At 40.1% G+C, this 67,434-nt stretch overlaps 3 protein-coding genes and 2 pseudogenes across 4 annotated transcripts; 2 read left to right on the top strand and 3 right to left on the bottom strand.

Moving 5' to 3' along the window:
* The first annotated feature begins 10,369 nt into the window (after positions 1-10,369).
* Positions 10,370-21,488, top strand: LOC127449778 (eukaryotic translation initiation factor 3 subunit D). 2 transcript variants are annotated; one of them, XM_051713319.1, is made up of 16 exons: positions 10,370-10,444; positions 11,283-11,408; positions 13,401-13,446; positions 13,556-13,692; positions 13,805-13,890; positions 13,980-14,052; positions 15,307-15,428; positions 15,522-15,654; positions 15,779-15,926; positions 16,406-16,536; positions 16,676-16,761; positions 16,956-17,085; positions 17,172-17,314; positions 20,623-20,815; positions 21,219-21,312; positions 21,411-21,488. In XM_051713319.1, exons 2-16 carry the CDS (start codon positions 11,286-11,288, stop codon positions 21,422-21,424), a joined length of 1,659 nt encoding a protein of 552 aa, XP_051569279.1. In that variant the 5' UTR covers positions 10,370-10,444; positions 11,283-11,285; the 3' UTR covers positions 21,425-21,488. The 2 variants fall into 2 exon arrangements, 1 of the variants encoding a protein (XP_051569279.1); XR_007898803.1 differs by lacking the exons at positions 21,219-21,312; positions 21,411-21,488 and adding an exon at positions 20,252-20,357 and having other exon boundaries at positions 20,623-20,761.
* Positions 21,489-23,279: 1,791 nt separating this feature from the next.
* Positions 23,280-33,750, bottom strand: LOC127450968 (amine sulfotransferase-like; annotated as a pseudogene).
* A 2,874-nt stretch (positions 33,751-36,624) lies between these two features.
* On the top strand, positions 36,625-37,538 carry LOC127450967 (GTPase IMAP family member 8-like). Its single transcript, XM_051715458.1, has one exon. The coding sequence runs from the start codon at positions 36,625-36,627 to the stop codon at positions 37,483-37,485; it is 861 nt and encodes a 286-aa protein (XP_051571418.1). The 3' UTR covers positions 37,486-37,538.
* A 4,729-nt stretch (positions 37,539-42,267) lies between these two features.
* Positions 42,268-47,977, bottom strand: LOC127449776 (uncharacterized). The gene is made up of 5 exons (XM_051713318.1): positions 47,666-47,977; positions 44,839-45,426; positions 44,542-44,577; positions 44,317-44,412; positions 42,268-44,229 (listed from the first exon to the last, which is right to left on the bottom strand). Exons 1-5 carry the CDS (start codon positions 47,674-47,676, stop codon positions 43,296-43,298), a joined length of 1,665 nt encoding a protein of 554 aa, XP_051569278.1. The 5' UTR covers positions 47,677-47,977; the 3' UTR covers positions 42,268-43,295.
* An 8,368-nt stretch (positions 47,978-56,345) lies between these two features.
* LOC127450966 (uncharacterized) overlaps positions 56,346-67,434 on the bottom strand; it is a 26,543-nt pseudogene continuing 15,454 nt past the window's right edge.

Below are 67,434 nucleotides of genomic sequence, written 5' to 3'. Positions count from 1 at the left end.
TAGCGGTGCGTTTCCTTGAAAAATAATTGCACACCTTAGAACGTCCATGAACCAATCAGAATCAAGCATTCAACAGACCCGTGGTATAAGCCATTTTAGGCTACTACTGGTTAGAACAGGTATGTCCACGATGCGTCGGTATAGCTTAAAATGAATTAAAATACCTCATGTTTGCCTTTTGTGTGTTAATTTACTTAATTTAGAGCTTTTGACATTTATCTATAGAAATTTATATCAAAGAATGAAATGCCACAACACAGAACATTATTACACCATTTATTTATTTATCTCTCACCAGTTTAGAATTTCCAATATGCTCTAGGTCCTCGTGGTGGCGTAGTGACACCTCAATCCAGGTGGTGGAGGATGAATCTCAGCTGCCTCCACATCTGAGACCGTCAATACACGCATCTTATCATGTGGCTTGTTGAGCGTGTTACCGCAGAGATATAGTGCGTGTAGAGGCTTCACACTATTCTCTGTGGCATCCACACACAACTCACCATGCGCCCCACCGAGAGCGAGAACCACATTATAGCGACCACTAGGAGGTTACCCCATGTGACTCTACCCTCCCTAGCAACCGGGCCAATTTGGTTTCTTAGGAGACCTGGCTGGAGTCACTCAGCATGCCCTGGATTCGAACTCGCGACTCCAGGGGTGGTGGTCAGCGTCTTTACTCGCTGAGCTACCCAGGCCCCCACTTACACCATTTATTTACAATGAAGTAAAATGTTAACAATGGCTTCTACACAAAGTTACAAACATTTTCTTAAGCTAAAATTTGGTTACATAGGCTACATCTTGCCTGTAAGTATTTTATTTTCTGGGCCTTTGGTAGAAGAGCTCCAGGGCTCTTCTATAGGGATATTGGGTGGTGGGGGGCCCATTGATGCTCACACGTATGCAAGTGGCCAGATGCTCTCCCTGTAGCCTGTGAAAACTGAAACATAATTTAACTATCAAGATGTATGTGTACAGGACAAAGTTGTGCACCAGTTTAGTCTAAGCTTGTACCCGATGTTCCTAACACTGGACAAGTAGGTAGTAATATGATGCAGCTAAGTCAAGTAAATAACGTTTCTTCCTATAAATTTAGCTAACATTACATTGCAGCCAAAAAAACGTTACATTACTGTTAGCCTTTCCTGCTCAGCTTCCAGACCATAGTCAGAAGCACAGGGGAGATGTTTGCTAGGGCTATCCCCCTTCACTTTTCAACCCTCATAGAACTGAATTTCTGGTTGAGGTTTTGCAATGTCTGTGGAACATATGCTGGTGTGTGTGTGTGTGTGTGTGTGTGTGAATGAAATACAGAGTATTTCAAAATATTTATTTATTTTGTGATTTCAGGTCATGTGGTAAGACTGTGCTTGTGGAGATCTACAGCAGATGACCATGGCAATCCAGGTGTGGAAAGACTGGACTGTTTTTAATCTGAAATCGTCATAGTCAAAGATGTACAAGTCTACTGGCGCCATATAATCACTCTGAGAGTGGCAAATAATACAATTTTATCTATACTGTATATCCATTATTCAATAATATCTATTATTCTTTATCCATTTGATCCTTGTGGGGCCACTTTGGCTGCGCAAGGTTTGGAATTACAACAGTGAGACCTTCATCTTGTGAGAATTGGTTATAAGGAAGTAAATACAACGCAAATAGACTTGATTTTCATGAATTAGTGGATCAAATGTTTTTTTCTACTCACAGAGCGATCGCATGGTGTCAGAAGACTTGAATTATACTACATGAGCCATATGGCATCATTTTATGGACATTTGGACTTTTTGAAGCCAAAGGGCTGTACTCCATTTACTGCAATTGTAACACAGTACAACCTGACAGTAATTTTTGGAAACAGTAACTTCCAAAGCCCCTGTCACTTTCCTGATAGTAAAATTTTATCTTGTGACTGAATGCAAAGATTGCTGAAATCATTACCTTGTCTTCAGGCTTTTTATCTGTGACCTGCACTTGTTGATGGGCACAGCCTCATACCTTTGGTTTATTAACATCAGGACTGGGCCACTTCCCTTGAAGTGAAATTGAACTTTGTTGAAGTATGGGTTGTGGAGTTTAGTGGTCATGACATTAGTCCAAATATTGCTGATCGTCTTCATCAGCTGCTCCTGTGCTACACAAGTGTGGAACAAATATAGCCTCCCAATACACATTCATTGCATTGGGGAAAAAGGTCTCAAAATGACCCAGAATCCCTAAACCAAGACCAAAATTCCCAACTGTATCTCCTCCTAGAGTTTTCAAGGTACATCCACCAAACTCTGTATAGACTTTCCGACTGATCTAATTTGGGTTGCTGTGATTTTTGTAACTGATCGGACTAACAGTTTTCCCATAACAGATGATCAAAAATCTGAAAAGTCATACAAACCAGAGACTATTTAGCAGAGACGAGTCACTTCTATTAAAATGAATGGGAGAAATTGGAATGCCCAACCAAGAAGCTCTATCACCCAATGGTCAACGGATGTAGAAAGGAAGTCCTGCCTTATAGGTAAAAGAGCCAGTCACCTTTTAGATACAGACATCACCTGTCAATTAACTCGAAAACGCACAATAGCTATAAAAGGAAAAGGGAAATTTAGTCTTTTTAGCATAATCTGAGGTAAAGAAGCACAATTTATGTCAGATTTTACTGCTGATTTGAAATACTGTATGTCCTTTGATCATAATCTTGTCCAACCATTTAGGAGATTTCTGTCTCTCCCCATTCAAGTAGACAGGAGCTGTAATTTTATGCCGCTTTTATCCATAGAAAATAGCTGCCCAGGTGTGTTCCAAATATAGCGGCCAAGTGGACCGACTTGCCTGCTGAAAAGACCAGCTTATTTTGGTTGTGTTTGGTGGCTGGTCCCCCAGCAAGGGATGCTGGTGTGCTGGTGACCCCACCAGGCTTTTAAACTAGCATAACCAACTTCATAAGAAAGACCATGCTGGTCAACCAGCTTCACCAGCTAGGTTTTGCTGGTGAAAAGCATGGCTATGCTAGTCCACCAGCTAAACCATCACCAAAGCAGCACTTACCAGCATAAACCAGCCTAGACCAGTATGGGAACTGCATGCTGGTTAAGCTGGTTTGTAGCAGGGTTAAAAGGGACTTTGGCCAAACTTCACCTATCTAGTTTTTATTTACTACTGAGAAAAAGGAGATTTATAAGCAGTCTGTACTGGATGTAGCACAAAGGTTTAATTAAGTACAAATCCACATGCTCCATCATTACATAACAAATTTGCAACCTAAAATATGCCCATTTTTTATCTGTGTAAATGTTTTTATTACTGCTTATAAATAATGCAATTACAGAAGACAAATATGTTCATTTCCTCCATCATTAGGCAACAGCATACAGTGATCCAAACATCCACGTTATGCATCTGAATGTTTTTATTACTGCATTTAAACATTGTCATTACAGAAGCCAAAAAATAATTAATTTACACACATGTGCAGAACTAAAGAGGAGAAGTTGAGAGCAAGAAGTCCAAATTCTAAATCACATACACTGCACCTAAACAACTTGATTTCGGGCTAGTCTTGAAGGAAATGAGTCATGTTGCTAAGAGACCAAAAGCCTGGCAGCTGAAGACAAGGAGACAGAAAGAAAGTTTTATGTGCTGACATTGGATAGAAAGGTAAGTGGGTGGATGAAGAAACAAAGCATTTGAGATGCAAGCTGGAAGGTAGAAAAATAGTAAAAATATGAAAGGCCAATGAAGAAATTAAGTAATGGGCTCTTTCTGAAACTCTCCCTTGAATCTTGTCAGTACAGAACTCTCCACATTTCATTATCATCACCTTAGATGTAATATTTAAAAGATTGACTATTATCATGCAAGTGCATTTGAACCCAAAATTCAAGCAAATTGCTCGCTCTCTATTTCTGTCTCGTACATTCACGCACACATAGAGGTTTGTAATTGTTTGTGTGGCTGTTACCAGTTGACCTTACCTTACAGGCACGACTCAAGACACTTCCATTACTCTTAATCACTTGATACCTGTGTGCTGATTGGCTCTCCACACCTATTATTCCCTTCCACCCAACTGTGCACATTGATGACATCACCGGTCAGAGCTCTGATCTCACACATCACCAGCTGTCAACTTTAATTAATCTCTCTAAAATGTGAAGATTCAACATGCCAACAAGTTTTTGTATGTCTTACATCCGATATAAATATGGACAGAATTCAAATATCCAAATATTTCACACAGTCTAAAAACCTTCAAAGATATAGCGGATAAGGTAAGGCTGGTTAAATGTGGGTATTAAAAGGAATAGTTCACCCCAAAATGATCATCACTAACGAACCCTTATGCAGCCGCAAACTCGTGTATATATATATATATATATATATATATATATATATATATATATATATATATATATATATTATTTTTTTTTTTTTTTTTTTTTTTTTACTTCTGTGGAACACAAAGAAGTTTTGAAGGATTTATGATGTGTTTGTCCACACAATGCAAGTCAGTGGGGTTCAAAACTTTCAAGCTGCAAAAAGGTAGTTCGTAATAAAATTATAATTATATATAATATCAATATTACTCAGAAAATCGATGTTTTAAAGCTGAGTATGGTTTCTAAGATTGTTTACATTCCTGGAATCTTAATGAAACTAATTCTAAACAGCATTTGCTATTGCATTGTCTTATGTACACTCACTCTTTCCATCACAGTCACTCAAACATTCATTCTTATTTGAAGGCTTACAGCAGACTTGGTTCTACTACCTTATTGAAATTGTAAAATCAAATAAAAGTGAGGTCTGAGGTAGGAGTACAATAATAATATTGGTTTCTATTTTGCTCCAAACATAATATTTCATCCTTCCTTTAAAATACCTGGTTGAAAGAATGTATTATAGTTTCATGTTCAAAATGTATCTATTATGGTCACATATCTCCACCCATAATGTTTCTTCCAAAGCTATGCTGAGTTTGAATGCAGTACTACATGTGTCTTACAAATCACAGCCAGCCAAATAAAGAAGCATTATTTCTCTGAACTACTAAACCTAAAATGCTCAAATCATAGCAGATAAATTGGTTCTATTTTGGTTTTCACAGAGCTTCAAATGTGTGGCATAGGCTAGCAAATTAACAGAATGTAGAAATCTGAAAGGACATTCATGCCCAATCACTCACAGTATGAAGGCAATACCCACAAATGTGTTGTTATTTGTTGCGGGGTACAATGAAAAGCTTTCCTTGCATGACTGCAGACTCAGACTTGCAATTTTGGGAAAAGCAAATGAAGTTGATCTGCTTTAACATATTATTTTCAAAGATCATATGACTAAAATAAAGTAGTGCTCAGTAATTTGGTCCAGACAGTCTGGGCAATTTTTTACATTCACACTGCCCAGTAACAGCTACCTGTAACACCAAATAAACTCCGAATTCCTCCTAATGAGACATTTTTATTTAGGCAAAGATAAACAAATTAAAAAAAGACGTAAATGCTAGTAGAGAGAAGATCTAATCATCTTTGGTGTATATGATGTCAGAACAGACACTCAGCAGGAGCTTTTCAATATGTGTACAGGAAGCCATAGGGGTTCTGGCAACAGGGAGCTCCAGAACCACATCACCAGTAATTCTGGGTTAATTAGGAAAGCAACTGAGCTTGCAATGTCCTTAAATTAATTTAACCCAGTGGAGAAGCTCTATTAAAAGGAAAGAGAACAGTTGTGCTTCTCTTCCCGGAGTATTAACATACAATATGGCAGAACTGAAGGTAAACCTGGGAAAAACTGGAATCAAAATATGGAGCCCCATTATGGGTGTATTACCCTGCACATGGGTAGATGACACATTTTTATCAACATCAAGATTTTAGGTTAAGATTCATATGTATAAGGGGAAATGTATACCTTAGGTCTTGTACACCTTATGTCTTAGGAAGTTTTTCACAATTTTTAAAATGTCAATGTGGCCCATGAGACTGTTCTGTTTTTGTGTAGTACAGTTGGGAGTCAGCAATGCTGACTCTGGCTGTCTGTTGAGTGTTGTACTCCACTGAGCTCTCAGCACTGCTCTGGTTTCATACATGCATTTGCTCATCCTGGATCAGAGAACATTGCCCATGAATAAATGCATTGAGCTTCTCACTGTCAGGGCTCACAGCACAGTCTGAGATCTGAATTCTGAAATGCATAAATTCAGATAGGAATTTAGTCTTTTATCACTGCGTGTAAGGAATTATCTGTGATGCCATGTGGTAATGGTCAACAATAGATTACAACATTGCACAATGTTATTTCACTTTTACATAAAGTGTATACTATATGAGAAAACAGGATAGTATAAATTGCTGGAGGCATCAGGAAAAGTGAGACTGTACAGAAAAATATACACAATACATTGCAAAAACCTTAAAACTTGAAACACACTACAAAAGAATAGCAAAGACACAGTGTGTATATTTAAACAAACACATGATTATTCATGCATTAAATTGTTAGCTAGCCTATCGGTACTATCAGTGTGTCATGTAGAAAAACTTCAGCCTTTTCACTTTTGCCAGGACATCTTTTTGGACATTTTGTGAATGTGCCACCTACCCTAGGGCTACACTCAACAAGCACATGCAAGGGGGTGAGTGGGGTTTGAGACTCCTATAACAACTTACATTTGTACCCGTTATATCATCATTAATAACTCAATTACAGTGACATATTAAACAAATTCAAATTCAAACCCCTTCTGTTTAGATATAGGTGATGCTCTCAATAGGATATGTGCATTTCTTCACAATTCAGAGACTAAATAACTCCTATTTCAAGTAACTCATTTATTATTTTAACACTCTGGGAAAACACAAAAAAAATGGTTAATACATAAATATATCCAGTGGTCGATTTGTAAAAAAAATTCAAGGGGGATGGTGTTGTCAAAGAACTCTTTTTTTGGGGGGGGGGGGTCTTAAAAATCTAGTTAACACTTGTGTCAAGTTCCTGGAAATCTAATCTTTGTGTCCAATTTGGTTTCATACATTTCTAAAAAATTTGTATGGTGTAACCCTCAAGTAAAAAGTATAATAATACTTTCTTTGCACCTTGAATACATAAAGAGTATAAACTTAATCATTAATTTCCAAAAGGTTTTCAAACAAATTTTTCAAGGTACATTTTTTTATATAAAAATATTATGAATTTTTGACTAAAAAATATAAAGTTTTCTCAGGGTTACACCACATCATTTGAACAAAATGTGCCTTTAAATGAAAATATCAAAATAACATCAGATGTGAGTAAAGACGCTGACTACCACCCCTGGAGTGGAGAATCCAGGGTGTGCTGAGTGATACCAGCCAGGTCTCCTAAGCAACCAAATTGGCCCGGTTGCTAGGGAGGGTAGATTCACATGGGGTAACCTCCTCGTGGTCGCTATTATTGGTTCTCGCTCTCAGTGGGGTGCGTGGTAAGTTGTGCGTGGATCGTGTAGAGTAGCATGAGCCTCCACATGCTGCGAGTCTCCACGGTGTCATGCACAGTGATGCACATGATAAGATGTGTGAACTGACTGTTTCAGAAGCTGAGGCAACTGAGACTTGCCCTCGACCACCCAGATTGAGGTGAGTAACTGCGCCACCACGAGGACCTACTAAGTATTCCAAATTGGGTAAAAAAAGGGGATACATTTTATTTTTTATTTTTTTAAACAACATCAGATGCTTTTTAAAACGTTGTGCTCAGTCTTGAGGGTCTAAACGTGTCCGCTCTGTTTTATGGTTTTTATGGTCAACATAAACAACAAAATATATACCAACATGTAGGCATGTCAAAATGGCTTAAAAACTAAATTCGAATTTCTTACTTAAATAACAGTAATATTCGAATTATATTTGAATTCTAAAGACATTATGTTAGAGGAAAAAAAGTACTGTATTGTATCCTAAACCCACAAGAGGGCGCAAGCGAGCACAATGAGCAAATATAAACCAAATCAAGCATCGCATTTTTTATTGAAATGAAATGACATGACTTTGTTTAAAGCACATAATGTTTTAAACAATCGTTCATAAATCAAATATAATTTCCTAAATGTGCACACAAGGAAATTGAGGTAACAAAAGTGCATATAAGTGGAAGTGCATCAGTAATATGAGAAAACACGCTTCAACAGACAGCGAAATGTATTATGTAAACAAAAAATGGCAAACTGTCATTCTGAAACTATCCACTCACTCATACATCTTGTACATCTCACTTGTACATTTAATGCTAGTCCCTCGTCATGACATTCTCGAGAAAACTCTTCGGGATGAGAAGACTGCATGTGTGTTCTCAAGTTAGATGTTGTGAAGCGATATAGCAGCGGTTCCTTACACAACTTACAAATGTACTCCAGAAACCGAAGTACTTTTAAGATGTTTTGGTGCAAGTAAGATCCTCTCCAACTCAGAGTCCTCACTCTCTTTTTCTGCCATTTTTCAAGTTAAAAATGCAGCCGTGCCGCATCTAATGGGATGAACTGGATAGGCTAACAAAAACAAACTGTGTCAGCTACGTCATCATCATGTCTCGCGCCTCCTGACACACCTAAAATTCGAATGCACAGTTTTTGCATTCGAATGTGCAATTTTTTTTTTTTTTTATTCGACGAATATTCGAAATTCGAATTTTAATTTGACAGCCCTACCTACATGTTGGTTACAACACGAATTTGATTTGGAGGACAGGAAGTGTTTTAAAATATGAATCATATTTTAAAACACAATTGTTTCACTGCTTATTTTTTTAAGAAATAATAATAAAAGATTATTCAGCACTAGTCATGCCAAACAGTTTTTTTTTTTCATGAATTTCAGCTTTTAATGAGACTGTGTCTCTGGACACCACATTACTTTTTCCACTTTTAAGCCCCAGAAAAAAATATTAATATGACTTTAAACTCAGCAATTGGAAAATGTTCATCATAGAGGAGGTGTATTCAAGTAAATGGTTTGTGTGTATTTATGTATTTTTAATGTAATACATCTGGACAAAAATTAGCATCACTTTATTATTGACCCTTAGGACACATGGCCATAATATGCACCTGTTACCCTCTGTTATTGTATTTTATGATGAATCTTGTGTAAAAATCCACGTTATGATCATGAAAAGGTTATTATTTTGTTTTATTTATTTTTCTAGATTGCTCGCCCACTGTCACAGACAAGCATATTTTCTACTTCAATAACTGAACAAGTCTAAAGGAAGTTTGGGCTGCTTCTATGAAGGATGCTTAAACAGTGGTGTAGAAAAGTTGTTCTACAAACAAAAGCGTTTTATGGGCGAAACCCTGAAAATTGTTTGAGTTAAAAACATGTACACGTTGTAACTGCAAACTTGTTATACCTTACATTCTGTTCTATTTTTTATTTTTTTTTAAGAAAAACAATATATACATAATATAGTATAATATATTATATAAATATAATATTCTCTTGGCCATTTTTGAAAGTGCGTTAAACTTTTGAAAACTTGCATTACCTTCTGTGGCGTAAGTTTCATGTGAACACTAAGAAGGACAAAACAAACTGACATAGCTTTTTGCCAGTGTTTCAAAAACGTCTTTTCGCAGTGGAGAGAGAACTCGCGCGTTCAAGGTTGCCAGATTGCATGACTAAAGCGTCACTCTGACAGCATATATCCAAACAGTACAAGTGTCCAGATCTGATTCTGGAAACCTCACACATGTCAGAATCTAATTCTAACCGGCTAATCGCCCTTATTTAAAGTCTGTTATTTATCAAACGTATTAAAATTAAATATTAAATGTTTTACATGCATGATGAAGTAAAACATGACACAATTGATCTAAAGGGGATGGTGGTTTAACAAGGGGGATTCTTTTCATATTTCTTGCAACAAGGGGATGGCATCCCCTCACATCACCCCCAACTCGAGCACTGAACATATCAAACATACAAGCTTTCACAGAAGACAAACACTACAAACACGATTAAAAGACTAATTTTTTGCCATCAGCCATTAATGTTTGCATTTACTTATTCTTCCTAAAGCTCACTAACTGCTACTGATTAAATACAGTCTAAAAAATAATAATAATAATTGTCAGGTTGGATTTTATATCTGAGATGTTGCATTTGTGTTGTAGTTAATATCAGTGTTTAATGTGTCTTACCTGAAAAGTGGAAATGTAAAAACTAACGATGCAAATCTACTTAATTGTTCCTACTTCATTTTTCATATAGCCCAGTTCAAAATGAGAGGCATTATTTTCTCAATTAAATAAGTTGTGTGATCTTTTAACTCTCGCTCTGGGACTTTTATTTTAGCTGTGTCGTGGAGTGCCGTACATTTTGGCGGATTTCTTTACGGCACGGGCTCTCCACCGCACCGTCTGGGAGTAGTCGTGCACCCTCAACTGAATACGAAATCAGTATAGGTAGGTTTTGTGCGAAATGTCCTTGAGGATTTTATTACTACAGTCTGGACTAAACACACAAAGAACTGATGCTTGCAGCAGATTTTCAACTAGTCGAGCAACTTTCCAGTTGAATCAGTCAGCTGGGTTCACGCGCTCAATCCTTTACCTTGAGTTGCTTGTAATTTAAACTGCACACTTCACAATGTGAAGACGACTTGCATTGATTAATATAATCTACTTTAAACCTTAAAACCTGTACGGCAAAGAGAGAGTGGAAGCTTCCAGTGTGCGATTTGGTTAGCATCAAAACGGTTCATCATGGCCGTTTGTAAAAAAAATCATGATGTGCGCGCACTGGCCACAATACTCATAGATTGAGAAAGAAGCTTTTGGGTCATGTGTCCGGAACCGGCTTTCCAGAATGAGAATGAGACCAATGAGAAAGAAGCTTTTGGGTCATGTGTCCGGAACCGGCTTTCCAGAATGAGAATGAGACCAATGAGAAAGAAGCTTTTGGGTCATGTGTCCAGAACCGGCTTTCCAGTAGTTGGTCTCCGAGTACAAAAGAAAAACTAATTATAAAAACCGTATAGTGACTCTGTAACAAGTGTATTATATGCAAAATACCAATCTAACATAATATTACAATTATACTATTTTAAGTTAAATTATTTAGTTCTATTATTGCTACAATAGATCACTATTATCATTATACAGTATTCTTATAACATGCTGTCATGGAATTTCTCCCCACTATTTCCTCTGCACATAGTTTACCACCTGAAAGTGTTAGTGATGTTTAGTCTACGGTCATGGCATCTGCATTATTCTGTTTGCATTTGATCTTTTCTGTCAGGCAATGGCAAAATTCCATGCACCTGTGATCCAGGACAACCCGTCTGGATGGGGTCCTTGTGCTGTTCCTGAGAAGTTTAAAGACATGCCTTACCAGCCTTTCAGTAAGGGAGACCGATTGGGAAAGGTAAATTCTTTTTTTATATTCCGTAACCATTCCCTACCAACTTTGTTAGACTCTGAAATATTGTACTTTTTTTACAGGCACATATTGTGCAATACAGGGCTACTCAGTTTGGAAAGCTCAGGGACTTTTATTATATACGTATGTTTGTAAAATTATTAATATTTATACACTCACCATCACTATGGTCCTAATAAAATGCCCAACATGGTCTTCTGCTGTTGTACCCCATCAGCCACAAGATTCGACATGTGGTGCATTCTGAGATGATATTCTTCTCACCACAATTGTACAGAGCGGTTATCGGAGTTACTATAGACTTTCTGTCATTCTCTGTTGACCTCTCTCATCAACAAGGCATTTCCGTCCACAGAACTGCCGCCCACTGGATGTTTTTTGTTTTTGGCACCATTCAGAGTAAATTCTAGAAACTGTTGTGTGTGAAAATCCAAGGAGATCAGCAGTTACAGAAATACTCAAACCAGCCCATCTGGCACCAACAATCATGCCACAGTCCAAATCACTGAGATCAAATTTTTTCCCCATTCTGATGGTTGATGTGAACATTAACTGAAGCTCCTGAACCATATCTGCATGATTTTATGCGTTGAATTGCTGCCACACGATTGGCTGATTAGATAATCACATGTATAAGTAGGTGTACAGGTGTACCGAATAAAGTGCTCTGTGAGTGTAGTAAACATTTTATATACTAAGAATCATTAATTTTATAGTAATTATTTTATACAATATATTTAACCTATAAATTAGTGGTGTAACAATTACATTTTCTCATGGTTTGGTTTTTCATTTTCAAGGAGTCACTTTCTATTCATTGCAATACAAAAAGCAGATATGATCAGTTCTGTTGTCACTGTAATAAACACCATGAGTGTTTCGCAACATCACACTCACATCAGTTAAGTAAAAAAAAAAAAAAAAAAGTGAGAGGTACTGTATATCCAATATCAACTCCAAAACTTCTCCAGTGAGAGATAATGAAGATTTTTTTCACCCTTTTTAGCATATCACTCCGGATCACTAATAAGCATTTGCATGAAGGCGTCTCAACACACTTATTGCAGGATAAACTATATTTTTTTCCTGTTATGACAGTTATGTCAAGCTAGCATACATCTCTCGTGAGCTATTCAAATGGGTTTAACACATATTTGTGCAGATGAGTGACTCTCAAGTGAGATTGAGAGCATTCATGTTTGATTAACAGACCACATATGTGCGCACATACTGTTTCTATGAAGGCATCTGCAGACTGACTGCTGCTCTCAAAAATTAGCACTTCATTCTGAGTTTAAAGGTACATTCAGTAACTTTTTGTTTGTGTCATTTTGGATTTACAGTGATACCTAATGGTGTGGATGCAGCATAATTCAAAATCAATAGTTTTCAGTGACAGATGCCATTGTAGAAATTCACTATTCACAATCAGCCATGATTAATTTAATCCAAGAGTGAAAGTGTCCAATAACAAGACGGTTACTGAGATTAAGTGAGTAGTATTCAGCTGGTCATGTGATTCTAAAATGGCAGCCCCCATGAGGGAATTTTATTCTACCCTTCCCCAAGTAGAGTAAAACAGCTTTTTATAAGATTACTGATATGACTAGAGTCCTCAACTCGTGTGTGGTCATGATTTTCTACATATGTTTCAAAATTACAGTTCATTTCTTTAGGAGTAAAACATTTTGTGTGGGGAAAAAATTACTGAGTGCACCTTTAACATCAGCTATGCTCAGATATTATTTATTTCATTCATTACATCCTTTTGCAGTTTAATTTCCTCTCTAACTGCACTGGGATTCAGCAATAAAGACAACAATTCATACACATTTGATTTAGATAAATGCATTTTTGATGATGAAATCACAAACGATGGCTTGGCCGCATGCAGACCACTGGCCGTGTTGAGCAGTGCTGGTGAAATTAATGATCAGATATGAAAAAATATATAATTACAATCAATCCTCTGAACAGGTGGCTGACTGGACTGGAGCAACATACCAGGATAAGAGATACACAAGTGAGTGTTTATTCGCCCCAACCGCATTTGCTATGTTTGATCAGCACGTGCCTGCTTTCATCAAAAAAGGCACTTTTCAGTCAGGATTGTGTGTTTCTGTTCTGTGTAGATAAATACTCATCTCAGTTTGGAGGAGGCAGTCAGTATGCTTACTTCCATGAAGAGGATGAGACCAGCTTCCAGCTGGTAGATACTGCCAAGACTCAGAAGACTGCCTATCAGAAGAACCGTATGCGATTTGCTCAGGTAGAGCTGTACCCCTAACATTTATATTCTGTATCTCTCTCTTATGCTTTTGCTTTCTCACTGCTGGCATACTTTAAGCCTTCATATGCTTTCCTCTGCTTCTGTTCTGCAGAGGAATCTTCGGAGAGACAAAGACCGCAGGACCCTTACTCAGTTCAACATGCAGACCTTGCCTAAGAGCGCCAAGCAGAAGGAAAGGTGAGTTCTGCTTAACCAGTAGAAAACTGATGACTAAAACTCAGTTGTGCCCTCACAGCACACACTCGGTCCTTTCTGTTTCTTAACAGGGACCGCATGCGCTTGCAGAAAAAGTTCCAAAAGCAGTTTGGGGTACGGCAAAAGTGGGATCAGAAGTCACAGGTATAAAATATGTGTGTGTCATCGGTATATTGAAGTTGCATCTCTTTTCATCTTTTTCTTTACTCTCATGCCCCACAGCTCCTCACCTTTCCTTTTGTTAATCTAATTTCAATGGTGAAATCTAATTTCATTCATTTTTGTTTCACAGAGATTGCTGCTTTCAGGTTTACACATCCCTAAACTTTAAATTGATAGTTCACCCAAAAATGAAATTTCTCTCAGCATTTACTTAACCTTGTGCCATCCCAGATGTGAATGGTGACAAAAGCTTTGAAGCTTCAAAAAGCACATAAAAGCCGCAAAAAGGTAATCCGCAAGACTCCAGTGGTTTAATCAATGTCTTCTGAAGTGATTCAATCAGTTTGGGGTGAGAACAGACCAAAATATAACTCCTTTTCCACTATAAATCTTGACATAAGCAGTCTCACCGGCTGGCGCTCTGTGCATGCGTCAAGCACTAGGAAATGTAATCGAGCTTGAAATCATGATCATGCCTAGAGACAGCAATGGAAAGTTGTACCGTGAAAAGGAGTTATTTTTGTCTGTTCTCACCCAAAACCAATTAGATCCCTTCAGAAGACATGGATTAAACCACTGGAGTTGCATGGATTACTTTTGTGCTGTCTGTATCTGTTTTTGGAGCTTCAAAGTTCTGGTCACCATTCACTTGCATTGTATGGACCTACAGAGCTGAAATATTCTTCTAAAAATCTTGTTTTCTGCAGTAGAAAGTCATACACATCTGGGATGGCATGAGGGTGAGTAAATGATGAGAGATTTTTCATTTTTGGGTGAACTATCCCTTTAACAAAGAAAGTGAACTGTGATTGTTTTTTTTTTTACATATCCCCTTCCTGCCTAATTGCGTGGTATTTTTTTTACATAATGTCATAGACATTATGTAAAAAAGTCATAGATTAATGACTAAATCAAACCCTCTAGCACTGATTGAAAATATGAAAACAAAATAATTTTCTCTTTAATTTTATTTCGTTTTTGTTTGCATTGTAGTGTATGGTTATACTGTTGTTAAGTTTTTTTTGGTTTTGTGCACTCGTTTTCTTTTTTTTTAGAAACCAAAAACATTTTTTCATTATTAGTTTACATATTTGTAGTAGTTTTGTAAACAATAATAACATTGTCACACTCATCTTGTATTTCAAGATTTTTCCTCCCCATCCACACTTTCACTCCCTGTAGTTTGGTGGGATATTGCTGTTCATTCTTTGTGACTCTGCTCTCTCTTCACCTCAGGTGCAGCTTAAGCCCAGGGACTCCTCAGTGGAGGTGCGCAGTGACTGGGAGGTGAAAGAGGAGATGGATTTCCCCAGGCTCATGAAGATGAGATACATGGATGTGGCTGACCCACTCGACATGTGAGCATCATGGCATCAACCATATTATTGTGAAATAATTCGCTGAGTGCATTGGCTCTTGAGGGAGTCCTTCATTGCTTTTCTCTTTACCAGTGAGTGCTGTGGAGCTCTTGAGTACTACGACAAGGCTTTTGATCGCATCACCACTCGCAATGAGAAACCTCTCAAGAGCATCAAGAGGATCTTCCACACTGTTACCACCACTGACGACCCTGTGATCCGCAAGGTACAATGAAGCACACTTGCACTGCAAGTCTTGAGTTGGCATTGCTGCTTCTGTCTGACAACTTTATAGACAGACTCCGCTATAAATGGTAGTGCTAATTCAGCTAATCTGAACTCACCCACAGCTGGCTAAGACCCAGGGAAATGTGTTTGCCACTGATGCCATCCTGGCAACTCTGATGTGCTGTACACGCTCTGTCAACTCCTGGGATATTATCGTTCAGCGTGTGGGCAACAAGCTCTTTTTTGACAAGAGAGACAACTCCGATTTTGGTAAGCATAAGCTTAAGTTGTCGCACTTTTGAAAATAACTTGTTTCTATACAGTATATGCCAGTGTCTAATAAAAAATAAAAACAATCAATCCAGAATCAGAGAATTTTTATAAAAAATGAATCTTAAACATGTTGTAAAGGTTTTTAGTTGTTGACCTGTTTTTATCTTTAAACCTGGATTTCGCTATGAAAAGCCATAGAAGCGTTAAAAACAAATTTGTTTATGCTCAACTCAAAGATATTTCATCAGCCCAATTTTTTTCTTTTTTTTTTTTTCTTTTTTCTTTTTTTAAGGTGAGTTCAATCTTTGTAAAATGATGGTTAAATATTAAGTAATGAAGAGGTCATGGAAATTCAGTGGTCAAAAGGGATAGAGATCATCATGAGTATACCAATTATCAGTGTGTTTGCTCCATAGAATAACATCTGTGCGGTTTTTCTATTTTGTGTCAAAACTAAAATTGTTTCTCCTTTGAAGACCTGCTTACCGTGAGTGAGACTGCGAATGAGCCACCTCAGGATGAAGGCAGCTCCCTCAATTCTCCCCGAAACCTGGCAATGGAGGCCACCTACATCAACCACAATTTCAGCCAGCAATGTCTCAGAATGGTATGCTTTTGCTATTTGCATAACCTGACAATGTCACAGTGGATTGTAAATCTGATCATTAACAAAATGGATGAACTTTTATGTTCTCAGGCAAACACATTTGTATGAATGCTATTTTTGATTGTTGTTTTGGTGTCAGGGAGGAGAGAGACACAAGTTCCCCAATCCTAACCCATTTGTTGAGGAGGACATAGAGAAGAGTGAGGTGGCGTCTGTTGCCTACAGGTGTGTGCTGACCTCTGCTGTTCATATGGAGCATAGCCACCTTCAAATATGCTGTGTCTTAAAGTTTTACTAAGAATAATGATATGGGTTATTGTACAGTAAAGTACTTGTTTGTTTGCTGGTAAATATGCGTCAGTTGGCTGACTATAGAGTGACAGCTTCATTGAGAAATGATCCACCTGACTGATTTTCAGGTATCGGAGGTGGAAGCTGGGGGAAGACATTGACCTCATTGTCCGCTGTGAGCATGATGGAGTGATGACTGGAGCAAACGGAGAAGTGTCTTTCATCAACGTCAAGACCCTGAACGAGTGGGACTCCCGGGTAGGAAAGGGAAAGGAAGACGGATAATTGTATTTGGGCTTTTTGCTTTGAAGTGCCACATTGAATATAACTGTGTTTTTCTGCAGTATTGCAATGGAGTGGACTGGCGACAAAAACTGGACTCCCAGAGGGGAGCAGTTCTGGCCACAGAGCTGAAGAACAACAGCTACAAATTGGCCCGCTGGACCTGCTGTGCTATTCTTGCAGGATCCGAGTACCTCAAATTAGGGTGAGTAAACCACACATGGGGCCACTGCTACAATTCCAACGACACTGCATACATTATAAATAAGCATGTGACGTTATCAAATTTTCATGTCACGATAATTGCTGAAGCTTTTATCATGGTATACAGTATTATTGTGGTATTGAATTACATTACAAAAAAGGGTTGAATCATAAACTTTATTGCTGTTCTCTTAATAAGTTTACTTTTTCAAAACCAAACTGGCCTTTAAATTAGCGGATAATAAAGAACTTCGAACAAAACCCTGAACGTTTAAAAAACTACTATCAACACCGTAGATACATAGCCAAATATAACATTACGTTGATGTCTTCATATTTAAATGATCATTATGCCACTGGGCCACTGATCATTACAGACCTTGTCTTTTTGAGGCTAATGTTTATGTTGTAATTTTAACAACTTTCAACTTGTATTTTTCAACCAGCTCCTAGGCTAAAACAATAGTATGCATGTCTTTTTCTGGATAGCAAGCCAATTGCTAATATATTGCTAGGTGCTAGCTACAAATTTAATAAACTTAAGTTCACTCACACTATATGGCAATGTACGATTATGTTGCGTTCCAACTTGAACTTGATATTGAAATCATCATTGTAACACATTGCCATTATTAATTACAGGACTTACCGTTAACTGATTGCAACTGTATTTGAGTTGTTACTACAAGATGCGAACGTAACTGTGTGATGTGAAAGTGGAGTTTTAGCAAACTACTCTTCGGCCACTTGAAAGCAAGCTACACATTATCTGCAAATGGCAACAACAGTTCACTCTTAGTTGTCTCTTAGTAGTGGTTTCTTAGAGTGTTGTCTCTGTTTTCAAAAACAGTTTGGAAAAATGAGCAGAACTGTCACAACTTACCTTTATCTCACTGAATTGCATGCAATGATTGTCCTGCAGATGAGCAAACATGTTGGAGGTGTTTCCATGTTTCGCTGCCATTTTTTTGCCACATGTTTTGCTCAGAGGGAAACCATCTCCAACCAACAATCCCTCTGCATTTTTATGGAACCTAAAATACTTCCACTTTTCAGACTTAACCCTATTAGAAGGCAGATAAAGGGTCGGCTGCGTTCCTTCTTCAGCCATGCTTCTAGTCCACGGTGGTTTGTTTACATCAGAGTGCACATGTGTCATTTGTTGTGAATCTTGATTCGTTGATGGGATAAAAACTGCTGTTTGACAAGAAAAATCTAAACAATTTGGCTAAAAGTTTATCTGGAAATTTTATGGTGTTTTGAAGTGCCCACGTTAACAATCATATTTCATATTTTGTTATGTTGCAGCCTTAGACCCAGTACTTAGTTGAAGCACCTTTGGTAGCGATTACAGCCTCAAGTCTTTTTGGGTATGCAACAAGCTTTGCACACCTGGATTTGGGGATTTTCTGCCATTCTTCTTTGCAGATCCTCCCATGCTCTGTCAGGTTGGATGGGGACCATCAGTGGACAGCCATTTTCAGGTCTCTCCAGAGACGTTCGATTGGGTTCAAGTCCAGGCTCTGGCTGGGCCACTCAAGAACATTCACAGAGTTGTCCCTAAGCCACTCTTGCGTTGTCTTGGCTGTGTGCTTAGGGTCATTGTCCTGTTAGAAGTTGAACCTTCAGCCCAGTCTGAGGTCCTGAGTGCTCTGGACTAGGTTTTCATTAAGTATATCTCTGTTTTTTGCTGCATTCAGCTTTCCTTTAACCCTGACCAGTCCCCCAGTACCTGCCACTGAAAAACACCCCCACAGCATGATGCTACCACCACCTTGCTTTACCGTTGGGATGGTATTGCACAGGTGATGAGCGGTGCCTGGTTTCCTCCAGACATGATGCTTGGAATTGAGGCCAAACAGTTCAGTCTTCATTTCATCAGACCAGAGAACCTCTTACAGTCTGAGAGTCCTTTAGGTGCTTTTTTTCAAATTCCAAGCGGGCTTTCACATGTCTTGCACTGAGAAGAGACTTCTGTCTGGCCACTCTGCCATAAAGCCTAGATCGGTGGAGTGTTGTCCTTCTGCAAGTTTCTCCCATCTCCACACATGATGTCTGGAGCTCAACCAGAGTGACAATGAGGTTCTTGGTCACTCTTATCAAGGCCCTTCTCCCCCTGATTGTTCTGTTTGGCCATCTAGCCAGCTCTAGGAAGAGTCCTGGTTGTTCCAAACTTCCATTTAAGAATTATGGAGGCCACTGTGCTCTTGGGAACCTTCAATTCAGCCAAAATATTTTTGTAGCCTTCCCCAGATCTGTGCCTCGACACAATCCTGTCTCTAAGCTCTGCAGACAGTTCCTTTGACCTCTTGGTTTGGTTTATGCTCTGATATGCATTTACAGATGTGAGACCTTATGTAGACAGGTGTGTGCCTCTCCAAATCATGTCCAATCAACTGAATTTGCCACAGGTGGTCTCCAATCAAAGTGTAGAAACATCTCAAAGATGAGCTAAATTTCAAGTGCCAAAGCAAAGAGTCTATATATATATATGCAAAAACCAGATTTTTGATAACTTTGCTTTGTCATTATGGGGTATGGTGTGTAGATTGATGTGAAAAAACAAAATAATTTTAAACATTTTAGCATAAGGCTGCAACATAACAAAACGTGAAAAAAAACGAAGGGGTCTGAATACTTTCTGAATGCAATGTATGTATTCAGATTAAAATATATTGCATTATTCTGGCAGCCAATAAAGCATTACGAGTCAACACAAAAAGTTTAGACAAATATATTGTTTATTGCTGACAGCCATCCATTTTGCAATTGAGTTGGTCAGTCTCTCATGTTCTCACAGGATGCGTTCTTGTGTTACACTTTTGTAGCATCTTACTGGTTTTAGTGTCATAAACACTGTGTTTTTAGGACACTGTGCCAAGTTAAACATAGTTGAAACTTTGAAAAACATGTCTTGATCCCTGCATTCTGTGCTTAGTCCTGCTTAGTGCTACATGTGAGGTTTGTTGAGGCGTGCCAACTGCCCCCTGCTGACTCTGCCCATAAAGAATGAACATGTAATTCAAGCTTGAATTGCTCCAATGGTAGGAAAACACATACTTTTTAAATTTAAGTATGGGTTAGGGGTCATGATTAATTGCATACATTTTTTTGAAAGCGTTGTTTAATGCATTAAATCGAAGACCTAATTATAACCCTTTCGTATGCTGTATGGAATTCATTTTTTAGTCTTTCTGTATATCTCTAATCTGATTTCTGACCACATGACATGTGCCTTCATTTATGTGCTTTATTTTAAATATTAAACTACAAAAGGCTCATGGCTAATTAAGAAACCCTTCCCTTTAGGTACGTCTCTCGTTATCATGTAAAGGATTCATCTAGGCATGTCGTCCTGGGCACACAGCAGTTCAAGCCCAATGAGTTTGCCAGCCAAATTAACCTGAGCATGGAGAATGCCTGGGGCATCCTGCGCTGTGTGATTGACATCTGTCGCAAGCTGGAGGAGGGCAAATACCTCATCCTCAAAGACCCAAATAAGGTGAGGAGAGAGCTGTCTGTCATTCTGCAGAATTAAGATCTTTTTGACATGTACTGCTACACTGTTGGAATATCTAAACGCCTTTGTGTGAATTGAGAAGATTATCAAAAGGGGTTGTTTTTGTCTTTTTGACCTGAACCACAAAATCCATCTAATAAATCATAATACACAGCTTGTGTACTAAAGAAATCTACTGTTTTAACACACCTGCATAGTTGTGTTAAAACCATAAAGGTGACTACTGGTATGTTGTTAATTTGAAATTACCTGTAACACTATGCTGTAAAGAAACTCGGCATGAGACAACAGGAATCACCTTTTTTGTACCATAATGTAAGGGGAATTTTTGAATTCATGACTCTCCAAGTGCTACAGTTAAGTCAAATTTGTGTTTCTTTAACAGCAAGTAATCAGGGTGTACAGCCTGCCTGATGGGACCTTCAGCTCTGATGAAGACGAAGAGGAGGATGAGGAAGATGATGAAGACGACGAAGAGGGTTAAGAGAACAGATGAATAGTTTTTCACTTAATTGCCTGTATCCATAATTTTTCATTCAGTTACTTATGTTTCTTAATTGTTTGCTTTCTCCAACAGATGAAGACAATTAAGGGATCATTAACAGCTGGCGTCATTATGTGTTTTAACACTGTCAGAGCTGAATAAAGATAATTCATTATTCATACGCTGTTGTGATGTCTCTGTTTAATTATCATACACTTCTGGAGCTTGGAAGCAATACAAATTACCATTTCTTTTTAGGAATTTATGTATGCTGATGAACAAATGTAATTTTTTTGTATTTTCAAAATGAATTTATAGTAGCTTTTAACTGACAAATATAAAAGTCATGCCTTTTCTTTTTTTTTTAAATAATAAAATTATGAAATTCTTTGGCATTTCAAAATATACATTACCAGTTTGATTCATGTGAACACATATTTATTTAACACTTCTGTGAATTTTATTTAAATAACATAATATAAAATGTATATTAACATCTAATGTGAGAATTACTAGTAATTTGAATGAATTTCCTAATATTCGTAACCAGTGGCGTAGCCAAAGGTGGGCGGCCCAAATTAGACCCAGGCCCACCCAGAATATTACAGATAATTCTTTGACTTCAAATATATATTTATAAAAATAGTTTAAAAAAATGCATAAATTCTGATTTCTGAAAGTGTTAAAGAACTGTTTGAATGTGCTGCTTCTGTTGTTAAGGAAAATTTGGTCCAAAAACAATTTGGGTGAAAACATGGCCCATACATTTTTATTGAGGCCCACCCAAAAGTAATTTTCTGGTTACACTCATGCTCATAACTGCTCAATACAACTTGATAGTCAAAATGTATGAAACCATCATACAATTCAAGTACAACATTAATGCTTCTTTACTATGTTTTTAAGCTAAATCTATTCTATTTACCTGGCTGAACTGCCAGATGTTACTGCGTGTGTCTGCTGCAAGCTGGTTCATCATCAGATGGCTGCTGAGTAAAATGTGGACAATTTAGTCTTTCAAGCCCTATTTAGACTAATGTGTGCGTGAACTTCTGCTCTTGTTACACCCCCTTGAGACAGTAGTACTTTTGATTGCTATGTCTGTTTTATCTGTCGTGACTTTTTTTGTACAGGAATGTGTGTGACTGTACTTGTATATCGGTGTGCATGTTTGTAAAATAGATGCAGTCCCAGTGAGAGACAAAAAAGTGTGTGAGAGTATGGGAAAGATGCTAAATGTAAGTAAAGTGTTTATAAGAAAAAAATCAAATTCATAGATGTACAAAAAATATATACATAATATGTTTAAATCCACAGTTGATGCCCGGGTCAAAATTGACCCGCAAACACAAAAAATGTTTTTTTTTTTTTTTTTATGATTTAATTGCAAACTATTTTATTACAAAAATTGAAAAAAATAAATTAATAATAATAAAAAAAAATGTATTATGTGTATTTTGATAGTCTTGACAAAGTCACGAAGTTTGGATTGCGCACTAAAAACTATGTGGAATTTAAAATTGATCTACCTCTCCTGGGTCAAATATGACCCGTACACAATAGGAGGGTTAAATTTGTAGGCAGATTGGCTGTTATTGCTTTTCCAGCCCTAGAGAAACTAAACCTGCTCAAACAAGCCATTGATGTCAATAGCAAACAATCATAAAAATATTCAATCAGACTTTTAAAAAAATAATAATTATATAAAGATTCCATTTATTTAACTTCATCCTTCTATGTCAAACCCATATGTCATTATTTCTTGCTCTTACCAGAAGTTTTGAGGAAAGCAGCTTCCACAGCCTATTGCTCTTATTGACAAACTAAAAAAAAGTATGTAAATTGTTAAAAGCGTAATGCTGATGTACACTTAGTTCACTATAACATATGGAGAAAAAAAAAAAAACATGCTGGTTCTGTTGTTTATCTAACATCAGCTTTATTTGTTTTGATGTCCAAGTCCTAGGTGAACTGCAGTGGTAAGTTTTTCATCCTTTCTTAAAAGATCTGGTCAAACATCTCACTTTGAGCCACAGTGAAGGTGTTCTTCCAGTCTCCTACTGTACCTGCAATAGCAAAACAATGGTGTTTATAATAACGTCCTGGTTACTTTCGTAACCTCCGTTCCCTGATGGAGGGAACGAGACGTTGTGTCGATGTAGTGACACTAGGGGTCACTCTTGGGATCCCCAAAAACCTCTGCTTTTTTGAAAAAAGGCCAATGAGAATTGGCGAGTGGAATTTGCATGCCACTCCCCCGGACATACGGGTATAAAAGGAGCTGGTATGCAACCACTCATTCAGGTTTTTTGCTGAGGAGCCGAGACCAGGTCCCGGCCATTTCAGCGGGTAGTTCAGCATTGTGGCAAGAGGGACACAACGTCTCGTTCCCTCCATAAGGGAACAGAGGTTACGAAAGTAACCAGGATGTTCCCTATCTGTCACTCACTCGACGTTGTGTCGATGTAGTGACACTAGGGGTCCCTATAAAAAACACCACAACTAGCTGAACTGTGTTGTGTGAACTGGCGGTGTGTGACGGGCAGACTGCTGTGTGCCTCGTAGCCAGTGCACCAGGCCGTCATGTAACCTCCCCCAACGCTCTTATGAGTGTCGAACGGTCCATCAGGAACAAGTCGACTGCTCAACTATAGGGACAGGCTAGCCCAGCCGAGGCCTCTTTTCCCTCTCTTTTCTCCCCAAAAAGAGTTGAATTTGTTAACTGACTGGGATCCATAAATGTCTGTGTCGGGGGGTTTCCCTCCCAAGGGGAAGACACCGCGGAGACCACACCCCGCCCAAAAAGAGTCTTGTTGGAAGTATGTCATGTGGAGAGGTCCCATGGTAGGTCCTACCCAAAGGGGGAGGAGTTTCTACAGAGCATGGCGACCGGGGGCAGAGGGGCCTCTGCCCAAAGAAGACGCAGTTTGCCGTCAGGGAAACAATTTGCGGAAGATATCACATGGGGTCGCCTTCAGGGAACCAGCACATGTGGAGCACCTACCTCAGTACAGGGGCTCATTAGCGTACTGGGCCGGTCAGCGAGTTTCTCTGCAAACTCAGCTGCCAGAGGGCTAAGGAGGAAAGTCATCCAGGGATCACAATCTGTGAACACGACTGGGAGTCAAGAGCACATGTCTTCACCTCAAGGGAGGGGAAAGGCGCTATGCGCAAGCGGTACACCCGGCCAGTTGTCCCGGAACTTACCTGCTCGTGCCTGCCAACCCAGAGATTGTAGAACCTCACAAAGGTGTTGGGTGTTGCCCAGTCCGCTGCTCTGCAGATATCTGCCAAAGAGGTGCCACTGGCCATGGCCCAGGAGGCCGCCACACTCCTGGTGGAGTGGGCTCATAACCCCGCAGGGGGTGGCATGTCCTGAGCCTGATATGCCATTGTGATGGCGTCGATGACCCAGTGGGCGATCCTCTGTTTGGAGACAGCACTTCCTTTCCGCTGTCCACCAAAACAAACAAAGAGCTGCTCGGAGCTTCTAAGGTTCTGCGTGCGATCCAAATAGATGCGTAAAGCTCGCACCGGACACAGCAACGCCAAGGCTGGGTCTGCCTCCTACTGGGGCAGTGCTTGCAGGTTCACCACCTGATCCCTAAAAGGGATCGTGGGAACCTTGGACACATAGCCCGGTCGGGGTCTCAGGATCATGTGATAGTAACCAGGATCGAACTCCAGGCATGATTCGCTGACATAGAATGCCTGCAGGTCCCCTTCGCTTTTGATGGAAGTGAGCGCAGTCAGGAGGGCAGTCTTGAAAGAGAGTGCCTTAAGCTCAGCTGACTCCAAGGGCTCAAAGGGAGCTCCCTGTAGACCCTGAAGGACTACGGAGAGGTCCCATGAGGGGACGAGGCGCGGTCTGGAGGGATTCAACCTCCTAGAACTTCTCAGGAACCTGATGATTAAGTCATGCTTCCCCAAATACTTACCATCTACTGCATCATGATGCACCGAAATAGCGGCTACATACACCTTCAAGGTGGAGGGGGACAGCTGCCCCTCCAGCCTCTCCTGCAGGAAGGAAAGCACTGATCCGACTGCAGATCTCTGGGGGTCTTCGCGTCGGGAAGAACACCACTTAGTGAACAGACGCCACTTCAAGGTATACAAGCACCTCATAGAGGGAGCCCTAGCCTGAGTGATTGTGTCTACCACCACAGGTGGTAGGCCACTTAGGTCTTCCACGTCCCGTCCAGGGGCCAGATGTGGAGATTCCAGAAGTCTGGTCATGGGTGCAAGATGGTGCCCCGTCCCTGAGAAAGAAGGTCCTTCCTGTGAACACGACCGGGATGTGAGTGGCTCGTAGCGACTTGAGGTGCTGCTGACTCCAGAGGAGGAGACGGCGGGCGAGTTGTGACATATAATTGGAGCGTAGACCACCTTGGCGGTTGATGTACGCTACCGATGCTGTGTTGTCCATCCGGACCAACACGTGCTTGCCCTGGATCAACGGCCGAAACCTCCGCAGGGCAAGCAGTACTGCCAACAACTCTAGGCAGTTGATGTGCCAACACAGCCAGTCCAGGAGCCTGCGGCTGTATGCCCATTGCATACGGCACCCCAGCCCATCTTGGAGGCATCTGTTGTAACCACGACACACCTGGAGACCTGCTGTAGGGGAACCCCTGCCCATAGAAATGCAAGGTTGGTCCAAGGGCTGAAGAAGCGGTGACAGATCGGCGTGATGGCCATGCAATGTGTCCAGCGGTGCCATGCCCATCTTGGGACTCGAGTCTGAAGCCAGTGCTGAAGTGGTCTCATATGCATCAACCCGAGCGGTATGGCCGCCGCTGAGGATGCCATATGTCCCAGGAGCCTCTGAAAAGGTTTCAGTAGAACCGCTGTTCTCCATCTGAACGCCTTCAGACAGTTCAGCACCGACTGTGCCTGCTCATTCGTGAGGCGCGCTGTCATCTAGACTGAGTCCAACTCCAGACCGAGAAAAGAGATGCTCTGAACCGGGGAGAGCTTCCTCTTTTCCCAGTTGACCCAAAGCCCCAGTCGGCTGAGGTGCCGGAGCACGAGGTCCCTGTGTGCGCACAGCAACACTCAAGAGTGAGCTAGGATTAGCCAGTCATCGAGATAGTTGAGGATGCGGATGCCCACTTCCCTTAGCGAGGCAAGGGTAGCCTCTGCGACCTTCGTGAAGATGCGAGGGGACAGGGACAGGCTGAAGGGGAGGACCTTGTACTGGTAAGCCTGGCCTTCGAAGGCAAACCGCAGGAAGGGTCTGTGTCGAGGTAAGACCGAGACGTGAAAGTACGCGTCCTTCAGGTCATCTTGATGCCGGATGCTCGCTAGAATGCATTTTTGTGTCAGCATCTTGAACGGGAGTCTGTGCAAAGCCCGGTTCAGTACTCACAAGTCCAGGATTGGTCGCAACCCACCTCCTTTTTTGGTACTCTATGGCGCCCTTGCGCAGAAGGGTAGCGATCTCCGCGCGCAAGGTAGCGGCGTTCTCGCCCTTCACTGAGGTGAAGCGGACGCTGCTGAACTTGGGCGGGCACCTGGCGAACTGAATCGCGTAGCTGAGTCGGACGGTCTGGGTCAGCCACCACGACAGGCTGGAAATTGCGAGCCATGTGTCCAAACTCCGGGCAAGTGTACAGAGGATGTGTTGTATGGCCTCCGTCTGCTGCTTCACCACCGAGAACTGCTGGGCAAAGTCCTTGATGGTGTTGCCGAATAGGCCAACCTGGGAGATGGGGGCGTCATGGAACCGTGCCTTGTCAGCCTCGTGCATCTCAACCAAGTTGAGCCAAAGGTGGCGCTCCGGATCACCAGGGTGGACATCACCTGTCTGAGAGACCACGCTGTGACCTTCGTCGCCCAGAGAGCGAGGTTCCTGCATCAATCCTGGGTCAGAACTACCCTCGTGCATTTCTTTTAGCACCTTGGCTTGGTGTACTTGCAGGAGAGCCATGGCGTGCAGGGTGGAGGCGGCTTGTCCAGTGGCACCGTAGGCTCTAGCCATCAGGAATGATGTAAACCTACAGGCCCTGGACGGGGCGCCCCGAGCCCAGGAACCAATCATCGAGCAGCGAGGGTTCAGGGGAGAGCGGAGGGTTCCACTCTAGCCCGACGCTCGCAGGCGCCCGGGAAAGCATGTCCGTCATTTCCGCGTCGGCCTGGGACTGGGTGACCACTCCCGAAGGAGGAAGCCCAGTTAAAGCCTCTGCGTCCGACTGGATGAGCTGCTCTCCGATGCTGTGCTCGATAACTCTTCTTCTTCCTGGGCTCCGAACGAGATGTCGAACTCACCCTGAGAGGAGTGTGCAAGCGAGTGTGCTAGGAAATGGGAGGTCCGTGGAGGGATGCCCGGCGGAGGTGGTCCCATTGATGTCCCCAAATCGCCCCCAGTGCTAACCGGCATGGCCTCATACCTGTAGGTAGAAGGACCGAGGCGGGGAGCCGCTGGGGTGGCTTGCTTTCTTACGAATGCAAGCCGCGACCGCAACGTTTTTTTAGAATATACTCTTTTAGTTGTTTCTGCCGAAGCGCTCAGTGGCGTTCTCTGCACTCCACGGGTGCAGAGGGGGAGAAGCCCCTGAAATGCGCCGTAGAATCCAGCAGATGAGATGAATGAACTTCATGGATGAATTCAGCTTCAATGAATAGAACCGCTCGGCTCCGAAGAGAAAATCTGAATGAGTGGTTGCATACCAGCTCCTTTTATACCCGTATGTCCGGGGGAGTGAAATGCAAATTCCACTCGCCAATTGTCATTTGCCTTTTTTTTTAAAAGCAGAGGTGTTTGGGGCTCCCAAGAGTGACCCCTAGTGTCACTACATCGACACAAATTCGAGTGAGTGACAGATAGGGAACTTATGTTAATCCGATGATGAGCTGATCTTTGAACAATGACCTTTGTGCATGAATTGGGCTGAAGTAGTAGATCAGAAGGGATAAACTCATAGTTTGCTTTGAGGTATTGCTTCATGTTTTTAAAAGTGGCTTTCTCCACAATACGGGAGACTGCAGCATCATCCAGATTTTTTCCCAAGAACTGGAAGTATTTCTCCACTGCTGCTTATATCAAAAGCAAGTGCAAGAAAAACCTCATGAACATTTTAGAGATGTTGATTAAGTTCATCCACACATAACAGTAATCTCTGGATTGAGTGATGCATGTTAATGGGATATGGAAATTATCTCATTATTAACTCACCCGCATGATATCCCAGGTGTGTATGAATTTCTATCTTCACCAGAACACATTTGAAGAAAAACAGAAAAATATTTTAGCTCAGTAGGTCCTTAAAAGTGAATGGAGATTTCTCTTTTAAAGCTCCAAAAATCACAGACGGTCAGCATAAACATCATCGATACGACTTCAGCGGTTAAATAAATGTCTTCTAAAGTGACACAATCGCTTTTAGTGCAAAAAAAGATAAATATAATAATAATACTTTTTAACTATAATCCAACGCTTCTGAGAGGGTGGAGTTCAAGCGGTCTCTCGTGTGACATATTCGCATTGCCATGGATACAGATGTAATCTCATGTTCTCCACTCTGTTGAGACATCCAGGATGAGCACACAAACGCACCATTGTGAGTAAAGAAACAGATAAATACAGATCTAAGCCAAAACTAATGAAGCTACTGTACAGTGTTCCTCCTCACTTGTTAACAGTGCTGCTCTTCCGGCTGTGACACATGTGCATCAGTTCTCGCATGTTTCTAATGCCAATGCAATTATGTCACATGAGCGTACCGCTGCTCACCAGAAGCATGATTTAGAGTTTAAAAAAGTACTTAAATATTTATTTAATTTTGCACCAAAAGTGATTGTGATGCTTTAGAAGACATTATTTTAACAGCTGGTGTCGTATAAATGACGTTTATGCTGACTATCTGTGATTTCTGGAGCTTCAAAAGAGAAATTGCCATTCACTTGCATTTTAAGGACATACTGAGCTAAGATATTTTTCTATTTTTTTCAAATGTGTTCTGGTGAAGAAAGTCCTACACACCTGGAATATCATGAGGGTGAGTAAATAATGAGACAATTTTTATTTTTGGGTGAACTATCCCTTTGAGGTCCTAATTACTCACCATGACCATGTCCTCATATGTAAAAAAAAAAAAAAAAGAAAAAAAAAAAGGATGTTGTACTGATATCTGTTGTTGTACCACTCCCGGACGTGATCAAACCAAGATGCAGCCCCAACTACAGTGCATCCGGAAAGTATTCACAGCGCTTCACTTTTTCCACATTTTATGTTACAGCCTTATTCCAAAATGGATTAAATTCATTATTTTCCTCAAAATTCTGCAAACAATACCCCATAATGACAACGTGAAAGAAGTTTGTTTGAAATCTTTGCAAATGTATTAAAAATAAAAAACGAAAAAAAAATCACATGTACATAAGTATTCACAGCCTTTGCCATGACACTCAAAATTGAGCTCAGGTGCATCCTGTTTCCACTGATCATCCTTGAGATGTTTCTACAACTTGATTGGAGTCCACCTGTGGTAAATTCAGTTGATTGGACATGATTTGGAAAGGCACACACCTGTCTATATAATGTCCCACAGTTAACAGTGCATGTCAGAGCACAAACCAAGCCATGAAGTCCAAGGAATTGTCTATAGACCTCCGAGACAGGAGTGTATCGAGGCACAGATCTGGGGAAGGGTACAGAAAAATGTCTGCAGCATTGAAGGTCCCAATGAGCACAGTGGCCTCCATCATCCGTAAATGGAAGAAGTTTGGAACCACCAGGACTCTTCCTAGAGCTGGCCGCCCGGCCAAACTGTGCGATCGAGGGAGAATGGCCTTAGTCAGGGAGGTGACCAAGAACCCGATGGTCACTCTGACAGAGCTCCAGCGTTTCTCTGTGGAGAGAGGAGAACCTTCCAGAAGAACAACCATCTCTGCAGTACTCCACCAATCAGGCCTGTATGATAGAGTGGCCAGACGGAAGCCACTCCTCAGTAAAAGGCACATGGCAGCCCGCCTGGAGTTTGCCAAAAGGCACCTGAAGGACTCTCAGACCATGAGAAACAAAGATTGAACTCTTTGGCCTGAACGGTAAGCATCATGTCTGGAGGAAACCAGGCACCGCTCATCACCTGGCCAATACCATCCCTACAGTGAAGCATGGTGGTGGCAGCATCATGCTGTGGGGATGTTTTTCAGAGGCAGGAACTGGGAGACTAGTCAGGATCGAGGGAAAGATGAACGCAGCAATGTACAGAGACATCCTTGATGAAAACCTGCTCCAGAGCGCTCTGGACCTCAGACTGGGGCGAAGGTTCATCTTCCAACAGGACAACAACCCTAAGCACACAGCCAAGATAACAAAGGAGTGGCTCCGGGACAACTCTGTGAATGTCCTTGAGTGGCCCAGCCAGAGACCAGACTTGAACCCGACTGAACATCTCTGGAGAGATCTAAAAATGTCTGTGCACCGACGCTCCCCATCCAACCTGATGGAGCTTGAGAGGTCCTGCAAAGAAGAATGGGAGAAACTGCCCAAAAATAGGTGTGCCAAGCTTGAAGCATCATACTCAAAAAGACTTGAGGCTGTAATTGGTGCCAAAGGTGCTTCAACAAAGTATTGAGCAAAGGCTGTGAATACTTATGTACATGTGATTTTTTTTTTTTTTTTTCATACATTTGCAAAGATTTCAAACAAACTTCTTTCATGTTGTCATTATGGGGTATTGTTTGTAGAATTTTGAGGAAAATAATGAATTTAATCCATTTTGGAATAAGGCTGTAACATAACAAAATGTGGAAAAAGTGAAGCACTGTGAATACTCTCCGGATGCACTGTAAAACATATGGCATCTCTTAAATGAATTGACAGTGCCATTTTTATTACTATTACAAAGCCACAATAAATTATATTGTCCAGTACAGCTTGTTTAGAAGATGGGAGCCGGTTTAGGAATAGCACAAAGCCAACATCCCAAAAATGTTTAAAGCTCCGGTGTGGTGTAAGCCTTACCGTTTCCTGCTAGATACTGCTGAAGAAATTCTTCAAAATTCCTGGGTGTCTCAAGCTTGGCCCAGACATGGGAAAAGTGGAAATGACACCACATTGTCTTTTATATTTCTAATCACATACACAATCTGTCATTTAAAAGACATAAAGGTAATGAGACTTAGTCCAAAAATACTCATAAGCAAACAACAGGATTATTATTATCTTCTAGTGGCTGAAACTGACCTGTCTTTCACACAATATAATTTTATGAATTATTGATTTTGAGTTTGGCATGATGAACTGCTTAAATAAATAACTTTGCCCTCTTGTGCTTAAGTCCTATTGGCATTAGTGTGGGTGTAAGATGGGAGGCGAAGAGCCGGGGAGATGGCCGTAAGTGCCAAAGAGATGGCTTTTTAAAACTGAGTGTTAAGAAGTCACATTACACACACATAGGGGAGAGTGGGGTAAGATGAGCCTGTGGGTAAGTTGCCCCACCCCCTGTATCTAGGTAATTGTACATATTTGTAGTCATGTGACCTTGTAATCAGGAAGTATCCATAATTTTTATCTGGCTGTGAAGAGGACAAGCACATCGGAAAATTGCTAAGAGTGTTTTTATAGAATTTCTATAAAAAAAGAGTTTTTGTTTTTTTTGCTGGCCAAAGTAATTCTTTTATAATTGAGGTTTTCTGGTTATTGTGCCAAAGCAAATTTATTTAGGTACAAAATGACATGCATGATGTTGTATATCCAGTGTATAAGTAAATACCCATGATTTGATTAGCACAATAGAAACCCTGAAGCACTAAGCTAGGTGCTTTTTTCCAAAATGGTCACTATGGGGCAAAATGAACCAACAGTCTGAGGAAAGTTGAGCCACTTGTTTTTACTAAAAAAATTTGTTCCAACAACTAACTGTTCTGTTTATAATGTTTGCAATTAAAAGAGGACCTGAAAGAGTAAGATTTTTTATTTTTCTGGCAAAGACATTAGGTATTTACTGTAGGCTATGCTTTGATCTATGCTTTGATCATCCAATAAGAATTATAGTTATTAATTATTAGTGTTAAGGAAACAAGAGTAAAGTAGGAGATTATAATTAATAAATAAATAGATTCAAGATTAGAAATCACAGATACAAATTAATTTGTGTAATTTTATTCAGTGTATCACTGGAAAAATTATATCAGCCAACTTACCCCCAGATGGCTCATCTTACCCAATGACCAAGAGCAACTTACCCCTAACCTGGGGCAAGTTCACCCAATGGATCTCTTTTTATTAAAAGGCCATATGTTTGTGGCTTTCTGTCACATGCTCATATTTATAATATAAGTGATAGCAGACACCTTGAAATAAAGGCAGCTCTATTCATTTTACCTCTGTCTAATTTTTTGCTAGTATAGGAGACAACAAATGCATCTCCCCTACACATAAACATATTCTCTTTAGGGATAGTACCAAAGTAATAGGGGAAACTGGGCAGGTTGTCACATGGGAATGTTTGTACACAGGCTAACACAGACTATATGTCAGTAACTGTAAAGTTTTGAGTCAAAAGTCCAATTTCAAAAGTCTCTTGCAGTGGTTTGTTTTTTGGTTTCAAACACCTAGATCAAAATTGTCTTGAATCCCCAAACTAAAATCCCAGTATGATCGTATTTTTGTAATAGCTTATGGGTAAACAAGTGAATGCAATAAGACCACATTAAAATACATTAAGGCAAAATCCAACTTCAGTATTTAATTAGGGTAGCTTTTAAAGTGATAGTTATCTTATAATTCTGTCATAATTTACTCCCTTGTGTCTTTCTAAACCTGTATGATTTTCGTGCAAGGAACACAAAGGAGTTATCGAAGATTGCCTAAGCTTTGCTTCCGTACAACGAAAGTAAATGGTGACCATGGTTGTCAAGCAGTTTTCACTAGGTTTCTAGTGAATAATGGGTTAAATTTACATTCCATTTCTAACACAAATCAATCACATTTCTTTAGAAGACTTGAATTATAGTGTGTGAGTTGTTTGAAATGCTTTTATAGTGCTTTTTGGAGTTTGATAGCCACTAGTCCCCATCTAGTTTCATTTTACGGAAGAGAGCAGCACCACCATTCTTCAAATGATCTCCTTTTGTGTTGCATGGAAGAAAAACAAAAGAAACATGTTTGGAATGACATGAAGGTGAGCAAAGATGTAAATGACAGAATATATATATATATATATATATATACACTGTATGATGTTACAAAAGATGTTACCAAAAAACTTAATGACACAATCTCTCATATCTTGGTGACCATTCATATTAAAACTGAAAGACTGAAACATTTGTTATTCTTACCTGATTTTGGGTACGTCACCAAAAATATTTCACTGTCACGAATTTCAAAATGTTGAAGAGAGTCAATGTACTCCTCAGTGGTTTCACGTTGTGTGAAAACATAGCCCTTATATTTACATAGATAATTGTTAAGACATTCCATTGTGATCCGCTTCTATCAGCCTGCAATGTGGAGAAAAGTGTATGGCACCATCGGGTGTTCAGCTAACAGATGAACAAGTGTGGCAGAGCTGTTTCTTTAATCCAGTGAGGTTTGATGTTAATAATGTTATATAGTAATGATAATTATATTCAATATTTAATCTCTGCATTGATCTTATTGCTCTTTCATTGAGCTTCATAAAATGTTCAGTAAGCAACAGGCTTGATCTTCATAGGTTGTACTTTGGATATTTATGACAGTAAAAGAGGTTGTAAAGACAGCCTGATCAGCACTGATACAGTATTGTCATCGTTGACAACATACAGGGAAAGACAATTTTTAGATAAGGACGGATGAAATATGTACCCACAGTAACCAAAGATTTTCAGCTATAACAGACTCTGAATTAATCAAGAGAGGAGTGAAGCAGGTTACATTCTGTCTAATATTCCAATGAAATTATTTTACTTTTGTGAAGAGACAGAGCATTAGACCGGGAAACACTGAACAGATTTTCAGAGCATGGAAGAGACAACAGGATTAACACAATTTAATGGTCAGTCAAATCTTTTGAAAAATGTATAATTGTTTATTCACAGTAATCATATATTACTGTGGTAGTTGCAGTAAGAGTATTGTAACCACATGAAGACCATTAAACGGCTCCTCAATACCACGGTTTGATCAATGCAACAAATACCATAGCTGTCTGCAGCTATGGTATTTGTTATGAGAAATAGCCTAAGCTCATTTAGAAACTTGCCTTTTTTTTCTTATAGGATCCTAGTTATGCCAGTGCATGCTGCTTTTAACAATTAGTGTGTACACAGATGGAACTGTGCACATAATTAGAATATTATATGATATTTATTATCAGGGGAGCCATAATTGCAACAACCAACTGATATTACAGCGAAATACATTGTGTTTTTTATTGCTGTCTTAATCGCTACATTGCTACAGAAATATAGACTGAACAACATGTACCTTTGAAGGAGATAACAGTTTAAAATAATGTGTTCTATGATTTACTCATAATAAATAACAATTACTATGATTAGCCTTAAATAAATTAAATACCCCATACCCCCAGATTATTTATTTTTACTTGAAAATGTTGATGTGTTTGAAACTGTCTGTTTATATGGGAGTCATTTATGCTTATATTGACATGTGTGATATAACAGATGTTACATTTATTGGGCATTTCACTTATTTCTCTTCCTAACTTATCATAACTGATATGTCTCACTCCCCCAAAAATATTTTTTATCATGTCTGTGTGCAACAGTAATAAATAAATGACTGTTACAATTATTATTTTTAAGCAACAAAATGATTCTCTGTTCATATACTGTAGCAATTTCTTGTGTATAAAACATGTGTTGTTAATATTGTAGTTACATACAGTAAATCAAGCAATGCATTAGCTCAGGCAGGTCACATTAGTCATGCTTCCAATCTGCTGATGCTCAGCTGATTCATGATGTCTATCAATACAGTTTAATGCAATGTGCTCCTCGGAATTCTAGGCACGGCTGCATGAATGGGGGTGCAGTTTGCCCACAGCAGAACTATATTGCCATATTGAGGCTTGATCCTCACATAGGTGCAGTGTTTTCTAGTTATGCTGGTTTCACAAGATTGCTACGATTCCTGCTTCAGTGACTGCCTCTCAATGAAAACAAATTGTGTCCTAGCTACACTGTTTTCCGAACAGCTCCCTGTATTATATAAAAGATGGCTGAACAGAGAAAGGCTCAAGAAAACTGAACATGTGATTTGAGGGAACAGAGATGGACTGGCCATAGGGAGCATCAGGAATGAAAAAAAAAGAAAAGTGGGGCCTGGGTAGCTCAGTGGTAAAAGACGCTGGCTACCACCCCTGGAGTTCGCTAGTTCAAATCCCAGGGCGTGCTGAGTGACTCCAGCCAGGTCTCCTAAGCAACCAAATTGGCCCGGTTGCTAGGGAGGGTAGAGTCACATGGGGTAACCTCCTCGTGGTCACTATAAGGTGGTTCGTTCTCGGTGGGGCGTGTGGTGAGTTGAGCGTGGATGCCGCGGTGGATGGCGTGAAGCCTCCACACGCGCTATGTCTCCGTGGCAACGCGCTCAATAAGACAGTCTGAGACACTGAAGCAACTGGGATTCGTCCTCCGCCACCCAGACTGAGGCGAATCACTACGTGACCACGAGGACTTAAAAGTACGTTGGGAATTGGGCATTCCAAAAGTGGGAGAAAAAGGGGAAAAAATCCAAACAAATAACCTCAGGCCAGCGCATCTAGGCAAAAAGAAGTGTATTTTATTTAAAGACATCTCTCCAACATCTGCAACCTACCATGTCTGTTCTCGTGCCACCACTTTTTAACTCAAGAGATGTGACTTGTCCATGTGAAAGATCCAATGCACTCGTTGAAACTTAAAATTGAATCTTGACAGTGCGAGAGGAAATACATTTTTAGATGCATTAGGTTTCATGATAGTAGTATGTTAAAAAGAGATGCAAATCATGTCGGAGAGATTGAAACAGCGGCAAATACCTTGTATAGATATGTGTATGATGTTATACAGGGGAATTATCTGTGGTGGGCCAATTTTTGGCCCCAGTCCATCACTGTAAAATAATTATGTTGTTTTGATATTACCAGACTTACTTCCATGTAATGACATTTAAAAATAAATGTTATTCTTATGGTTGTCTTCTGCCTCCTTGTGATTTGTCCTTTCCAACCATCAAACAAAACCTACGCCCTTGAAAAGACCCAAGAGAAAACATTTACAGTAATGCACTGAAAATATATTCCATTAGTCACATTGCAGTAGAGTTACAGGGTGTACACTATCAGATTCTTCAGTTTTCTTAAAACAAGTAATGACAGTCTGCCATACCGTTTTACCAACAGAACACAGCCATAATCTTTCTGACTTGCCTCAACTGAGACTGGTCTTAGTTGGGGTGAGAGAAGCTGGGAAAAGTGCAGCTGGTAATGCCATTCTTGGCAAGAAAGCCTTTGACGAGGTTGGGGTGAAGACCAGAGTGAGTGTCTCTTGTCAGGGTCTGGTAAAAGGGCAGCAGGTGCTGGTGGTTGACACCCCAGGCTGGGAATGGTTCAACATCAATGGCACCCCTGCATCAGAAATTGGCGTTAAGAAGGAGATGATAAGGAGTATGAGTCTGTGCCAGCCTGGTGCCCATGCCCTGCTGTTGGTAGTGCCACTGTCATTCTCGTTCTCCAAGCGTGAGCGGTGTGCTGTGGAGGAACATGTAGAGCTGTTTGGTCCAGAAGCTTGGAGTTACACCTTGGTGCTTTTCACCATCTTAGACAGAAAGCAGTTGTATGGTACCAGCCTCAAGCAAGAAGTGGAGGAGAACGAGGAGCTACACAGGCTGGTTGGGAGATGTGGAGGCCGTTTCCATGCACTGTACAGCAAACCCACACGGGGTGAAGACCAGGTGGCTGATCTTCTGGCTAAAATCCAGGAGATGGTGGCAACTAGTGGAGAAGCTGTGCTCTCCAGTGGGAAGGTCCTGGAACACACCAGGAAGAGAGAGAGAGAAGAGGAGAGAAGAGAGGAGGAAGAGAGGAAGAAGAGAGATGAGAAAATACAGAAAATTAGAGAGGCACTGAAAACCAAGGAAAAAGACAAGGAGTTACGAAGGTTGAGAAGGGGAACAAACAGGTACACAGTGGACAGTAAGTATAATATTTTTGCCTTTTATCACCTTCAGTGAGATTGTTGTGAAAAAAGTAAAAACCATTGAGAAATCATTACGAAAATATAAAGATTCTGAGATTCAGAGCATGTTTTTTATTTTTACAGATGTGGAACAGAAAGACTCAACTAAGGTGAACAAGAGCAGTGACCTACCTGTCAGAGGCAGAATTAGCTGCAAACAACAGTGAGCGAAGGGATGAGGCAAACACAGTAAAATAATCAGATCCACCCCTGCAGCTCCCACAACTCGCCACCAGAGGCATTCATTGCTTCTCATCTGTACCTGATCCAATCCTACTTTAACCACAGTGCATTCTAACAATTCAGTCATAAAATGTAACTGAAAATTTCAATGGATTTAGTACAGCTCAATTAATAAATTAAACCAGTATCAACAACAAAGCCATTCTTGAGAAAATCACTAGTAAAATATCTGGGTCCAGTTTTAATTCCCACACTGCAGAAACCATGGAAAACACATTACTATATACATATTTAAAAGTGTTTTCATTCACTGTACATTATTAACTGTCTAGAATGACATTTCATGAAAATGTAAACTTGATCCTATTTCATGTGATTATAATGTATATTACAAGCTTATGGTGGCCTATCTATGAGCAGCCAATTAAACCAGATTTAGTTTAATTGTGTTTTTAATTTAATTGTGTTTAGGCACTTAATTTAAATTATGATTTTTACAATAAAAAGTTTAAGTTGTCAGCTCTGTCAAAATATTTAATTCTGACTTTTCATTGTTCAGAGATTGTTGTAAAAAGGCTGTCATTGTAACAAAATGTATATTACAACATCATGACATTGTTTCAACACTTCTTTAAAAAGTGTAAAGACTATATAACTTATGCATCTTTCTGCTCTGTTTCTGCCGGTTTGGGGTTTTTAAAAATTAACACATCACACTGACTTTAAGTAACTCTACACTCTGCTTTGTTTTTCAACTTAAATACTGAGATGTTCAGGGTAAAATATAAATGGTATTCTGTGTAGTGCCCAACCGATATATCGCTCGGCCGATATTAGCCTTTCACCGATATATTGGTATCGGCGTATATTTTACCAATATGCACCGATATTAAAAACTTTTTTTCAGAACATATAATGCAGAAAACAATGCTTTAGGATTGGTGTCATTACGTAGTTTGTCCAGCAGAGTGCGCTCCGACTCCACTGTTTACAGAGCTGACTCTGCAGACAAGGCGGAGTTCAGTGGTGTCTTCTAGTTAAATTGCTAACTAGTTTGTGAAATACATACTGGAAAGTTAATAAAAAATGACCCCATAATTTTATATAACTAATATAATGTCAACGCTTTCCCTGACAACCATGTCACTCATGTTTATCACATCTGTTTGCTGTTGGCCAGCTATAGTTTGTCAGTGCATTAAGTAATGTAGCTGATTGAAAGGCAAACATCAGAGCATCTTTTTGCAGTTCAGCAGACAACGGTGCGGTAGTGGATTGTGTCTGCTGAGTGTTGATTTCACGCTTCACTGTTACCTAGTTGGTGAGACACAATGCTGGAAAGTAAATAAAGTCCATCTTTTATTCTCCGTGGCAACGAGCTTAAAGCTAACTAGCTAATCACGTAGCTACTTTCATTGCTTGTCAGCTGAGTGGAAGCTAATGAGTAAACATGTATTCACCAAACTGTTTTGTTCAGGATTCACAGTTTGGTACCCTCTTCAACCGAACAATTCCAGTCATTGCATTTATAAAATGTAACATTTAAAAGTCTGGTTTTTCAGACATTAAAATAGGATACATAATAAAAGTAGATTTAATAAATAGTATATTTGCCCTGTGTAAATAATAATATATAGGAACTGTATCTAAAATAAATAAGGGGTGATAAATACTAATACAACAGGCTGGAAAAATAGATATTTATTCATTTTAATATCCTCTCTCTCTCTCTCTCTCTCTCTCTCTATATATATATTGAATGTGTTGAAACTTGACACCCTAGGGGGCGATGCACCCTAAAAACGGCATGTTAGATCGGTTTCATGCTGAAGAGCCGCTTAAAAGTACGTTTTTTTTCTCTCTCTCTCGTAAATGTAAATGAGTGTAAATGCCAACACCATCATATATGTCGAAAGGACTGATGTCTGTCAACCAAAACATGAGCTCATTGATGTCATTAATTGAGTCTGCTTTTTTATTCCATCAGTTACTCCTGGTCGGAGTCTTCCGTATATACAGGTGCATCTCAATAAATTAGAATGTCGTGGAAAAGTTCATTTATTTCAGTAATTCAACTCAAATTGTGAAACTCATGTATTAAATAAATTCAGTGCACACAGACTGAAGTAGTTTAAGTCTTTGGTTCTTTTAATTGTGATGATTTTGGCTCACATTTAACAAAAACCCACCAATTCACTATCTCAAAAAATTAGAATACATCATAAGACCAATAAAAAAAACATTTTTAGTGAATTGTTGGCCTTCTGGAAAGTATGTTCATTTACTGTATATGTACTCAATACTTGGTAGGGGCTCCTTTTGCTTTAATTACTGCCTCAATTCGGCGTGGCATGGAGGTGATCAGTTTGTGGCACTGCTGAGGTGGTATGGAAGCCCAGGTTTCTTTGACAGTGGCCTTCAGCTCATCTGCATTTTTTGGTCTCTTGTTTCTCATTTTCCTCTTGACAATACCCCATAGATTCTCTATGGGGTTCAGGTCTGGTGAGTTTGCTGGCCAGTCAATCACACCAACACCATGGTCATTTAACCAACTTTTGGTGCTTTTGGCAGTGTGGGCAGGTGCCAAATCCTGCTGGAAAATGAAATCAGCATCTTTAAAAAGCTGGTCAGCAGAAGGAAGCATGAAGTGCTCCACAATTTCTTGGTAAACGGGTGCAGTGACTTTGGTTTTCAAAAAACACAATGGACCAACACCAGCAGATGACATTGCACCCCAAATCATCACAGACTGTGGAAACTTAACACTGGACTTCAAGCAACTTGGGCTATGAGCTTCTCCACCCTTCCTCCAGACTCTAGGACCTTGGTTTCCAAATGAAATACAAAACTTGCTCTCATCTGAAAAGAGGACTTTGGAACACTGGGCAACAGTCCAGTTCTTCTTCTCCTTAACCCAGGTAAGACGCCTCTGACATTGTCCGTGGTTCAGGAGTGGCTTAACAAGAGGAATACGACAACTGTAGCCAAATTCCTTGACATGTCTGTGTGTGGTGGCTCTTGATGCTTTGACCCCAGCCTCAGTCCATTCCTTGTGAAGTTCACCCAAATTCTTGAATCGATTTTACTTGACAATCATAAGGCTGCGGTTCTCTCGGTTGGTTGTGCATCTTTTTCTTCCACACTTTTTCCTTCCACTCAGCTTTCTGTTAACATGCTTGGATACAGCACTCTGTGAACAGCCAGCTTCTTTGGCAATGAATGTTTGTGGCTTACCCTCCTTGTGAAGGGTGTCAATGATTGTCTTCTGGACAACTGTCAGATCAACAGTCTTCCCCATGATTGTGTAGCCTAGTGAACCAAACTAAGAGACCATTTTGAAGGCTCAGGAAACCTTTGCAGGTGTTTTGAGTTGATTAGCTGATTGGCATGTCACCATATTCTAATTTTTTGAGATAGTGAATTGGTGGGTTTTTGTTAAATGTGAGCCAAAATCATCACAATTAAATGAACCAAAGACTTAAACTACTTCAGTCTGTGTGCATTGAATTTATTTAATACACGAGTTTCACAATTTGAGTTGAATTACTGAAATAAATGAACTTTTCCACGACATTCTAATTTATTGAGATGCACCTGTATTTTGTTTATAAATAGGGTTATGTCCTACATAAATTTAATGGTGCAATGCTCAGATATTTAGTAGAGCTTAAATTGTGACTTAGTGCCCATTTATGCCACAACTAGGCTAAGTTGTAATGTACGAATAGCTGGTGCAACCGGCCCCTGATGTTTATTTAGCTATTTATTTTATATTTATTTATTTTAATGGTGAGCATTTGACTGATACTAAACAGTAATACTGATGTTTATTTAGCTATTTATTTTATATTTATTTATTTTAATGGTCAGCATTTGACTGATACTAAACATACAGTACTGTTTTTTTATTTTATTTATTCTTTATTTTAATGGCCAGCAATTTAATTATACTAACAGTACTGATGTTTATTAAGCTATTTATTGTATTTTTATTTATTCTTTATTTTCTCAGTGTTCATTTCTAGAATTTGTAATAATATATAATAGTAATAATGTCAAATGTTCTTTGAATAAAATATTTGTTTAAGAAAGCCTTCTGAGTACCTTTGCATAGTCATATCGGTGCAAAATCGGTGAACAATCCACATAGAAAAGGTCTGTTTTCATTCCAGCTCAAAAATTAAATATATATATATATATGTTTAAACACTATAAAAATATAATCTTAAGTAAAATTTGTTTAGTCACCATATCGGTAATCAGTGAATTGTCCCTCTATAAAATCGGTATCGGTCTCAAAAATCCCATATCATTCAGGCTCTAATTCTGAGGTGTTCTGTGACATTTTAGTATATTTGATTATACAGAATCTTATGTTATTAAAGTGCTAACACATTTTTTAAAAATTGCCTTGGGAGGGTATTTGTGGGAACTTTTTTGGCGAGTCTTTGGTGAAAATATAGTCAAGTCAGGTTGTCTTATGATCATGTCATGTTTCGAAGTCTGACCAAATTTGTAGTTCCTTGTTTAGTTTGAATAATTTTCTGTTCCTTAAAAAAAACAAAAAAAAAAAACAAATCAAAACAAATCACTTTTATTGTCACACAACCATATACACAAGTGCAATAGTGTGTGAAATTCTTGGGTGCAGTTCCGAGCAACATAGTAGTCATGACAGTGATGAGACATGTACCAATTTACAATAAACATCAGATTTACACAACACAACTCTCTCACTTTGCTGAGTCTACACATTACAAAAATTGTGCCATTAATCAAATGCACAGGTAGCTGTCTGAACCGGCTGGGCTTTACTGCCTGCCACACCTCCACCAGTGCCTTAAGTCGTCCAGCTACAGGGTCATCAGCCAGGAGTCACCCATCACAGCCCCATTAATCCCAGAACATCTCCTGGTGGTGTGGGGCAGCGGTAAGGGATGTATCCCAGACACACCATGCAGCACTAACGGTATAAAGCTGTATTACGCTCCTAGATCACATCTGATTTTACACAGCTCATGTTGTCTGGAGTTCTTTGTATACCGAATGTCCCTCAAAGCCTTGTTGCCATTCCCATTAAAAATCAAAGATGGCACTAGCGTGAATAAGGTCTATTAAGAGTCAAAAGTGCCATTTTGTTTGTCTTGTCAATGTTTAACTGAAACTCCTGAAGGTCACCATCCTTAAAGCAAATAACACAAAATAAACAGCCAAATTATTTAACTCTGATGAGCTGCAACCAGACTGCTTTTCAAAAATATAAAGATAAGCAACAACTTGACACATACAAACATGATTTCTGCTCCATCTTTTTAGAAGCTATTTGTGATTTGACATTTTAAATCATGTGTACATGTGTATACATGAAGAACAAAGAGTTACAAGCTTAGACCTCCACTAGTGTGTATTGACTTTTCTAAAAATCCTATTAATTACCAGGTGCCATAAATCAAGGGTATTACTGTTAGTGTCTCGAGGACCCTATTTACATGCTATATACAGTATAGATGCAAACATATATTTGGAATGCAAATATTGAATACTCTTAACTCTTTTCGATCTTGAGCAGTATTTTGTAATATTACCATTTTATTAAATCACCTTCATCTCTCAATCAAATATCTAAGGAAGAAAGAGTTGCTCCAAAACTTCCTGGCTCTTCCTAAACCTCCATATTCCTATGCATAAGGAATCATGAATCTTTTGCCAGGCCTCCAACTCAGATTTCCACAGAGCTGCTCTAGAGCGGATGAGCTGAGGAGCCTCACTCTTGCTCCCATTTGCCAGACTTATACTGTCTTTGCAAATAAAAAGGACATCCAGGCCAATAAAGAGGGCATTTAAAGTGATAAATCCAGCTCTAGCAGACTTTGAGAGCGCAAGCGGCAACCCTTTTGTCAGCTGCCCAATGTCAGGCAGGTCTGCAGGGAGCTTGGGTATGTTGCGAGCACTTTGTGCCTCCTGGAGTCCTATCTTGGTTGCAGTAGCAATCACTTCCTCCCTTTTGAGCACTTTAAAAGCTGAAGCTGCATCCACCAAAGCATCAATACCTTTGGCCACTCCTCCAGCACAGGCAATCAACTTCCCAGCTACAAACATATCGACTACATCTGGCCCCTCTAAACGCTCCACACTGCTGGCCTTCTCCAGACAGTCTACAATCTTCTGCACATCATCCATGTATCTCTGGAAAATGCTTTGTGCATTTTTCCCATGGTGATTGTTGACTGCTGCTTCAGTGATGCCTGTGACTAGGCTATTGACACCACTGGTCACCCCCAGACCAACCCCTGTAAGAGTGAGAGCCAAAGACACTCCTGCAGTGACAGGGGCAAGAGCGAGACCAACAATGGACAAGATGCCCCCTGCTACCCCCACTGAACTTCCAGCCACAGTGGAGATACTGGCTCCCATCTTCATCCTGTCCAGTTGAACCGCACTCTCTTCCAGATCTGAGAGGAACTGCTCCATTCTAGAGCGACGCTGACTGAATAAACCAATGAAATGCAGAGTGTCTTTCTGAAAAATGAATGTCAGCCTGGTGTGCTGGTCCATCCTAGATAGGAGGAAAGAAGCCAGAGTTAAGAAAGAAAAGAAAGCTGAGCTTGATTAAAAAGAGAGAGAGAGAGAAAAGAGGTCTTACCTTATTTTCCATAACTGTTTCAAATGATCAAGCATTTTTTGCATGGAGTTGTCACTTAAGTTCAAACTGAACTTCACAACTTCACCCTTCCTCCATCTGTAAAGAGATTCAAATACACACTTCATTTTCACATTTAATGGGGTCATCATAGTTTCTTGATTTCAAACTTGAATAACAAAGGAGAACATGAACATTGAACATGAACAGAACATTTCTAACACTCACTCATGGAAGCCTCCAGACCACAAAACACTCTTGGATCTGTGAGAAAGAATAAATAAATGGCAAGAAATTTACAAAGTCTTCTCAGATCTGATTATGTAAATAAAACATTAGATAATTCAGCAAATCCCACTCAGATTAACATAATTTGACAGTTTTATAATTAAATTGCTCTTCTTTTTTCCATTAGATTTTTATTTCAAAATTACTTGACTCAAATTTAAAATGTACTGATATGCTAAGATAAACAAATAACTATCCTTTTAAAACGGACAGCATGGCAGGAATATCAGAACGAACTTTTTCTCTAGTCGCTCACAAAGCTGTTGTGTGGTGCGTATGTATTTGTCCAGCTGAAAGGCCAGGACATCCACATTACTGATTATAGGAAGGAAGAAGGTTTCTGCATTTCGCTTAAAGTGGATGAGGAGAGGACAGGCCATTCTGGCAGCTGTGATGACCGCTCGCACACTTTCAGGGCTCTCTTCCTTAGGCAGGAAACTCTGTCCAATGAAGACAAATAGTGATGTGACCGTTAGCTTCTCCACAGCATCCAAGAAGTGGTCCAGTTTCTCCAGCCCCTCGAGAGTGTCCTTAAGGACAGCACCCAGCTCTTTCGCCAGCTCCTGATTTTTGGAGTCAGCTGTGACCTGAGTTAAACCACTCCACATGTACTCCCCAAAAGCCTTGGCTTTGTTATCCGAGCGCTGAACATGGTCAAACCCAAGACTGATTTTGTCTGCCTGGTCCTTGATGTCTCTCATCTTCTCCAGCTCTGTCTCTCTCTGAAGGGTCCATTTATACTCTTTGTCACAGAAATCTCTCACTGTCTGAATGTAGCTGAGTGTGTCCACAACATACTCTGACAGTAGCTTCTGTAATTGTGCCCTGTACCACAAAGTTAAATCAGAGGGAGTTAGTAGCAATATGTGATCAATACAGCCCTTCATTTCAGCATCTTTTGGTCACAAATCAAGAAAGCTTCAACTACTGGTAGATTATCTTGTCAGATTTTCAGAACAAATGCCACTATGAGAATCTTCCTACTGCACAAATGCTCAAATGGGTGTACTTCTTTAAAGAGAACATCTAGGTTGCATACTAATTATTGCTATCGAAATATTGCGTTAACGCATGTGATTAATTTACAACGCATACATTTTCTTAATCACGATTCATACATTTACCGATTTCACATTTCATTCAGCTCTGTGTGACTTCTAGACACTCTGGTTGGAATAGGGCGGAGCCTTTTCAATGTGTATGCCCAGGTTCATTACACTGACAAACACACCATAAACACAAACAAGAACAGTGATTCCATGTCAATGATCAAGTGATGAAGAAATGACCTCTTAACTGTATTTTATTGTAAAAAAAAAACAAAAAACAGATGGGACCTGTGAAAGCTGAATTCACTTGACTCACTGGAGTGAAACATCAACGTCTCCCTGGCGCAGAGTTGCGCTTCCGTCTTACTAGACAATGTGGATAAAGTATAATTTACATTCGCAGAGATGAAAGACGCGGAACAAAAGCTTCCAGTAGCAAACGTTTCGGTCAGCCAACTTCAATCTGCACCAATTTTCTACACTTCCAGCCAACTCTAAATGCGCAAAGAAAATAACTCAGTCCATAGCTTATTTCATTTCAAAAGATCTGCGCCCCAACAGCGTCATTGATAATGATGGTTTGATTCAAAGACTGAACAAAGATTTGATTAAGTGGGATTTTTTTCTTCGAGACCTATTAAACTGTCTACCACTGTCAAATAGGAAAAGTAACACAAAACAGCAATCTAGAATCAAATCTATGCATATATCGAATCGTGACCCCAAGAATCTAATCGAATTAAGAGATTCCAAACGATTCCCACCCCTTGAAACTAGGCTATACAGATTTCTCCATTTGTTTCAATTCCGATTCACAAGCTCTCGATTCGATTACGATTCCGATTCAGTTCTGATTCAGTTGGGTTATAATGTCAGTATGAAAGAAATGCTCTCAGCTAATGCTCGAAATTTCACTGTAACTTGGTACATTACGAAAATATTCATTAAAAAACATTGGACATTGTTTTAATAATGAAAGTGCTGTTCGTGTCTCGTTTCGAAGGCTGCGTGCTAGGTAGGACGCGTCCTTTGAAGGCTGCAGTATACCGAGCGTCCTCGTTTAAACTAGACCGCCTTTGTAGGACAAACAGAAACTGAACGTAACATGGTTGCTATGACAGCACGCCACTCATTAACAAGCGCGAGCGCTTTGAGTGAGAAGGGAACAAAGTCCCTCTGGAAGGGAACGTATGAGGTAAATTTTAGGAGAGTTATCAAGATGTAAAGAGAAAAGAAAATAGATTTTACAGGTGTACTTTTAGTCTAATACTTTATTTTAATGATATATTAATATAATTATACATATTATATACTCTGCACCCATCTACTGAGGTACTTGGGAATTAACATGCGTTTGAACATCATATTTACGGGCAAATTGGCGTCATTTTAGACATTTCCGTTGAAGCAAAGAATTGTGGGTTGTGAGAGCCCACGAAGAATACACCTCATGCATCCTCCGAATTCCTGTGAAAGAAGGTCGCATTCGAAGTGTCCTACTCGCTTTTTTTAAAAACTAGAGAGCCTCTGTGACGTATGCGACCGAGAAACGCAATCTCCAGAGGACGCAGCCTTCCAAACGAGACACAGCTGTCACTGGTCAAAAGTTGAACAAAGATGTTTCCGTTTGCAAACCACCACCACCAACAAAGCCGCAACCCAAGTTTCTCAGACCCATAATAATAAGACCTTAAAAAGATTTACATTAGATTTCACATCCAAAACAAAACCTATATTAAATATAAAGTCCTAGTTATTAGCTTGCATGACAATGAACTTGTTTTTCAGCATTCAAATTTACATGATGTCATGTGATGCCAGCTCACCTGTTTATTTCCTTAATCAACATTAAACTGGACTAACCATCTTAATTCGCATTAAAACGTTAACGACTACTTTCCCTGTGACCACATTATTCTGATATGCCTGTTTCTTTTACACTTTTTTTTTTTTTTTTTTTTTTTAACTATAACTATAATTAACCGTATTTAAAGTTGTTTTATAAGTCTACCCACCTGGTGTCCATTGACTTGGTTTAATCAAATCTGAAGATGTGAAGCTCTGATATTGACGTTCCTTGACAAACTGAGCTGAGAAAAGGTAACTCTTTTGTTTGTTCTCCTTACTGTGAGTTTAGCTTTCTCTTCTCAATCTCCAGATTCATTAACCCCGCATGTCACACCAGTGGTCCAAGCAGATATGACAGGAACAGGTTAAATGTACTCGCTACAGTTTATTCGAGAAGCCATACACGTTCACAGATGAGCTGTCGCGAGCCCGCGTGTAAAAGAGCTTTGTTTTGTTCGAGACTCAGTAAAAGCCTCATTGTATCGATGTGACTATGATGACTCAGTCTGACAAATTCCACAGCTCACATATAGTGTTCTCTGTGTCCACATGAGGACGCTGTAAGCCAAACTCTATATGACTGCATTGCAACATTAGCCTCGGTCATACTTTTTGAAATAAGTCGGTTGGATATTTCGTTACAGAAGAGTTTATCATTAGATTAATCGTTGTTAAAGTAATATTTCGGGTTTAACACAAGTTAAGATCAAGCAAAAGCATTTGTGGCAAATGTCGAGTAGCGCAAAATTAATTTCGACTTGTCCCTCCTTTTCTTAAAAAAAAAAAAAAAAAGCAACAATTAAGGCTACAGTGACAATCTGATTTGATGATTTTGGAATATTCCTTTAAGAGTTTTTAAATAGAGCTGTTCAGCCGTGACTTCAATTTGTAGGCAAATCTGGCAGGCTAATCCGCGGTGGGTTCCTCTGGAATTTCCTATGGGTTTTTATAATGGAATTTTTCTAATTTATGAGTAGAATAATGACTGTGGTAAACATTACTTGGAGATACTTGGACGTTTTGTTCTTCAGCATAAATAACACACAGCAATTTCTCAAACATGAATTGTGAAGCTGCTGTGTATTAAAAATGTATGTTGCTATCAAGCTGCTAAATATACTACAAATACCACAAGTATGTGAGTGAATGTGCCTGATGAAACGGAAAACCTTTGTAGTTCTTATCTAGCAATATGTTAACAACAAATATATATATATATATATATATATATATATATATATATATTCTAAAATAAGGTCAAATAAGTAATATAAGGTCAAATAAGGTCAAATAAGTAAAATAAGGTCAAATAAGTAATATATATTATATATATATTACTTATTTGACCTTATTTTACTCATAAATCCAAAACTACCATTATAAAAACCCATAGGAAAATTCTTAGGGAACCCATGGCTCGAAAATGCTAATTCTCTTCTGGGTTTTTGGACTATAACCTGAAGCTTCTGTAACCTAGAAACGTTATATCACTACATCACGTTATTGAAGCAGTGGTCAAATCACAGTGTTCTTAACCATTTGTCATTTAGCAGCACTGTTCTGAGCACAGAGACATTTGACCCTTTGCTAAGCTCCGCCCCCCTTGGTTACTGCTGGCTCTGACAAGCTTTAAAGAACTTCCCATAGGAATGAATGGAAGATTGCCGTGAACGGTTTTTGGCAAAATATTTTCATAAACGGAATGGATAATATATATATATATATATATATATATATATATATATATATATATATATATATATATTATTTTTTTTATTTTTATTTTTTTACGTAGGCTTGTATGAAGAGTGACATTATAATGCATATTTATGTTTTCTGTAAAATAAATTGTTAAATTACACAATTTAATTAAAAACTGTGGAGAATGGGAATCAGAATCAAGGCAAACGATTATTAGTCACTTGAGAAGAGAAAAACTTAATTTAACAGCGATAACACTTCTAATAACATTAGCGTAAGTGAACAGAGCTGTTTATAACGTCTCATAACACACTCATTTTGATGCTGTGAACTGTTTATTAGGGCCCAAGCGCTGTAAGTGCGGAGGCCCTATTGTTCTTCTAAGGATTATTATTATTATTATTATTTCAAGACACTGCTGATGTAAAATTGTCAAGGGATATTTGATATCTTAAATAGTGTTGCCATGGCAACACATTAATTGTTATTATTCCTTTCTTCCTATATTTGGGTGTTTTTGAGGCACTTGGCATGCTTAAAATTTCATGAAATTCAGAGTCATTGGCTATTAGGGCTGGGCAAAATTTCATGCATGGGCGTGTAGGGGGGCTCTGTAGCGCCCCCTTTAAAATAGGCATATTAGACAGCCTCTGTAGCACCCCCATTTTCACCTACAGTCACATTGGTACATATATATTTCTCATCACGCTGGACAACTTTCATAATTATAGTTATTAGCTCCACCCAACAGGAAGTCGGCCATTTCAAATTTTTGGAATATTGCAGTTTCTGAACTTTTAAATATTCCTCAGGGGATTCATGAGACTATCACCACATTTAGACAATATTTTGCCAAGATATTGAAGATGCTAAATTATGAACAGATTTTTGATATATTGAATGGTGTTGCCATGGCGAGGTATTAAATTAATGGTGAAAAATGGGAAACAGGAAGTGTCTCATATCTTCTGTTTGCAATGTGTGATTTAGATGACAATTGAGATTAGGGTTAGGGTTAGAGTATATTTAGTCTTGGGGGCTAATCACATGGATGTGACTATTGTGGGTCATGGTCATAGCGCCACCACCTGGCAGCAGGAAGTGTGGCTCTTACAACAGACTTTAAAATAGTCCTCTTATAAACTCAGCAAAAAAAGAAATGTCCTCTCAATTTCAACTGCTTTTATCTTCAGCAAACTTAACATGTGTAAATATTTGTATGAACATAAAAAGATTCAACAACTAAGACATAAACTGAACAAGTTTCACAGACATGTGGCTAACAAAAATGGAATAATGTGTCCCTGAACAATCCAACCTCCGATCCAACAGGTCCCAGACGTGCTCAATGGGATTGAGATATATACATTCCTTATACATCCCATATATTTTACTATCACTTTTCTATGACTTGAATCAATACATAAATTATTTAACAGTTATTAGCTTTAATTTACCTTGGAGCAAATGTAGGTGCCGTTGTAGATGTTATATGTTCATTTGTGAATGAGAACTGACACAGTTGAATTCATAACATACTCTTCTTCAGATTTATTTTAAAGATTTTTTTTTTTTTTTTTTTTTTAAAGAAAGAAAAACCTGCATGTATCCTCTCTGGGTAACTCATGTCACTATTACAAATTACACGGCAACAACGTGTTTTGAAACCTTTTTTATTCAGTCAGCACTCTGGAAGACATTTTTAACAAAGTCAAACTGAACGCAATTTTAGAGTTTTTAGGAATAATAGATTTGAAAAACCTTTTATAGAATGCCTTACACATTTCTTGCATGGCATTAAAAAAAAAGAAACAAACAACAACAAACATCATCGTGTTTTGCGTTTTTTTTTTTTATTATTTTGATAAAATCCAGCTTAAAAGTACTCAAACACACATTACTTCCATAGGCTGTCATTGGAAAATAACAAACACATGTCAGAGTAATGGCGGCACGATAAGTAGATGATTAATTTGAGTTATCTTTATTGACAGTAAAATTTTCAGAAGTGTCAATATATATGGGTTCAATATGTCATCCCTGAATATTCCTCTATTTGATAAAGTGATTCATAATATCATTGATCCAAAGTCTAAATATCCCTCTGCTTTTGTCCTGATTGGTGGTGATTTTAATGAGGCACCAGATTTCGTGGCTGACAGATATCCTCCTAGAAGAGTTTCAGAAAATGCAAACCCCCTCATAGGAAATTTATGTCAGAGTTTTAATTCGATCGATTCACATAGATATTTAAACTCTGGTTGCTCCATTTACACCTGGTTTAATGTCAGATTTCTCTCAAAAATCATGCATAGACCTGTAGTTGATATCAGACTGCTTTATACCTTAACGGATTTCTGTAGAAAATTCCCCCTCGCATTTAACTGATCATGCACTTATTGATATTGTTCTGTCTGATGTTAGGACAGGGCAAAGAAATAAAACAAAACCAGGTTACTGGAAATTAGACTGCTCTTTTCTGTTATCTGAATTGTTTTGTCAGGAAATAAAAAACATTGTAGACAACTTTATGTCTTTGTCAGATATCTCAGCCATTGTGAAATGGGAGCTTTTTAAAGAGTGCAGAAAATGTATATTACATTTGGAAAAGTAGAGTAGCTGAACAGAATAAGGAGCATTCAATTCTGATAAAAAAGATGAATGAGCTTTTGAAAAATCCTAATCTTAGTGAAGATGACAACGAGTCCCTTTATATTTTATTTTACAAGGTAGGCTGGATGACTTCTGTCAAGAAAAAGCAAAGTGTGCCTTTATCAGATCAATAGCGAAATGGTTGGAGTTTGGAGAGAAAAAATTCTGCTTATTTTTTTGGCCTAGAGAAGAAACATGGAAACAATAAGAAAATGTAATCTCTCTACTTTAATAATAACTTGACTAGTAACCCTAATCTGATATCTTGTCATATTTTAGAATTTTATCAAAAATTATATAACTCCTTATTTGACCCTCAAGCTACAACTTTTTTCTTAAAAACTTAATTCCCAAAATTAGTGATTATAACAGAGAGCTCAGTGAGAAAACTTTTACTGTTAATGAGCTTTATAATGTTGTGAAAAGTAGACCAAACAATAAATCTCCAGGACCCGATGGACCCGATTCTAAAAAGTCTTCTTGGACTCTGTTATGGACACTCAGAGAATGTGCTGAAAATGGGGAATTAGCAGAATCAATGAAGCAGGGTCTCATAACACTTATACCCAAACCAAATAAAGACTCAAAACACTTAGACAATTGGCGCCCCATTACTCTTTTAAACTCAGATTATAAATTATTAGCATCCCTATATTCAAATAAACTTGAACCTTGTTTAGATAATATCATTTCTATCAGGAAGATTCGCAGACTTGAGTGAAATTTAAGATGACATTTATTTGATGAATATAAAACAGAAATGTAATGTCTCTCTTTGGCGTAAGCCCCGTCTGGCGGTCCGCAGAAGTTGTACTCGGAACCATCATATCCTGCCGGAGATAGGAGGCAGAGGCGAGGAGCCTACCCCCGTGCAGGACAGGACTCAACTGGTGGTGGTGGGGTGGTGGAGGTTGCCGTGTTAGCACACTGAAATAGTAATGTGATAGATTGTGAGCAGACTTATAAAGCATTGGCTTACATGTGATTGTATTCTCTCCGTCGACGTTCACGGGAGGGCGCAAATGTAAATGCGTTCAGCGGGAGACGCTGATGTAAACACAGAGAAGGTGTGCCGTGTAGTGCATGGTCATAGAGTGACAACGTTCCACCTTAAAATGGCATGAGGGTGAGTAAATGAATTTTAAATTTTTTGGGTGAACTATTCCTTTAAGCCCCTGATGTATATGGGGGCCCATATGTAAATAAATAAATTTAGAATTGATTATTGCCTGTCACATATGGGCCCCCACAGATGTATTGTACCAACCCCCTGATCTTTTTTCATGATTCACACACGTTTCACTTCACTAATAAAATATGTTTTATGACTTTGTTAGCCCAGTGGTCCGTCTGACTTACCTAATGTTGGGCAAATCAGTTGTTCTTACTGAGCAATAGTTAAATAAGGGAATAGTGGTCTAGCTTGCTGCACCTCAGTTAAATAACCAATTAATATGCTTGTAGCCTTGTAGTGCATTGCTTGGAGTGTCCTTCATGTTGGCTAACATCTTAAACTATATTATAAATAGGGTTGGAAGGGTTACTTTTGAAATGTATTCCACTACAGGTTAAAGAATACATGCTATAAAATGTAATTTATAATGTATTCCATTAGATTACTCAAGGTCAGTAATGCATTCTAAATACTTTGGATTACTTGGCACTGGTAGATTATTTAACTTGTTTTGACTATAAAAACTCTGCCAGTACAGTAAGACAAAATACACATGTTAAAAATACATTCTCTGAAAAACCGTAGAAACTGTTGTTTCTAAAACAAGGTCAATCAAATTGATCTTGTTTTAAGGATTTTTAGATATTTTTACAGGAAAACAATACAAAAATTAGGAATTTTAGGAGTAAAAAAGGAATTATGATCCAGCGTGAATTTTCTTGATAAAAAAATATGATCGTGCCTGGTAACATATGCATGTAAAATGGCTAGAAATGGCATTTTAGCTTAGTGTAAAGCTGACAATTTACACAAGGTTTATTTCTATTTCTTCTGCTCCAAACTTACTTCTCTGTCTGCTAGTATGAATGTAACACATCATAAGAAAGTGTTTCACCGCTGTTCAAATGCACTTTGGATCGCATCATTTATATGTATAAATGTTTTCCATCTGAAAGGACTAAATATTAAATTAAACAAATGACAATAAAATGCAAAGTAATCTCTTCAGTAATCAAAATACTTTTTGAATGTAACTGTATTCTAATTACCAATGATTTAAATTGTAACTGTAGTGGAATACAGTTACTTATATTTTATATTTAAAATATGTAATCCCGTTACATAAATTCCGTTACTCCCCAACCCTGATTATAAATCATATTTAAGATGTGAAGACATGCAGATTATAACTACATTTTTCAGAAACCAGACATACACTTCCAGTCAGGAGGAGATAGAGAGCTCAAGGGTATGAAATGACCCATGACTAACCAATAAATGAGAAGTAGATTGATTTATGCAGACAGTTAATTTTTAAAGGGCCAGACTTCTTATATTTCAGGAAAGTGAATAGTCGTCCATACAATGTAGATACAGTTAGTCATTTACCTTCCTGCCAATAAATACCAGTAATTTCTTTGTTTCCCTATTTTGTGCTTATTTTAGTCAGAACAAGCATCAGTGATGTGGTCAGTATCCAGAAGGTAACTCACTGGTAGCTCTCCAGCACTAATTAGGTAAACTATATAATGCCATTTACCAAAATGTTTGACTAATTTTAAGTTATGCAAGTATTCCTGTTAAAATGATTATTTCAGCCATAGTGAGGAAAAACAGATTAGCACCACACCCTTTCTTTAATTATGTGATTGCTTTAAAATCAAGAGGGTAATAATAACTAATACAGACAATAAAATGTACAGGGAATCTAACTGTGTTTATCCAAAAAGTCCAAAATGTGATAAATATTTAATGTTGAAGGTACTGGTGTAGTATACACAATCATTCATTACATATTTTAACTTATTTCCAAATTCATTTGGGAAAGGGTTTCTCTGGGGGCAAAGCACCTTATCTCTTTCAGCCCTAGCAATGCCCCTGCTTGAGGGCTAAAAGTAACTTGTTCAAGGACATAATGGGGACGAGTTTCTATCAGCAACTCCCCTAAGTCGTATGGTCGCCCCTACCTCAGATTGTACAAAGTGTGTCCTGAAGGGTATCCCTAAATGCTTGAATTACACTTCTCCTTAGTTGCTAGACAGAAGCTGTACTCTGTTCTCTGAGTGATGAGGTGTTTAATGTCTCCCATCATTTCCAAACTCTGCATCTCTCTAAAGAATCCATTTTGGAACTCCTCACTGTCTGAAAGTAGCTACTATATACTCTGATAAAAATGAGAGTATATGTGACAACTACTCTCACTATATGAGTATCAGAGCTGTGGCACATTAGTACATGTGCTCTTGACACAAAAAGAATACATGGGGAGGCAGACTGGAATACAGACAGTGTCATGTTGTAATCTCATTCCATCACTTTGATTGACATTGGATTACATGATTTGGATTTGTCTTGCTGTGTCAGCTTTCATTTAAACATTTGACATACATTCAATTCAGCCTTCCACATCTATACAAATACATGACAAGGATGTTGAAAATCAAAAACATATTAAGTGCATTTCAAATAAATAGTCATGATTTCAATGAGATGAATACAGTTTATTGATTTTATTGACATTTGCAGTAAATTAGCCTCTCTTGAGAAAATAACAACTAAAGCATGACAAAGTATTTCCTGCACAACAAAGTGGGAAACTGTAATGACACCCCACTAAATTCTGAAAATGTGATTATTTGACTTTATCTGATTATAAATTCGGCATTCTACCCACCAGAAGCAAGAAGTTTAACAAACCTTTAAAGTTTAACAAATCTTAAAGTTATCTTTTGGCACTTAAATAATAACAGGGTTATATTTAAGTATTTGCATGTAAACTTTATATTTACATTCAGACTTATGTAGAAAATTCTCTGTCATGTTAACAAAACAAATGCGCACTGCAACATCATGAAATTTGTCTCCAAATTTGTCAAAGCATGGTCTCAAAACTGTGTGTATGTCATCTCACTTTATTTAAGGGAAGTAGATCTTCTTTAATTACAAGCTTCTCTGTCTTTCTGTGTGTGTGTTTCAAAAATATAAACAGACTATTTGAATCAGCAATGCAAGACAATAACATCCAAGACAAAAGCATGATTGTAGAAAACCTTTACCTCAAAGTGATACAGTATGTGTTTTGGCATTCTAAATCAAATGTACAACCATATGAGAGGAATAAAAGATTTATATTAAGTTTAGATATTTTTCAGATTCTTCTGATTTTTAAATTGTAAAAGCACTATGACAATGTGCTATTAAAGAAGGAGTCTAAAGACTATTTTCCCTAATGCATCATACATGCTACATTGATAAAACTGTGTTCCAGGACATCATCAGGTGAACTTGTGTTACATTTCCTTTGGGCACATTTCTATATTTTAGGAAAAAAAGGGTTTCTCCAAAACTTCCTGGCTCTTACTAAACCTCCATATTCCTATGCATAAGGAATCATGAATCTTCTGCCAGGCCTCCAGCTCGGATTTCCACAGGGCTGCTCTGGAGCGGATGCACTGAGAGGATTCACTCTTGCTCCCTTTTGCCAGACTTATACTGTCTTTGCAAATAAAAAGGACATCCAAGCCAATAAAGAGGGCATTTAAAGTGATAAATCCAGCTCTAGCAGACTTTGAGAGCATAAGTCCTTTTGCCAGCTGCCCAATGTCAGGCAGGTTTGAAGCGGCATCCACCAAGGCATCAATACCTCTGGCCACTACTCCAGCACTGGCAATCAACTTCCCAGCTACAAACATATCGACTACATCTGGCCCCTCTAAATGCTCCATAATGCTGGCCTTCTCCAGACAGTCTACATTCTTCTGCACATCATCCATGTATCTCTGGAAAATGCTTTGTGCATTTTTCCCATGGTGATTGTTGACTGTTGCTTCAGTAATGCCTGTGACCAGGCTATTGACACCACTGGTCACCCCCAGACCAACCCCTGTAAGAGTGAGAGCCAAAGACACTTCTGCAGTAAAAGGGGCATGAGCGAGAGCAACAATGGACAAGATGCCCCCTGCTACCCCCACTGAACTTCCAGCCACAGTGGAGATACTGGCTCCCATCTTCATCCTGTCCAGTTAAAATTGACAGCATGGCAGGGATATCAGATATCTAACTTTTTTTCTAGTCGCTCACAAAGCTGTTGTGTGGTGCATATGTATATGTCCAGGTGAAAGGCCAGGACATCCACATTACTGATTATAGGAAGGAAGAAGTTTTCTGCATTTCACTTAAAGTGGATGAGGAGAGGACAGGCCATTCTGGCAGCTGTGATGACTGCTCGCACACTTTCAGGGCTCTCTTCCTTAGGCAGGAAACTCTGTCCAGTGAAGACAAATAGCGATGTGACCGTTAGCTTCTCCACAGCATCTAAGAAGTGGTCCAGTTTCTCCAGCCCCTCGAGAGTATCCTTCAGGATGGCACCTAGCTCTTTCTCCAGCTCCTGATATCTGGAGTCAGCTTTAATCCTACTGCACATTTAGCCCCAAAAAGCCTGGCATTTGTTCTCTGCACGCTTAACATGCTCAAACTTGAGGTTGATTTTGTCGGCCTGGTACTTGATGTATCTAATTTTCTTCTGCTCTGTCTTTCTCTGAAGGATCAATTTATACTCTTTGTCACAGAAGTCTCTCACTGTCTGAATGTAGCTGAGTGTGCCCACAACATACTAGGACAGTAGCTTCTGTAATTTTGTCCTGTGCCATAGAGTTAAATCAGAGGGAGTTAGTTGATAATAAGAATGTCTGAGTGAACATTAGTCAACATGAGTGAATTTGACATTTTTGCAGGTATATATATATATATATATATATATATATATATATATATATATACACACACACACACACTGCGTGCCCAATTATTAGGCAAGTGAATATTCTGATCTTATCATTATTTCCATGCACATTTTCCAACTCCAAACCATATAAACTTGAATGCTAACTGGATTCAATCATTTTCAGGTGGTATGTATTTGTGTAATGAGGGAGGGTGTGGCAAAAGTGACAAACACCTTATATCAAGGTGTGCATAATTATTAGGCAGCTTCATTACCTCAGGTAAAATGGGCCAAAAAAGAGATTTAACTGACACTGAAAAGTCAAATATTGTAAAATGCCTTTCAGACGGATGCAACACTCTTGAAATAGCTAAACTATTGAGGCGTGACCACCGGACAATCAAAGTTTTGTTGCGAATTGTCAACTGGGATGCAAAAAACGCATGGAGAAGAAAAGGCGCAAATTAACTGCAAAAGACTTGAGAAGAGTTAAACGTGAAGCTACCAGGAACCCATTATCCTCCAATGCTACCATATTCCAGAACTGCAACCTACCTGGAGTGTCCAGAAGTATAAGGTGTCAAGTGCTCAGAGACATGGCCAAGGTCAAGAAGGCTGAAACATGACCACCACTGAATATTTTCACAAGTTGAAGCGTCAAGATTGGGCAAAGAAATACATGAAGACAGATTTTTCAAAGGTTTTATGGACAGATTAAATTAGCGTGACTCTTGATGGACCAGATGGATGGGCCCATGGCTGGATCACTAATGGACACAGGGCACCACTTCGAGTCAGGTGCCAGCAAGGTGGAGGAGGGGTACTGGTATAGGCTGCTATCATTAAGGATGAGGTAGTTGGACCTTTTCGAGTTGAAGATGCACTGAAACTCAACTCTCAAACCTACTGCATGTTTCTGTTAAGTACTTTCTTCAAGTAGTGGTACAGGAAGAAGTCCTCAGCATTCAAGAAGGCCATGATCTTTATGCAGGACAATGCTCCATCACATGCATCAAAGTACTCCACTGCTTGGCTAGCCAGCAAGGGCCTCAAAGATGCCCAAATAATGACTTGCCCCCCTTCTTCACCTGACTTAAATCCTACTGAGAACTTATGGGCCCTTCTCAAACATGAGATTTACAGTGAGGGAAGACCATACACCTCTTTGAACAGCATTTGGGAGGCTGTGGTTGCTGCTTCAGCAAAAGTTGATCATGAACAGATCAAGAAACTGACAGACTCCATGGATGGAAGGCTCACAGCAGTTATTGAAAAGAAGGGTGGCTACATTGGCCATTGAATATTTTTGAAAGGCCGAAAATGTTATTTAATTGTCATTTTGTGTTACTTATTTGTTGCACCTACTCTAAAAATTGAGAATAAACAATTGAGTTGGGAGAAATTATTTTTGTAATTTAGTTGCCTAATAATTGTGCACACTAATAGTTGCCTGATAATTGTGCACACTTCTATATTCCCCTAAGAAAGACAAAACTCACCATTTCTTTGTTAAACATTCAGGTTTGAGGTTCAATAACATTTTGGATTGACTGAGAGCATTGTGTTTGTTCAACAATAAAATTAATCCTGAGGAATACAATTTGCCTAATAATTGGGCATGCAGTGTATATATATATATATATATATATATATATATAGATTGATAGATAGATAGATATTAGCTCCTCCCCCTCAAATACTCATTAGCAGTATGAAAGAGCTATTCTACTAATACTTATTTTCAGTAACACTGTATGTGATAACGTTCAGTAATAACTCATTACAATGTCCATTCAAACATGAAGTATAACAAATGTAATAGTTTCTTGAAATTTCTAACTATTTGAAAATATATAAACTTTTGATCTGTTAAAAAGGTTATTTTAAAGTGTTACCCTATTTTCTTACAGTACTAACAAAATGTACTGCACAAACACAATTTTCACAATGTGACCAAAGGTGAAATCATCTGCCATAAAAAAGCCAATTGCTATGCTTATCATTTAAAGTTTAATTGCACTGCATGCTGTTGTACTTTGTCATGTGAATCTGAGGAAAACAGTGCTTAATTCTTAAATACAGAATTAAATAAATACAGAATAATGAAATGCATCTCACAACATCAAACTGGATATCATTGTATTTCACCAAGTTTTTTTTTCTTGAGTGTTTTTTGTTTTACCTTTTCACTGTGAGCAATTCCCTAATTTTAAATCTATTTTTTTTTTACACTTTTGTAACTACATCCAAAAAATATTTTAGCCTTTTTATTTAAGATTAATGCATTATAATTTCATAACAAAATTCCATCAAATTTAAAAGTATAATGTTTAACAAAATGTAATTAATAAAACTTAAAATATGTATTTATTTTATTTGATTAAAGATTACTCAACTAAAGTTTATGGAATTTTGGCATGGAAATGTGTATAACGTAGTCCACGGTTACTCCATCACCAAACATCCAACAAATTAAAACAAATACATATTTGAATTGCCATTTTATTGCAATGCAATTTTTCTATACAAACACAATGTGTTATGAATTCAAGTGGAATCTAGAGTTCGCTTTTACACTATTTTAAATTGAAACAGTCTATGCACCTGGTGTCCATTTCTTAGTATTTAATCAGATCTGTATGTGGAAACCTCTGAAGGTTAGCTAGAGTGAACTCTCCTATTTATGCTTATCACGTAATGAAAAGTTTCATTTTCCTTTCTCCACCTACAATTGCCCCACAATTTTGCTTAATTGTAGTGTAAGGGAAAAAAGTGCTGCTGTTCGCCTAAAAGCTAATTTATACTTACTGGGCAAAGAGGCTTTGCTTAGTTTGGCTACAAATGATGCAGTGACAATTCTTGAATCTCTGAAATTCTTGACCTAGGAGAACTCAGCTGGTCGAAGAGCGTTGATGATTGGTTAAAACTAATTGCGCGTTTGCTATTATATACTGGAGCACTGATATTTGTCATGGGCAATGCGTGCGCGATCTCCGGCGGACAATCTCCGGACGTCGTAGCACTATCGGGGGTGTTGATCTATCTCTCTTGGGCCCCCCTCAGTGGCTGGGCCCCTGAAAGCTGGGCCCTGTGTGGAAGTATACTTTTTTACATGATTTGCAAAACAAACTCTACAAAGACAGTGTGGCCACGACAAATTAGTAGAGAGATTGGAGTTTTTAAAACTGGAAGGGGCCATGACAAGTTTAATAAAGCAAAGAAGTGACACAGCACTAAAAGTCCACGGAGAGAAAAACCTGCATTATTGGCTTTATTTGTGGCTGGAACAATATGTTAGACAATGTGACAGCACCCTAAATGAACAATTTTAAAACGATGCATAGTATAAACCCCAGCTTTGTTCTCTGAGGTTGCGTTTGTTCGCCCAAGAGAAAAAAGTTTGGCTTCTTCCAAAGTATAAACAAGCTTTAATGAAGCCTTTAAGACCCAGCAGAAGCCTCTGCCAGCTGGTTGCTTCGGTGGTAATCCCATTGGTTAGCGCTCACAGTCTACGTTTTGATTAAGCAAATCAGTTAGAGTGAACACAGACAACGTGATTAATATTAATGAGCCCAACAGCCTGCCAGCAGTGACGGACATTGAGCTTCTACATGAGATAAGACGTAAGCAAATGGAGAAGTCATCTTTGACTATTGTAAGTTAATGTTGTTAAACAGATGAAAACATTTTACATTTTGGTAACTGTAACATACAACGTTTCTTTCTTAAGGGAAAGGAGGAGGTGGAAACCAAATTAACACTCACGAAAGCTTTAATTAAACATAAAACACTGACTTTCAATTCAACATAAACAATCACGCACACACAGCTTTGTGCGTCTCTCGAACTGGTGTCTCTGGCTCCTCTTTATCCCTCTTTATCCCTCTCCCAGCTGATTGTGATGATTCAGCGCTGGGCGTCCATCCTCATGGCCCGGCCACACACTCCTCCTTGTCACATACCCCCATTGCCTGGTTCTGGCTGGGGAACCAACTGGCCTGACTTACTCCCCCCCTCTTTTCCTGGAGGGGAGGCATTGCCCTTTCGGCCGTCCTTCTGTCGGCTGGTCTTCCCCGCCTCCTGTGAACCTGGGTAGGATGAGGGGAGGGAGAGGCGACAGGGAAAGAGAGCAGGAGGCCCCGAGAGAGAGAGAAGAGAAAGAGAGAAAAGAAAAAGAAACTCCAGTTCCCGACCACGCCGACCACCTGTTCCTCAGCCAGCTGGACCACCTCAGTCAGTGACGCTGGGCGATGGCACTGGACTCATCCCCGCCTCCTGACGAACTGCTCCAGTACCACCAGATCGTGAATCCTCTGCGTCGCGTTCTTGATCCAGCAGCGAGGTCTACAGGACAGCGTGGTCCTCCTCCAGTCCTGGGTTTCGGCACCAGTGTAACAGAAAACGTCTCTTTCTTAAGGGAAAGGAGGAGGCGGGAACCGGAAAAAGTCTTTAATTCAACATGAAACACTGACACACACAACTTCGTGCGTCTCTCTCTCTCTCTCAAACTGACATCTCTGGCTCCTCTTTATCCCTCTCCCGACTGAATGGGATGATTCAGCACCAGGCATCCATCCTTACGGCCCAGCCACACCCTCCTCCTCGTCACATAGCCCCAACACCCGATTCAGGCCAGGGAACCAACCGGCCTGACTTACTCCCCCCCTCCAGGAAGGGGAGGCGTTGCCCTTTCGGCTGTCCTTCTGCCGGCTGGTCTTCCCCGCCTCCTGGGAACCTGGGTAGGATGAGAGGGGAGAGGGAAAGAGAGCGGGAGGGCCCAAGACAGAGAGAGGAGAGAGAGAGAGAGAGAGAGAGAAAGAGAGAAAAGAAAAAGAGAAGTGGAAAAAAAGAAGAAAAAAACTCCAGTTCCCGACCACGCCACCCACCCGGCCCTCAACCAGCTGGACCACCTCCATCAGCGACGCCGGGCGATGGTCAGCAGTGGCTCCTCTGCCTCATGGCAGACAGCAGTGGCTCCTCTGCCTCCTGGCGGACCACATCGGTAGCCCGCTGACGAACCGCTCCAGTACCACCAAATCGTGTATCCTCAGTATCACGTTCTTGATCCAGCAGCGAGGTCTACAGGACAATGTGGTCCTTCTCCAGTCCCAGGTTTCGGCACCAGTGTAACAGAAAAGGAGGAGGCGGGAACCGGATTAACAACCGCGAGGACTTTAATTCAACATGAAACACTGACACTGCTGAAGCGGGTTTCGCCCAGGGTGCCACACAAGCTAGAACCACTACTGGGGCTAGTTATAATATTCATGAGTAAACCAGTTTACTGATTTGGGATGGTGCTTCTATAGTAAATATGTTTGTTTCCTACTTCATAACAGATATTGTTTTTCTTTTATCAGACTCTTAATAATATCGGAATCCAAACCAAGCCAGTTTGTTTCCTAATATCAAACATCATTTGAACAGCAAATATATTACAATATTACACATGACTTTCTTCATAATTTATGTTCTATTGTGTAGCCTACTTGCCCTTGTGTTTACCATATTTAAGACCATGGATTGCTCCTCAGTTGTTAGTTAGGTAGTCTTTTTAAAAAAATAAAATGTTCATTTGTTATGAAACATAATTGCCTAAACACATTTAAAAATGTAACTTTAATACAACTACCACAGTTGTAATGATAAAATCTTTTAAAGTTTACTGTGATAAATGTTAGTAAGGGTGTGTTGATGTGAAAAGTCTTTTAATTGATTTTCTTGTTTTCTTTTTCCCTCGTCAGTGCTGTTCAGAATATTTAGTGCTGTAGCCGTTTCAGATGGTTGAATTGCTCTTTGAATTGCATTTAAATGCAGGAAAAACCCTGAATGGTAGTGGTGATGTTTATGACATATCTATTTTAGAAAAAAAAGTACAAAATAACTGTGACCAAGTCACAAAGAGTGTAGACAGAGAGGTGACACAAGCTTCTGAAATTGTTCAGGTAAGATCATATTTGACATGTACATTAAGGATTTTTTTCAGTAGGGGATCAATTTCTCACTGGCTGGCAGGAGCCACCACTGGCGGATCATGTCACCTGCCACCAACCACTGGCAGATGGGGAGACGACAGTGGCAGCTCACAAGACCTGCCAGGCAGGAGGCAGCCAGCTGGTGGCAGGTCATGTGACCAGCCACTTCGGGAAATGGCTGGAACCATTGACAACTGTCAGATTTATGAGGATTTCTAATCTCTTATATCTATTTACAAAGTTCCGAATTTTGCTCCCTTCCTTCAACTGTCACTCCAAGGAATTATAATAATTTATTCTCATGGATCTAATCTTATGCATTAACAATGTTTTATGGAACTTACTTGCCATTAAAGTGGTCGAATGACAGTGAGCTGTCGAAAGACAGTAGGCTAAGAGCAATAGAAACTATTGCGTTTAATACAATGACTGATTTTTGCGCTTGTCCTTCCACTATCACTCACAATGAACAAAATTATTTCTATTCTTATGCATTAAAGCCATTAACGGAATTTACTTGCCATTAAAGCAGTGGAATAGCCTACCTGATCCAAACTGGCAGAAAATAGTAACCGCTGCAACAGAGTGCCGCCCCACCCCTGTAAAGTAGTGCCTTTCGATGTATGATCAAATATGTGGGTGGAAAATTTAAAATGAATTGCCTGGAAGTATACAGTACATGCCCCCATTTCCCAGGCGGGCCTATTCGGCGACACCGTCGAGGACTTTGCCCAGCAGTTCTCGATGGTAGAGCAGTAGATGGATGCTAGCCGGCTTATCCTGCCTCGGCGCGGCTCAAGATCCCGCACCCCATCTACTCATCGCCGAGGGCGTCCCCCTGCGGTGACTGCACCGGCTCCGCCGCAGCCCACCCCTTCGGCCTGGCCCCGGCGTGGAGCCCACCGCAGGAAGCAGACGCCACCCGTCTCACGGCCGCCCAGAACCCATGAAAGGCTTCAAAGCGCCCTTGAGACGGGCGACCCAGGGACAACGAAACCCGCTGCCCTGGAGCTGGTAAGCAGATCTTCATCTTTTTGTTACCTTTTGCATTTAATTGCGCTGCATGCCCAAGTGGCTGCAGTACTCAAGAGCTCAGCAAGAGTGGTTTCCTTGTTCCCTGGGTCACATATCCGGTGTGTACGGCTGGCATCACGACCACCGTCCACCACTCCATTTGGCAGGTTGGCGCTCTAGCGGCGGTCTCCCGCCCTGAGCGCCCAGCTGTGGCACAAATCCGCCCCCGATGTGACAGTCTCCACGGGTCACGAGGACAGGCCTCTTCCTCCCCCGTAACAGGCTGTTCCGGGGGTGGTCACAAGGAGCCAGGTAAGTGCTTTGATGTCCTCGGACTCAGCACGGCCACGATGTGGTGTGGCACCTCGAGCTCCGCCCCACCGCGAGACCCCACCTGCCGGTACATCTGATGACGTTGTCCCTTTGGTCCCCCTTGCTCGGAACTTGGACGCATGGCTTGCGCTTTCCAGTCCGTCATGAGGGCTGGTCTGGACTGTCCGACTCGGCTGCACGATTCACTTCGCCGGGCATCCGCCAGGTCCAGCGGTGTCCACTTCACCTTGGTGAAAGACGGAAACGCTGCTACCTTGCGCGGAGATCGCTACCCTCCTACGGAAGGACGCGATAGAACCTGTCCCTCCAGCCGAGATGAAGAAAGGGTTTTACAGCCCCTACTTCATTGTACCGAAAAAAGGCGGTGGGTTGCGGCCAATCTTGGACCTGCGAGTACTGAACTGGGCTTTACACAGACTCCCGTTCAAGATGCTGAAGCAAAGACGCATTCTAGTGAGCGTCCGGCATCAAGATTGGTTCGCGGCGGTAGACCCGAAGGATGCGTACTTTCACGTCTCGATCCTCCCTCGACACAGACCCTTCCTGCGGTTCGCGTTCGAGGGTCAGGCGTATCAGTACAAAGTCCTCCCTTTCAGCCTGTCCCTGTCTCCTCACGTCTTTACGAAGATCGCAGAGGCTGCCCTTGCCCTGTTAAGGGAGATGGGCATTCGCATTCTCAACTATCTCGACGACTGGCTAATCTTAGCTCACTCTCGAGACATGTTATGCACACCTGGTGCTCTCACACCTCAGCCGACTAGGGCTTCGGGTCAACTGGGAGAAGAGCAAGCTCCTCCCGGTTCAGAGCATCTCTTTTCTCATTTTTGAGTTGGACTCAGTTTCCTTGATGGCGCACCTTACGAGCGAGCGCGCCCAGTCATTGCTGGCCTGTTTGAAGGCGTTCAAACAGAAAACAGCAGTTCCACTGAAACTTTTTCAGAGGCTCCTGGGACATATGTCATCCTCGGCGGTGGCCACCCCGCTCAGGTTGATGCATATGAGGCCGCTTCAGCACTGGCTCCAGACTCGAGTCCCGAGACGGGCATGGCGCCACGGGACACACCGCGTGGCCATTACGTCGGTCTGTCACCGTCTTTTCAGCCCTTGGACCGACCTCTTGTTTCTACGAGCAGGTGTTCCCCTAGAACTGGTCTCCAGGCGCATCGTGTCCACGAAAGACGCCTGCAAAACGGGCTGGGGCGCTGTTGGCAACGGGCACGCAGCCGCCGGCCTCTGGACGGGTCCGCGGCTGCGTTGGCACATCAACTGCCTCGAGTTACTGGCAATTCTGCTCGCCCTGCAGAGGTTCCGGCCGTTGATCCAGGGCAAGCACGTGCTAGTTCGGAAAGACAGCATGGCAGTGGTAGCATATGTCAACCGCCAAGGCGGTCTGCGCTCCCGCTGTATGTCATAACTTGCCCGCCGTCTCCTCTGACGGAGTCAGCAGCACCAAGTCGCTGCAAGCCACTCACATCCCGGGCAACCTCAACACTTCAGTGGATGCGCCGTCACAACAGGTTACCCTCAAGGGAGAGTGGAGACTCCACCTTCAGGTGGTCCAGCTGATTTGGAGTCGATTCGGTCAGGCACAGGTGCACCTGTTCGCCTCCCAAGAATCCTCCCCACTGCCCGCTCTGGTACGCCCTGACCGAGGCCTTCCTCGGCATAGATGCACTGGCACACAGCTGGTCCATTGGCATTCGCAAATATGCGTTTTCCCCCAGTGAGCCGGCTCGCACAGACCCTGTGCAAGGTCAGGGAGGACGAGGAGAAGGTCGTCCTGGTAAGCACCCTACTGGCCCACCCAGACATGGTGCTCGGACCTCACGCTCCTCGTGACAGCTCCCCCCGGGCAAATTCCCCTGAGGAAGGACCTTCTCTCTCAGGGAAGGGGCACCATCCGGCACCCGCACCCAGACCTCTGGAATCTCCATGTCTGGCCCCTGGACGGGATGCTGAAGACCTAAGCTGTCTCCCACCTGCGGTGGTAGACACGTTCACTCAAGCTAGGGCTCCCTCTACGAGGCGCCTGTATGCCTTTAAGTGGCGTCTGTTCACTAAGTGGTGTTCTTCCCGTCAGGAAGACCCCCAGAGGTGCGCAGTCAGATCAGTGCTTTCCTTCCTGCAAGAGAGGTTGGAAGGGAGGCTGTTCCCTTCCACCTTGAAGGTGTACGTTGCTGCCATAGCAGCACACCACGACGCAGTCGACGGTAAGTCCTTAGGGAAGCATGATCTGATCATCAGGTTCCTAAGAGGCGCCAGGAGGCTGAATCTCTCCAGGCCACGCCTCGTTCCCTCATCGGACCTCTGTAGTTTTTCAGGGTCTACAGAGAGCCCCCTTTGAGCTTTGCAGTCAGCTGGGCT

The sequence above is a fragment of the Myxocyprinus asiaticus genome, chromosome 13 (assembly GCF_019703515.2).
Source record: "Myxocyprinus asiaticus isolate MX2 ecotype Aquarium Trade chromosome 13, UBuf_Myxa_2, whole genome shotgun sequence".
NCBI classification, from domain to species: Eukaryota; Metazoa; Chordata; class Actinopteri; order Cypriniformes; family Catostomidae; genus Myxocyprinus; species Myxocyprinus asiaticus.
Note: the sequence above shows the minus strand (reverse complement) of the source record. Positions and strands in the feature narration are given on the sequence as shown.

Coding starts and splice junctions, on each gene's coding strand:
- LOC127449778 (XM_051713319.1), top strand. CDS start 11,286: ATGGCAAAATTCCATGCACCTGTGATCCAGGACAACCCGTCTGGATGG. Junction 11,409..13,400: donor AGGGAGACCGATTGGGAAAG/GTAAATTCTTTT, acceptor TCCTCTGAACAG/GTGGCTGACTGGACTGGAGC. Junction 15,927..16,405: donor GAGAGACAACTCCGATTTTG/GTAAGCATAAGC, acceptor TCTCCTTTGAAG/ACCTGCTTACCGTGAGTGAG.
- LOC127449776 (XM_051713318.1), bottom strand. Junction 44,578..44,838: donor TGTGAGCGACTAGAGAAAAA/GTTCGTTCTGAT, acceptor TCTTTCTCACAG/ATCCAAGAGTGTTTTGTGGT. Junction 44,230..44,316: donor AAACAGTTATGGAAAATAAG/GTAAGACCTCTT, acceptor CCTCCTATCTAG/GATGGACCAGCACACCAGGC.
- LOC127450967 (XM_051715458.1), top strand. CDS start 36,625: ATGACAGTCTGCCATACCGTTTTACCAACAGAACACAGCCATAATCTT.